The following is a 72,089-nucleotide window of genomic DNA, read 5'->3' on the forward strand; positions in this document are numbered from 1 at the left end:
GATGAGATTATTTAGTTTCCAAATAATTTTTGGTCTATTTTTCCCTGTTCTTTTATTGAATGTAATTTTTATTACACTGTGATCTGAAAAAAATGCATTTACTATTTCTGCCTTTCTGCATTTGATTTTGAGGTCAGTTTGACCTAATATATGATAAGTTTTTAAAAATCTTTTTATTTTCAAAATATATGCATGGATAATTTTTCAACATTGACCCTTGCATAGCCATGTGTTTCAGATGCAATCTCCTCAATGCCTAGATTGCATTGCAATCCAATCCATATCAATGCAATCCAATACATATTATACATATTAAAGTATATGTTAAATCCAATATGCACTAACATATTTATACAAGTCTTTTGTTGCACAAGAAAAATCACATCAAAAAGGAAAGAAATTGATTAAGGAAACAAAATGCAAACAAACAACATCAAATAGAGAGAGAATGTTATTTGTGACCCACATTCAGTTCCCACAGTCCTCTCTCAGTGTAGATGGCTCTCTTCATCACAAGATCATTAGAACTGTTATCAATCATCTCACAGCTGGAAAGAATCACATCTATCAGAATTGATTGTTATATAATATTGATTTTGCTGTGTACAATGATTTCCTGGTTCTGCTTATTTCACTTAGCATCAGTTCATGCAAGTCTCACCAGACTTCTCTAAAATCATCCTCCTGATCATTCCTTATAGAACAATTGTTGGAATACATGGGAGCCACCTGACAGCGGCTGCTGAAGATTCAACCCAGACCTGCAGAATGGATCTCCTCTTGTGAGAGGATGGTACAAGAAGACTGAAAGGCAGTTGCTGCTCTCTGACCTTTCTGACTCCAAGGCTGTTGTGTTGTCTGACCTCTCTCCTCTTCCCTCTGCCTCCAATTTATCTCATTCAAGTCCACAAGACCTGTGTCAGCAAAGGCTGCCCTGCAACTCCTTCAGATGCTTTGATTCACAGCTGTGGAGGGTCTCAGAGAATTGACCTGTTCCTTAACAAACAACTATTCCATAACATTCATATACCATAACTTATTCAGCCATTCTCCAACTGATGGGCATCCCACTCAGTTTCCAGTTTCTTGCCACTACAAAAAGAGTGGTCAATTTTTTTTATAGGTTCTATGAACTGCCCAGAAAAAGTGTATTCTTTTCTGTCTCCATTCAATTTTCTCCAAAGATCTATCATACCTTAAGTTAGGTATGATATATCCTACTTACTAGGATATCTAATATCCTACTTACTTCTTTCTCATTTATTTTGTGGTTTGATTTATCTAGTTCTGAGAGAACAAGATTGAGATACCCCACAATTATAGTTTTGCTGTCTATTTCTTGCAGTTCTCAACTTTTTCTTTAGGAATTTAGATGCTATACTACTTGGTGCATATATGTTTAGTGTTGATATTGCTTCATTATCTATGGTACCCTTCAGCAAGATATAGTTTCCTTCCTTATCTCTTTTAATTAGACCTAATTTTGCTTTTGCTTGATCTGAGGTCAGGATGGCTACCCCTGTTTTTTTCACTTCACCTGAAGCATAATAGATTCTGCTCCAGTCTTTTATTTTTACTCTGTATGTTTCACTCTGCTTTAAATGTGTTTCTTGTAAACAACATATTGTAGGATTCTGGCTTTAATCAAGTCTGCTATTTGCTTCCATTTTATGGGAGAGTTCATCCCATTTACATTCACAGTAAAAATGACTAATTCTGTATTTCCTGCCATCTTATTTACCCCAAATTATGCATTTTTTTCCTTTCCTCCTTTGCCTCCTTCCCAGTATTTTGCTTCTGACCACTACTTGCCTCAAGCAGCTGTTTCCCTTTTGTAGAGTACTACAGATATTGGGGAATTCTGAGAAAAGTATAATTAAAGCAAAGATACTTACAGCAGGGTGTTAACTCAGTGTGATTAATGAGATGATGGTTCTCCAGTTCAAATATACTTACTATATAGTATAGTGATGTAATGGTTCTCTAGTTCACACATACTTAGTGTGCTGTAATGATGTAATCATACTGAAGTATTTAAGGGCTAAATAGGGACATTCCATCTTTGACCATCCTCCTGGTAGCCCTCCTGCCTCCTGCACTCCTCCACTCCTCCACTAAGATCAAGGCTGGTCCCAAGATCTTCCAGAGAGCTAGTCTGGACACTACCCCTTTTGTAGCCCCTTTCCCTTTCTTATATCTTTCCCCTATTATTTCTCTTTTCCCTTCTATTACCCTTCCCCTTTCCTTTTTCTCTTTCCCCTCCAACTTCCCTAAAAGGTGAGAGAAATTTTTCTGGGAAACTAAACATGTCTAATATTCTCTCTTTGAACCAAATCTGATGAAAGTAAGATGCAAACAATATTTATCCCTCTCCCTTAATTATTCCCCCTCCTTTCTTTCCCTCAATTTATTCCTTCAATTCCCTCAATTATAACAGGTTTTCTTTGTCTCTTCATGAAACATTTTTATTTTCACTTTCCTCTTTTTCCAGGGCAATCCCCTTTCTACCTCTAGTTTTTTTTTTTAAATATATAATAATACTAAAATCAAATTATACCTGCACTCTCTATGTATTCTCATAACAGAGATATAGTTCTAATAGTTCTTTACTTTTTACCTTTTTATTCTTCTCTTGAGTTCTATTTTTGGAAGTAAAATTTTTTGTTCAGCTCTGGTCTTTTCATCAGAAATAAATGAAATTCACTTGTATCATTGAATGTTAATCTTCTTCCCTAAAAGAAAATGCTCACTTTAGTGGGGTTATTCATTATTGGCTGCATTCCAAGTTCCTTTGCCTTTCAGAATATCAGATTCTAGGTGATTTGATCCTTTAAGGTGGAGGCTGGTAAGTCCTGGGTAATCCTTATTGTGGTTCCTCCGTATTTGAATTATTTCTTTCTGACTGCTTGTAATATTTTTTCCTTGGTCTGATAGTTTTGAAATTTAGCCATAACATTCCAAGGAATTTTTATTTTGGGATCTCTTTCAGGATGTGATTGGTGAATTCTTTCAATGGCTATTTTACCTTCTGATTCCCCTAAGACATCAGGACAGTTTTCTTTGATGATTTACTGAAATATAACGTCTAGGCTCTTTTTTTCAGCATGGTTTTCAGGAAGTCCTATAATCCTTAGATTGTCTCTCCTAGATAAATTCTCCAGATCAGCTGTTTTCTGAAGTAGGTATTTTACATTTTCTTCCATTTTTTTTCATTTTTTGGTTTTGCTTGACAGATTCTTGATGTCTCATTGAGAATTTCATTTTCATTTATTCAGTTCTGATTTTTAGTGAATTATGTTCTTAATTTATCTTTTTTTAGTTCAAATATTTTACTTGTTTTGTTCTATGGGTTTTCACAAATTCTGTTTTTCAGGGAGTTGTTTTCTTTTTCCATTTCACAAATTCTTTTTTTCAGGAATTTTTTTTTTCCATTTCCATTTTCCAATAGTCAAATCTATTTTGTAAGGAGTTATATACTTTTTCCATTTCACTAAACCTATTTTGTAAGGAGTTTTCTTCAGATAATTTCTGTGTTTCTTTTCCCAAAATCGCTTGCAAAGTTCTCATTTCTTTTTCCCATTTTTCTTGTAGCTCTCTTTTAAGATACTTTTAAATTTCTTTCAAGAGAGCCATGTGAGATGGGAACCAATTTATATCACTTCTGGGGGCTTCATCTAGAGACAATATGCTTTTAGTGGGCCTCAGTTTGAAATCTGTTCTTCTATTTCACCAAAAAAACTGTCTATGAAAAAATAGAGTAATTTTTGCTTTTTTGCTCATTTTTTTTAAAGTTGAGGTCTGTATTTTAGGCAAGGGGGAGATTGTCCAAGCCTCCTCTACAAGTGGCAGTGGCTGTGCTAGGTCAGTGCTGCCTGACTTCAGATGCTGAGTGGATGTGGTCAGGTTTCATGAAATTCTGGTGATTTGGGGTTCACTACTTGCCTTTTGTATTTGTGTTGGATTTCTTATAACTGGTCTGCCGATCTACTGGCTTGCAACCAGGGCACAATAGCCAGTATTTCTGTAGATTCCTTCTGGTAGATTCTCCAGCATGGAGCCACACCACCCCATGACTGCTCTGCCTGCTTGCACTTGGCCTCCTCCCACTATGCCCAATTGAAACAGATCTTTTTTGGAGATCTTCAAAATTATCTTCTGCTTATAATTTGTTACACTCCCAACATTCATGGGTTCTGTCACTCCAAAACTAATTCAGAGGCTGGATTTGCTATTAGTGTGAGGGTTTGTGGGAAGAGCTCAGAAAAAGTGTGTCCTCTCCATATCTTGGCTCTGCCCCCCCCACACACACATTTAGCCATCTTAACAGTATGCTCCTTTTCTATATTTATGCCTTTATCTTCCCTATCACCAAAGTAATTTTCTTTAGCCAAGCTTGGTTTTTGTTTTTTTGCTTATAAACTGAGAGTGTGTTCTTCCTTCTGATCTCCCCTGGATGTAGGGTGTAACTGCTGATCTGTTCCAGGGGTGGAACAGATAAATAGCAATGGAAAAGGGGTCTCTCTGCTTGTAGGTCTTAGGGGTGGGATCTTGCAATTGGCCAGTTTCAGGTAAGCATTTGCTACTAGTCAGCAATGGGTTCAAAGCCTTGCTGGTTGCTTGTGCTAGGGTTGGGACTTTGCTGTGCTACACAGATTATGTCCTTGCCTAGGGGACTGCTGGTTTACAAAATGGCAAAGCCTCCCTGGTGGATTTCCCCAGGCTTGAAACCTTGCTGCAGGTTTCCTGCTATAAGACTAGCTGCTGCTGCTGTTATTCAGACCTTACTTCCCTCCCACACCAGAGAAACAGATCTTTCCCACCAGGTTGGTAAGTGCTTCCCTGATCTTAGATCAATTATGAGGTAATTTTCTAATTGTTTAAATGAGAATTTGAGGTTTCAGAGGATTCCTTTTTCCCTCTACCATCTCGAGACTGGAAGGAATTTGTATGTTCTTATATGAATCACAGAGAGGAAACTTTAATATTTTAGTCTTGTTCTGAGTGAAAAATATTGGATATTTTTCAGTCATTTTTTCAGCTATATCTGACTCTCTATAACTTCATTTGGGATTTTCTTGGCAGAGATACTGAAATGGTTTTCCATTTCCTTCTCTAACTCATTTTATGTATGAGGATTCACTGCATTACTTAGTTGCCCTGATAAACATTTAATAAAAGTTTTTTTCATTTATTCAAGAAATGGTCTATAACACAGTATTGCCATGAAGTCTTTTACCTCCCTCCATCAATCATGTATCCAATTGTAGCCCCAAATTGCAAGCTAAAAGATTCTCCTATTGGGAAATGGCAAAACAAATTGTTGTATGTGAAAGTAAAGGAATATTTCAGCCATAAGATTTGATGAAATGGAGAGCTTCATAGAAAACTGGAAAAATCTTGATGAACTGATGCAGAATGAAGTAGATAGAACTACAATAGCCATTTATATAATAATAACAGTATAAAGAAAAGCACATTTGAAAGATATTAGACTTTGATCAATGCAAATGATAAACTATGACTTCAGAAGACTAAAAATTAAACACTATTCATCTCCTATCAAGTAAGTGATAGAATTAAAATGTAGAAACAAACTTTTTTTTGACATAATCAATGTGATAATTAGTTTATGATAAGGGTTTTATTTATTTATCTGTTTATTTGCTTATTTCTTTTATTGCTTTTTGGAGGGAGAAAGATGAATTAAGAAGGACAGATTACAAATATGTATAAAATAAGTAATCAAATTTAATTTTAAAGTATACATTTACTTCACACATCAATTTTGATGGATATATGATCTCATTGATTCATAAACTCACTCTAACAATTCAAGTCACAGCTTATTTATGCTTCTTATTCTATCCCACTCTATCCCATGTGCACTTAGTTTGCTGAACTCTTTCTGTAGGTCTCTTTACATTTCATAGTCAGCAATAGTTCATTCAAAATTCCTTGTTCTTATCACATAATCATTCATACAGCTTTCATTTTCAGTCATAAATTTTTCCAAAGATATTTTAGGCCATTTACAAAATACTTATTTGATGATATTCTGTGATCCAATCATATTCATGATGCATCTCTCCATTGCCCTTGAACTAAGACTCAATTATAACTTCTCAGAGTCTATGGTGTTCTATGAATCACACAGCAGAATATCACTGGAAAAATATTATTATTAAAGATATCAATCTAGAAGCTTTAGGTCTTTGAAAGAATTCTATAATTTTCCAATTTTTCTTATTCTCCTTTTCTCATTCAATTTTAGTCTAAGACATCATTCATGAACAGAGTCTTCCAAGATATATGTGCTATCAATCAACTCAATTATCTGTCTATTAAATTTATAGGACTGAATATTGCAATCTGAACAATAGGCCCTCTTCATCCACTTGGTTTTGTCTATGTGGATTGCTAGACCACACTTTTAAGTGAATATGGAACTCAGAAAGTTCTGCAATATGTTCAGTGAAATCAGCATGTTATACACAAATAAAATGATTTGTCATCTCTAAATGGAATTCTTCTTCTATTTAGATTCTCTGCTAGTTTTCCTCTATGAAGGTAGAAAATGTCTTTAGCAAAAATATAATCCATGTTTTTTCTCAATCAATAATTAATAATTCATACAATATTACATGAATATTGTAATCTTCCTCTTACAGGTTAAAGTATGACTATAAAAATATGGACTTCTGGAAAATATCATTTGCAAAAAATCCTCAGAAAAGATCCAAAATGATATAAATTTTCATAGTCTCTAGACAAACATACAGCATAAGAAGATTATTTACTGCTTTACATTAAATGCTTACAGAGGATATTTTCCCTTCTATCTATGTATTCGTTTTTGATAAGTATGGGAATTTAGAAGTACCATCTGACAGAATACACTTACTAGCAAATTTGTGACCTAAAAAAAGTTTATCTTTTCACCTTCAAACTAAATGTATTTGTTAAACTAAGTTCTTTTTAGTTATCAGTATGAGAAAACATGTTTAACTTTCACAAGTATAAAAGGGCTGATTGTTTTAGCTAAATAGGAAGTATATTTGAGTACTTTCTAAAACAATAGTTTTTTACTGTTGCTACAGACAAATAGGATAAATACATTCCTGTCCAAATGGAAATTAGTTCTATCATCTTGCTCTATTTTTGACTCATTTACTTTTAAGTCAAGTTTTTTAAAATTTCATTGTTTCCTAAGCACTGTCTAATAGGAAAAAAATGAGGTGGAGTGCTGGTAAATAATAATAAGAGATTCTAGAAAAAATGTACTATATGATATAATTTTAAGCTAAATTTGCATCAGTAAGATTTTCTTTATCATTTTCTTAAGTTCCACTAATCAACAAAATAAGGTATCAAGCCTTGATTTGTAGCATTTGCTGATTCCTGAGGTGTAAATCCACCCATTGAAATTTTAACAATTGACTTTTGAAAGCCAGTATGAGCTGATTCCAGCACATTCTTGGATACATGTAAAGTTAAATTTCAATACAAATTTCAGCTTCAAAATTCTAAGGCAGAAGAGTCATGGCTACAGAATACTTTTGTCTGATAAAGATCTGGAGGTTTTATTGAACTACAAGCTCATATTAGTCAATAGTAGTCTAGAAAGTTAATGTAATCTTAGACTTCATAAAGAGAGATCCCCTATCCAAGACTAGGAAGAAAATAATACTGTCATATTCTTTCCTGAGCAGACTACGTCTGGCCTACTACACTGTAGTATTCCCAGATTTATATTTTTTGGGGAAAAAAAGCATGGATAAGTTGATGCACATTCAAAAAAAGGTTAACCAATCTGGCCAAGAGCCTTAAAATTACATATTTATGCTTCACATCAAGATGAGTTGGAAATGGAGTAATAATTATAAAAAAAACATGATAACAATGTTCAAATATTTGATATAAAGTGGAATAAAGGGTTTTTTTTTGTCCCAGAGGGCAAAACTTGGCATTATGGAAGTATGTTGCAAACAGTTTAGCCTCCTTGTCAGAATAAAATTTATTTTTACAATTAGAACCTCACAATAATGAAATGGTACTACTTAAGGAGGAGTGAACTTTCTCTCACTGAACAAGATGGATGATGATTTGTTATAGAGTAACAACACCTCCAGTTATGTTGTAAGGGACATTCTTGGTCAAGTTTCAATTGGTCTGTATAGCCATTAAAGCTTTTTTTAATAATAAAATTCTGTGATTTGGGGCAGATTACCTACTGAGGGCATATGGGAAAACAATTAAGACTCACTGGATAAGAAGATGTAGAACAATTGGAATTTGCAGTATTGGAAAAAGTAGCCCCATCCATAATTTAGCATTCCTGTTGGTTTCTAAAACCCATTAAGATTTTCCTTAGCTGAGCAGGGACTATTGGTCAATTCAAATATAGAATTGTCAAAAGTGTAAATTTACTTTTATGGCAGAGGTGTGGATAAAGTCATGTACATGTGTGAATAACAATAGACTGAAAGGAAATAAACACATTTTCACCCATAAGACAGTAACACTATGGGTTTATATGGAACTTTATTGCTTACTCTGCCTCTTCCTTTCCCTCTCCAACCTCCACATAACTGCCAGAGTGATATTCTTAAAGCACAAATTCTTCCTTGATCTACAAATTCTAATATCTCTTTATTATCTCTCAGGTCAAATACAAACTTTACTGTTTGGCATTTAAAGCACTTCACAATCTAGCTCTGATGTAAATTTCTAGTTTTATTGCAAATTAGTCCTTCACAGAATCTACCTTCTAAGCTATCTGCCTATATTGCTATTTCTCACACTTGGCATTGTCTCTACTTGGGTCATTGAACCTATGCACAGTTCCTGATAACTAGAATTACCTAACTTTCTATCACTGCCTTTTAGACTCCCCAGATTTCTTGAGAATTTATTTTAAGCACCACACACTACTTAAAACTTTCCCCTTTATTTCTAGTGTTTCTTGGGAAAAAAATTAAGCTTTTTATGATATATATATATATATATATATATATATATATATAGTACTTCCTTTAATTAAATGGAGGCTCCACAAACTCAGGGGGGCTATTTCTTTCTTTGCTTTTATATTTCCAGGACCTACTATATAGGTTTATATAGTAGAGCTAACTGGGATTTTAAAGTTCATCTAGGTTAACCTCCTCATTTTAAAGATTAAGAAATTGAGGCCCAATTAAGTGAAATGAGTGAAAATGAAATTAAGTGAAAATAAAATGTCCAAGGTTAGTATCTACATACCTTGACATCAAATGCAATACCCTTTCCACTGAACCACATTGCTTTCACCAGAACTTAATAACTTGTTTTTGATTAATTAGTATAACTTTTATTTCTCTGTTTCTAGGTTAGCATCTAAAACACAGCTCATCACTAGATCTTTCTTGCTGATTCCTTTTTCTCCATGATACTTATGTTAAAAACACTGAATCAGCAGTGATTGACCATCTTGATGCTTTCACAGGATCACAAAATCATGGGATCTTAGAATTAGAAAGGAAGTCAGAAGCCATCCAGTCTAACCTGTACTCCCAAAGAATCTCTCTGCCTAAAATTCAACAATGACAATTCAGCATTTGGTTGAAGGACATCAGTAAAGGGGAACCAATTATCTCTTGATGTAGACTCTTCCACTTCTTGTAGTTTTAGTTGTTAAAAAGGTTTTTTCTATATATTTAGTCTAACTTCCTTTTGGAACTTCACTCTGTTACTTCTACTTTAACTCTCTGTGACTAAATAGACAAAGGTATATCCATCTTCCCCACTGACTGTCCTTCAAAATTTGAAAACAGCTATCCTGTTGCTACCTATAAGCCATCTGAACTAAATTAGTATCTTATTATTTTAATTGATCCTCACATAACAGGTACTTTAGACTCTTTACCATTTTTGTTGCCTTTTTTTGGACCTTCTCTAACTTAATTAATTTCCTTCCTAAAATGTTATGCCCAATCAATCAGCCAACAAGCAATTATTGAAAACCCACTATATGCCAGGCATCATTCTCAACATTGAACTACTCAGAACTGCCCAATCAATCAGGAAAATCTACTATAGCCAGATATCATTCTCAACATTGAGCTGCTCAGAACACAATATATTAGATGTGTAATGTAAAGGGCAATGTACTATAGGATTACCACCTCCTTGTTTCTTAAGTCCCCTATTTACATGACCTTAAAAATATGAGCCTTTATAGGATGTTTACAAATTAACACCTTGATAAAAACTTAATGCAGTATTTGAAGTTTTCTCATTTTGGCATTTGAACAAGAGCTTAGTGTTGACTCTGTACTTGTCCAATTGTTGGTGAAATGTAACAAATCTGAAATACATTTATTCTAAGAGGAAATTGTGTGGCTTCCAGGTGTTGGAAAATTAGATAATCTTAACATTGTAGAGTGTATCATCTTGCACTCTGTCTGATCTATCTATAAGCTCTTGATATTAGTAACTATTCATAACTTCATCTTGACATATTCATGAAATAAAAGCATATTAATTAGTTTTGTTTTGAGCATAAAATAAGGAATTTTACAAGCTCATTGAAGTTACAAGTCCTGGAATAATCACCTTAATAAAAGGAGTGTGTAGCCCACAGTAATGAAATGATTTTAAAATTGTATCCTATAGAAATACATTTAATTTGCCATTAGTTGCTTAAAGATACAAATTTTAATATTTCCCCTCATTTTGTTATGCTGCTTTCCATATTTATTGACAATGTAATTTTTCTTTTATTAAGACTGCCAAACTAGGATGCCATTTTAATAATATTTCTTTTATGTTAATAACTTTCTTACAAATCAGAAGAGAACTAGATAAGGTAACTTTTATTGTTATGGCCCGAGGCTAGGTTTCTTAACCAAACAAAAGACAGAGGCAATCAAAAAAAGTAAAATGGATAAATTCAGTTACATGAAATTGAAAAACTTTTTCAAAGTAATATTAATGTGACTAGAATTTTAAAGAGAAGTTCATAATTGGGGAGAAAGGAAAAGAATCCCTTCATCAAGTATGTCTTATATAGGTCTAATATCTAACCTATATTGAGAATCAAGACAATATTAAAAAAAAAAACTATTGCTCAAAGGACAAGGGATGAAAGAACATAAGAAAACTCTTCAAAAGAAGAATTTTAATCTATTAACAACCCTATATGAAAGACCCTACAAATTACTAATAAGAGAAACTAACATAAAAATAACTGAGTTTTCAGAACATATCCAGAAATGTGGTACATGACAAAACATGAAAATACTTTGTGTGGGAAGACAGATACAATAACACAATGTGAATATGTGAATTTGGTTCAAACATTTCAGAAAGCATTTGTAATTATCCTTTTAACAAGTGACTAAAAGTAGACATGAATCCCAAAAGAGATTTAAAAAGGGAGAAAAGGACTTATATGTACAAAAATATTTATAGCAGCTCTCTTCTCAGAATAAAGAATTGAATATTGAGGAGATGCCCATCAATCAGGAAATGGCTGATTATTGTGGAATATTATAATTTTGTGGGAAATGATGAGCGGGATGCTCTCAGAAAAACTTGGAAAATTCTCTGTGAGTTCATACAAAGTGAAATGTGTTGTGAACAAAGTAATAGCAGTGTTATGGAATGATCAGCTATAATGACTGCTATTCTCAGCAATACAATGATTCAAGAATATTCTTTGCACTTATGATGAAAAATACTATCCATAACCAAAGAAAGAGCTAATTGTGTCTGAATACAGATTGAAACATATACTTTCTTTTTTTGAAGTTTTTTTGGAGGGAGAAGATCTGTATGTTCTTTCACATGAATTTTATGGAAATATTTTGCACAACTTCACGTGTGTCTTCTTAATGGGGATTGGGGATGGGGAGGAAGGGAGAGAATCTTGAACTCATTGTTTTAAAAACAAATGTAGAAAATTGTTCTACATGTAACTGGGGAAAACAAAATATTAAATATCAAAAAAGTGACTAAAATTCCTTAACTTTTGCCCAAGAGATTCCATCACCATGCTCATGGACTTCACTGTGAACATTTTTCCTAATATCTACATTGGAGCAGAAGAAGAGTGAAAAGAGGCATAAGAGTTGGCAGTACTGACTTCAAAAAAATTTAAAATGATCATTTTCTCAGCAAAAGTTAAGAGATATTTGAATTGGCAGCTAGGTAGCATGGTGAATATTAAGCGAGGGTCAAGAAAACCCAAGTTTAAATCCCAGCTCAGACATTTACTAGCTGTGTGACACTAGTCAAGTTATAAAGAGTTTCTGCCTCAATTTTTTCTGCTGCAAAAAAAAGAGAATCATAATAACACTATTTTTTCAGGGTTAAAAGGATAAAATAAAAAATATGTAAAAAGCACTTTGTAAATCTTAACATACTATTTATATTATCTATATATAGACATATACATATATAAGTATCTATGTATATATAGGCTAGCTATTATTATAATTAGATACTTATTGATAATATTCTCTACATCTGGCAGTCATTCCTGCAATTACTTTAAAAGATATTATTTAGATAAATAGGTAGCATTTATCTATTAAATTAAATGCTATTACCTAGCATTTGAAGGTTTGCAAAGCCCTTCACAATTTATATATCTCATTTTTATATAACATGTATATACATCTTGATGTATTTGTTTATTTGCTTATCTATCTATTTAGTTAGTTGTACCTTCAATCCATATTTTAGCTGTATATCATTACTCCTAAACTGAATGTAAGCTCCTTGAGAACAGGAGCAATTTCATTTTTATCTTTCATCACACACTCAGCATAATTTACCACATAATAGGAATTTAATAAATTCTTGATGATTTGTAATGATTGTAGATTATTTGTAACAATTTGAAATTTATAATAATTAAGAAATTGAATAGAAATATGCTAGCAGAGGAGAGCTATGAGGAATTTTATGGTCTAACATATGATTCATTAGTTGAATCACAACTTGACTTTTTTTTTTTTTTGAGGACTTTATTTTAGTCCTGTGTGACATTGGGCAAGTCATTTAACCTCTCCCTTGCCATAAGGCTAACCCAATGTATCATAGAGAATAGCTAACAGATGTAAAACTAGAACCAGATGTCTGAACCCTCACTCTAGACTTTTTCCCCATAGACTTCACTGAGTATGTAGAGTATATGCACATTCATCTATGCAAACAGTTGAATTTTTTCCTCAGTTTATAAAATGACCCTAACACTAGTTAACACCTTCTCTTATAGGCTGTTGTAAAGATGCATTCGATAACAGGTGTAAAAGATGTTTTGAGTTTTTCAGGGAAAAGCATATGTAGAAATTAAAAAAATATTCAAGGAATCTAAATGACCACTGACATGTATTTTACTTTGAAGATTGACATTGAGGAATTCTCACCTAAATCTTAACTTTCCTCATACTGGATTTTATCATTAAAATACAGAAGGAAAAAATGGATCTGCATGAACTAATTTCTTTAAGGGTGAATTTCATGTCAGATCTCTTATGTCTGTCTATTTTTACCATATTTACATGTTGGCCCCAGTGAGGAGTGGGATTGAAGAAAAATGAAGAGGGGGGAGGTGTCCATTAAAAGTGCTTCCAGGTTGAAATGATTTCCTTATTGGGCAGTCCCATACGTGTGTAAATAAATTGAAATGACATTGTTTCACAGAATTTAAAGTAAAATGTGATTTATTGAATATGAATATAAACAATGGAGTATTAAATAACTTGGCCCTATTACATGAGTATCATATTACTCTATGTATTGTGTTAGAAAGATCTCTACAGAACTGCAGAATAATCAGAACCAGCTCTTGACTGTGGAAATGACATTTTGCTCCTATTTAAAATGAAGGAATAGTCTTTGGGCATCATGTGACATTTTCAGAATGCTTCATGCAACCATTTTTCACAATCCTTTCTCTTTAAATGGATAGCACAAATGTCCCTAATGGTACTATCCTAAGAAGATTCTTAATAGGGAAAGACTACAATGTCCTTTAGTTAGGAGCTCAGATTCCATATATAGGTCCTTATGTTTATTTATATAGAAGTATCTCTGCTTTGCAGCAAAGAAACAAATAAGGTTAAAATATAGGTGTAATTTAGCATCCAGCTACAACATAGTCCCTGGTGCTTGTTTATGGAATGTCTGCAGCTGTTATTTCTTTTCCTTCTGCCTGCTGCTACTCCTACCATTAACTGAACTCAATTGTCAGTCATTCTTCAGAGTTTTCCTCTTCTGTGTGGTTGAGCTTTACATTCTAATTGCTGGGATTATCTTGCCCCCATTAATTAGCTGAGAATGCTTTTTTCTGCAATGTATTTTTTAAAAACATGCCCTGAAATATCCTCTTGGTTTTTTTCTCTTTTAACCATTATTTTGGTCACCTGTCATATTTTTTTAAGCAAATTCATGAACCATACATAATGAATTAAAATAAAAACAAAATCAAAAGAAAAAAATAATTTTAGCAAGTTGAAGGAAATTTTTTATTAATGTTTAACTCCATTCAGAGAAACTTAAGATGATTTTTATGAACTGATATAGAATAAATTAAGCCAAACTAACAGAGAAATCTATGCAATGACTTCAGTAATGTAAAGGAAAATAACACTTAATATTTTCAGAACTCCTATCAATACCATGATTTGTCCCCAAAGAATGATGGAGAAATCTAATATTCTTAAGAGAATTACTTCAATCATATGGAAGGAAAAAGAAACTCTTCTGAGTCTTGTTAGAAGAAATGATATGCCCAATTTTTTGGTTTGTTTTGTTGCAAAATTATTTATCACAAACGAGAATTGTGTATGGGAGAATGGATAATGGGACATGACAGTGGTACTTTTTAAAAAATAGATCCATTGAATATTTAGTAAAAAAAAAACAAAAAAAACAAACCCTTCAAGCCCAGTATAGTATTAGTTCTGAATTTAGAGTCAAAAGGCTCTATATTCATTTCTATTGGTTACCTATTGGTGGTGTTGGTGTAATTTGGGGCAGATTATTTATCTGTCTGGGCTTCAGTTAACTCATCTGTGAAATGAAAGAATTAGACTAAAATTCAGTAGGGTCAGACTCAAATAAAAACAAGAAAGACCTCTGTCAATACCTCCTATTGACTTGGAAAACCACAAATGAACACTATTTATGCTGTGTTGCATTTTTATTTATTTTGTTCAATATTTCCTTATTTCATTTTAATCTGTTTTGTCCTATAGCTGGAGTCTGATATTTCTAGAAATGATGACCACTGAAGTTCTCCCTGGTCTAAATATGTTACTTATAACTCATTAAATGATGCTTCCAAAACTGCACTTCTTATAACAGTATGAATTCTAGAAATGAGTAGAAAACATTTATGAGAAGTATTTGACTTAAGATTTTTCTGTGAAAAAGAATCATGACTGCAAATATGCCTGTGATTAGCAGTCAGTAATGGCAAAATCTAATTCCATCTTTTAAAAACTGTTTTAACCATTAAAACCATTAACCATCAAATTATTTCAAGTGGCTTTTCATTTTGTCAAAGATCTATTTTTTCCACCCAAATTGCATTTTAATTAAACACTAATTCTCCTTTTCATTCATATATTTTCCCACTTCACTATTTCATTGATGTCCACAATAAGGTGAAGGGAAGAGTTCTCTATCCAATTTGATTACTAAAGAGCCAAGCAGATGTTTTCCAATGTTATCCTGTGCAACGACCATTCTATGCCTATCATAATTAGGACATATAATATGAAAAATGAATGAGACTAGAGATCCCAATTTTCTAATAGCCCACTGAGTGAATAATGTCCTTTCCCCTATGAAACACATTTCTTCTGTGTTCTAGACAGGAGTCACACCTGTTTCTATATTCTTTATATTTGAAGTTTTCATCACCATTTGAACCCATTGATACTATTTGACCTCTGTGCACTCATCTTATTTGCATTCTTTTGACCCGGAGTCCATGATGATTTTCAGTATTCCTAAACATGTCTAGCTCACAGGTGGTTCTCATTGCTATTCCATTTAAGAATATCAATAGTGGTTTAGCAACAGTGACTTTGTTCAGCCAAACATCTCATGACAGTCCATGTACAGATTTTTATCTCTTTACATAAAATGCATCCGTGGTGCCTGCCTAGACATAGAGTTCTGAGAAGCATATGTTTCTGATATTTGAATATTTTCCACCAAGAATTGAAAGAAAAGACATCTTCCTTACCTGTCTTCTCTTAAGAGCTCATATACCCCAAAGTCATTTTGAACAGAGGTTTTCTCATCATCTTCATATTGGTAAGTTATTCTCAATGATATCAGATTTCATTTTTAATACTAATATTTTTCTGGTGTTATAAAATTGCAAGTAATGAAACACTACAATCTCTGGGGAATTAACATTTCATTATCTTACATAATTAAAGGATGTGAACAGGCACCTAGTTTTTAAATGAAGAAATAAAACCTATCAACAATAGCATAAAAATGTTTCAAAATATTACTGAGGTGGAGATCATCCCATGGCTCATACATATGGATGAATGTCCCTTCTGATAAGTTCCTTCTGGACCTTTACTAAAGAAAATATTCAACCAACAACTCCTGACTTCTCTGAGAAGGGTATAGTCACAGAGAGAACCTCCTGTTGGATAATGTGTATCCAATTCAATGATTCCTTACCTTCCAAACTCACAAAGTAGCCATTGAGTCTGGAGTCTCTCAGGATCAGTTTTCAGTAACGTGTTCTGAGAAGGAAATACAAAGCAGAAGTTAGTAGGGATTTGAGATTTGGTCTCAATCTTACCTAGACAAGAATATGTTTTAGCCAGATATGGCTGTTTCTGCTGCTTCTAGGAAAGGAGAAAAATCTTCTTCCACCTTGAGCATCAAAGGGAGATTGGCATCCCCATGACCCAAACAAATAGATGTTCCCAAAAACAAAAACAAACAAACAAAAAAAAAAAAACAAAACAGAACAAAACAAAACAAACAAACAAAAAAAAAAAAAACAGAAGTTGTCTCTCCTTATTCCTCAGGACTCACAGAGTAAATAGCTTTTCCTCATTCACCAAATATCTACAAAGCTACAGTCCCTATTTCTCTCTCATTCAACAAATAGGACAAACAGGATACTGACCATACATGCCCTTTAGTATTCATAAGTCAGAGTTTTTAAATCTTTCAAAATTGTTTCTATTTACAACACTGTTATTATATAAATGCTTTTCCTGGTTCTGCTCCTTTCACTCTAAATTGGTTCATATAAACCTTTCCAGGTTTCTCTGAAATTCTCCTTTTCATAATTTCTCTTAGCACAATAATATTCATTACTATTCCCTACTTGATTATCATGCCCTACATTTCCACTTCCTTGCTAATAAAATAAGAGCTGCTGGAAATATTTTATTCATTCCTTTTCTTTGATTTCTTTGGGATCTTTCTGCTTTTAGGAGGCTTAAAAATAAAAAAAATAAAGGTCCAGTAGGAAAAAATGCTCTAAATCACTATTGATTAGAGAAATGCAAATTAAACTAACTCTGAGGTACCACCTCACACCTCTCAGATTAACTAAGATGATAGGAAAAGATAATGACAAATGTTGAAGGGGATGTAGGAAAACTGGGACACTAATGCATTGTTGGTGGAGTTGTGAAATCATCCAACCATTCTGGAGAGCAATCTGAAACTATGCTCAAAGGGTTTTCAAATTGCGTATACCTTTTGACCCAGCAGTGCCATTATTGGGTCTGTATCCCAAGGAAATCATAAAGGAGCAGAAAAGGACCTATATGTACAAAAATGTTTGTAGCATCTCTTTTTGTAATAGCAAAGAATCGGAAAATGAGTAAATGCCCATCAATTGGGGAATGTCTGAATAAGTTGTGATATACGAAGGTAAAGGAATATTATTGATCTATAAAAAATGTTGAACAAGCTGATTATAGAAAGATCTGGAAAGATTTACATGAACTGATACTGAGAGAAACAAGCAGAACCAGGAATACATTATTCACAATGACAACAAGAATGTGTGATGATCAGCTGTGAAAGACTATCATAATTCATTATCACACAATCTTGCTGTTGCTGTGTACAATGTTTTCCTGGTTCTGCTTGCTTCATTCAGCATCAGTTCATGTAAATCTATCCAGGCCTTTCTAAAATCAGCCTATTCACCATTTTTCATAGAACAATAATATTCTATTACCTTCATATACCATAATTTATTCAACCATTCTCCAGTTTATAGATATCTACTCATTTTCTAATTCTTTACCACCACAAAAAGAGCTACTACAAATATTTTTGCACATGTGGGTCCTTTTCCCTCTGTTACGTTTTTTTTAATACAAACTAGTAATGGCATTTCTGGAATAAAGGGTATGTGCAGTTTTATAACCCTTTATTCATTATTCCTAATTGCTCTCCAAAATGGTTGACTGTCAGTAACACTTTTAAACATTTTGTATACCCTTGATGGATTTTATTTCTTCATGTGAAAACTGGTCGCCTATTCATATTCTTTCATCATCTGAGATGATAAAATTTTAATTTCTCGGAGATTATAGTGTTTCATTATTTTCAATTACACAACACCAGAAAAATATTAGCATTAAAAATGAAATCAGATAACATCGAAAATATCCTACAAATGTAAAGGTCAGGAAAAAAAAACACTTTCCAAAATGATTTTATACTGTGTATTTAAGAGTGTATATGTGCATGTGTGTGTATTAGTATTAGTATGTATACTTTTTAGCTCTAATAATTTACAACCACAAATATAGTGTACAACATATAGTATTATGTTAAAGCACATTATATATAATTATATATATATTTATGTTGGATTTTTAGAAGCAAAGAGATTTGATATGTAGATAGATAAGAATATATTCTAATAATTCAGTATTATAGAGTATATATTTATATATATATATATATATGCGTGTATATCTATTTCATAGCTCCAATAATCTGCAACCACATATAAGGCATACTATATAGAGACGAGTATACTGAAGTATGATATATAAACATGTATACACACACATATATAACTGTATACTTATTTATGTTAGATTATTAGAATCAAAGAAATGTGTGCTGCTATCTAAATAGATATAGATATGTTTCTAATAGTCCAATATTATAGAATATACTCATATATATATATATATATATATACTCTATAGTTCCAATAATCCATAACTATATAGTAATACATTAAAGATTTATGTATATAATTATATACATATTTATGCTGGGTTATTAGAAACAAAGAGATACTAACTATAGATAGATATAGACATATTCTAATCATTCAGTATTGTAGAGAGGGAGGAAGAAGAAGAAGGAGAGGACAGACATAAACAGAAAAGAAACTGAGAGACAGATGGATGTTTTTAGACACCTTAGAAATAAATCTCCATACCTATTCCTTTTCTTCTTCCATCCCCACTCTTCAACAAAAAAGGCCTCAAAAATTCCTAAATCTCTAGGCCAGAGAAATAACAGAAGAGGGAATTGTTCAACAATTTGCAATATATCTTTTTGAAGTGGCCTTTTAGGACTCTTTGACATTCTATGGAGCAGTGAAGTAAGAGGAAAGCCCAGTATCTGAAACTGCTTCCTCCTCCAGAATGACAGGTAATTTAAGATTTTGAAAAACTTTTGCCCTAGATAATACTTGAAAATCCAGCTTCATATAAAGACATGCTTTCTCCCATTTAAATCTGTTCTGAGGTCTCTATTCCTCATTCCCTAGCCTACATAAGCTATCATATATAATGTCTCTGGAAAGACATTGATTTCAAGATCTAGGCACCAATAGAATTGGTCTTTTTTCCCCCCAAATTACACCGGTTTAACTACTGATCACCTATGTAATTGCCTCTGAGACCTAAGCTGTTGAAACTGAGCACAGTTCATCTCACATGGAGGAACTTAACTGCTCACTTTAGGTACTTTCTCTCCTACACACAGGCAAACACACACAAATTCCTTTTGAAGTGGATGACAAACCAAGCAAATTGCCTATTTGTGGGTGAAAGGGGCAACACCAGGAAAATCAACACCATTGTGTAAAATCTCAAATATTCTCAATATATAAGAGTAGTTCTTTACCTTAGCACAGCTGTCCTGGGAGTCATAGATCTTATGATAGTCATGAATTTTAAGAAGCAGGTATTAACTTCTGACCTGTTGGTTTTAAGCAGGTGAATGAGAACACAAAGGTGAACATATTTCATTGAAAACCTGTGAAACAGACCACAGTAATGAAGTTGCAGGGCTAAGCAATAGTTTCTCCAGGAAGATCTTAAAATTTTCCTTGGGGTCATGATGTATCCCTTTTATAGGTATACTTTTCTTTTTAAAATATTTAGAATATTTCAGTAGCATTTTTCCATAAACCTTCAAAGCCCTGTTGCATTTATCTGTTTTTTTTTTCCTTTATAACATTCCCTGTCAAGGAGTTATAGTCAAATATAGTTATTGATATCATCAATATCTATATTTCATCTATATATATATATCATCAATAACTATATTTCCAGATGAAAAAATTATAGCCTTATAGATTCATGATTATACCAATATATCAGAAAGCTAATAATAAATGATATAATTAAATCAAATTTTTAGATGTTCAGTCTAGTGCTTCTCCTTTTGTCAGTGAGAAATGCTAGTGTATAGCTGTATAGTGTATAGTGTATAACTACTCCTAGGTTCAGCATGGCTGTTTTGGAATGATAATTAGTCAATGTATAGCTCATGTCTGAGAAAGAAAAAGACAGAGACAGTGACAGAGACAGAGACAGAGAGAGAGAAACAAAACAGAGAAAGACACAGACAGAAATAAAGAAAGAGACGGAGGGAGATAGAAATAAAGAGAGTAAATATAAATGTTTATGTGTTACTTTTATTCTACTCTATCTGGAAAGTTAAGTGGATTATTTCAGTCAAATGATAACTTCTGTTCTAATCTAAATGATTTCTACTTTATGTAATTTGATAGGGAGAAGTGAAAGTAATTTATGCACATTTATATTTCTTTTTTCCTCTGCCTCTCTCTGTCCCATTGATAAAAGAAAGACACATATATTAATAAAAGGATTGTGCCACACCACCTCCCTTGCTATATTATAATACATAGAATATTTTCCTTTCTCAGGTATTTTTAAATCATTGCTTTCAAATATGATAACTTTGCAATAATAATAGCTCATATTTATAAAATTCTATAAAACTTCTAGTTATATATAATTTGCAATAACCCAATGTGTTGAGTATTAAAACCTGAAGTCTCTAAGAGAAAAAAAAGTTAATAAAAGAATAAAGCATTTTAATGAAAATTATAGAAAGAAGAAATTCTCTTAGTTTTTCTACTTTTTGATATTATATCTAGCTTAGACACAATCTCAACTATTACTAGAGCCACTTCACTAAACCATGCATATTTTCTTCTTTTTTTTTATTTTTTAGATTGAGACTTCAGATTTTAATACTTTCACTTTGGACTGCTGTATATATACAACTGAAAGCATTCTGTGCATTAACAACATAAAAAGGAAAGTAGTGTGGTAGAATATCTAGAGAGTCATCCTTGAAATCAGAAAGAACTAGATTTAAGCTATCTCATATATATTATTTAGTAATGATAAATAAGTTTTATAATCTCTCAATAATTAACCAATCATCACCACTAGAATTAGTAGTAATATATTAGAATCAGGATCCCTTTGTGGATATATGTTATTTACTTACCCAGGTACTTGGTTTTTTTCTCCTATATAATGTAAGGTCCTTTAGGGAAGGTATTACATAATTTTAATTTTATATACTTGATACCTAATTCAGTACTTGGAAGGTTCTTAAGAAAAATGAATTGAATTGAGTATAAATTATACATTAGCATGTATGGTGGGTGTTTTCAGGTTAGGGTGTTTCCTATACCAATGAAATAAGCCATAAGACAAGACACCACCCTGTAAATACAGAGCAACTCTACTAAATATATGATATTATTCTTATGAGTCTTATCATCATCAAAATAAAATATTTCCTTGCACATAAAAACATTTTTTCTTAAAAAAGAAGAAGCACTGCATAACTTTGTGTGGCTTAACAAATATTTGACCAAATGTTCTCTTCAATAAAAATTTCACATGCATTTCTATATGGTCTGACCATTTTACAGGATGAAGGACTCACCAAGATTTTCTGCTTCCCAGAGTTTTTAGCATTTCCTTGCTTTCTGAGGCGAGTAACTTTTCATCACAAAACACTTAGAATTTAGAAGCTTTTGTGCTTGAGAAAGCAAAACTATAAAAATTCCCAAGGCACAAACATTCTTAAACAAAATTTCAAAATGGTGGTAATTTGGCAGATTCCCTGACTAAACCTCTATAAAAGCACTGTGTATGAGCTAAGAAGCAAACACTTCCATACGCCTGTTTTCCATAAATACAGAAATCTAGTAATTATCTCAAGAGCATACATTATTTATTTACTCTTAGGCCTTAATGAAGGAAGACTCAATGTTTATCATATTAAAATGGTTTGAGAAGGGGGAGGAGCATGAAAAGCTTTCCTTCTTCCCTTAATGAATCTGGCCTTATGTTTCTTCGATTTTTTATCAGCAATTTTATGCTCCGCAGGTAGTAAACAAAAATGGTGACAGCCAAACATGCATTTTGCATCACAACAAACCGTCAGATCTGCAAACAGTTGCTAAAGGTGCTCCCTTCCTCCAGCAAGAAAAAAACAATAGCGTTTATTAGCAGCATTTCACTGTGCTCACATGATTTGTGTGTACCTCACTCTGAAAGTGTCAGCTGTCAAATGAAATGATGGGGACTGACAGTTTAGAATTGTAAAAGTTCAGCTCCTTTCAAATGTACTAAATGAACAAGAGCTGACTAATTTGGGTTGAAGAGAAAGCGACAAAAATCCCCTGTAAGTATGCAAGGTTTTATTCTACTTTTTTGCATGCTTAGTATGCACAAGGAATGTTAAATACTCTTCAGCTGGATACACTGTTAATTCTAAGAGTGAGAAAGATTTCATTAGGTAGGCTTCAGGCAAGAGTGGGCTTCAAATGGAATTCCCTTTTATTTTCTGAAACTCACAGTATATGACCCATATCCAATGACAAATGGTCTATAAACTCTCTTGCAGTATTTAATTGCATAAACTTCCATTATATTCTACCATTAATGGAAGACCACTTTGACATGAAATGTCAGATGAAAAAAAGTAAAAAAAAAATTAGATTCCCCCCCCCTTTCTCTTGCTCCATATATGTGTGTGTGTCTATGTGTGCATAAATATATACATATACATATGTATATATAGCTAAAACATAGTCTTTAAAATAACAAAAAATCTTAAAGGGCAATATAGTTCCAGATTACAATTTTAACTTTTTTTCAACCAATTAGTTACTTTTAATTTTGGTGGTGAAAAAAAAAATCTATTAATCACAATTTAATTATCTAGAACTCTTGCTTGCCTAATTAGTGCTTTCCGTATTGCATCTCCTACTGAACTGAAGACCCTATCAACTCATTTATCTGATAGGTTTTTTGGTGTGCTGGTGAGTTAATTAATGAAAAGAAAAAGAAAAAAAAAAAAGCCCCTCACGTTTAAATGGTTCATTCCTCTTTAAAAAAAAAAAAAAAAAAAAAAAGCTTATTAAACACTTTGAACATTAAATAAGCCGACTGATTTTATTGGTCTTTTTTTTCTCCCCTTGCATTAAAAAGGATTATATAAATGCAGAATCCCATGTTATATTTTTGGGTAACTATACCAAAGAGAATGAATTCGAAGAAACTGACTGATCAGTTAAGTAACAATCGCTCTTAAGTACACAGCCTGTGATATGAAGCTTTTTTTTCCCTTTATAATATTTATACAGAAAAAAAAAAAGGAAAAAGAAAACAAAAATGAAAAGAGAAAGAATGAAACAGATTTTACCTGGGAGTTTTGGGTTATTTTTTGGATTAACAAAACAAATAGAGAATGAAATTATGTTCTTATATAACAGGCACTATAATGGTGAAATTAGCTAAAGTTCTTGGACTGAAGCTAGCAAAGTAAGAACAAATTTGTTCAGTTTTAAGATAGTAAAGTTACTATTCTATCCCTCTCCCACCCAGCTCCATCCCTGCTGACCTCAGACATGGCAAAAAAAAAAAAAAAAAAAAAAAAAAAGGACTAAATGTTGGGAACTATAGGAATCTGTTCCTACTCTATGAATGAATATAAAAGCATTTATTAAATAGTTAAGAACACCAGATATAGAATCAGAAGGCATAGGTTGAAATCCTTTATCTGCTTTTTAATCACTTGAGAGATGTTGGACAATTCACTCCAACCCTGGAGATCCTAGTTTGCTCATGTACAAAATGAGCTAATTGAACCAGAAGATTCTTACACATGTTTCCAGTGTAGCTCCTAAATCCTTCTAAATTTTGTCTCACTTCAAGATCATCCTAGTCTTGACTTCAGTCATGTGAGATTAAACTTTTGTAAGCCTGTATCAATGGTACTTTGGCAACCATCAAGTATCCTGGATTACAGCTCCCCTTGCTTTTTGTGTGGAGAAAAATAACCTTTAGGTTGTCTCAAGGATGGACTACTTAATTTTTAATAACTGACTCTCTGAAAAAATTAAAACCTGATACACTTTTTTTAAGTTGAATATGAATTATCATTTTCTCCATCACTTTCTAAAGCCTAGACAATCAAAACAACAAATAAAGCCCTGCTTTGTAGTATATACATATTTCCAAGGAATGAATGTTCACGTTGAAAATGTAATAATTGCTCTCATAGTACCTTTGGGTACTCCAAAACCAAAATCATAACAAATTAATACTTATTTATTAAACAATAATAAATGAAAGACACTGTGCTAGGCACTAGAGACAACTTTTTTTGGAAGATAGCATGATATAGTGGTTAAAATGCTATACTTGAACCATGTAAGGGAGACCTCAGTTCAGATTACTGATATTTCCTGGAATAAATAGGAAAATCAATTAATTTTTCTGAGACTAAGTTTCCTTATCTGCAAAATGGGGATAAAATGATCTTTGTTATTGTAAATTACAATTGCAATAAAGTATGTAAATTTTTTTCAAGCTTGAAAACATTCTATAAATTCTGTAAATATCAGTTAATCACTATAAGAAATTTGTGATTCAGTTCAATTCAAAAAAATTTGTGATTCAGTTCAATTTGTGCAATGCTAGTTATAAAATCATAGATATAGAATGGTAAGTATCTAAAAGGTTAAAATGCTCAATTCCTTTCATTTTAAAAGGAAACTGACGCCAAGAAAAATTAAATGACTTGTATAAGATCGCATGAGTAATGAGAGGAAGATCTGGGAGATGAGTCTGGAGTCTCTGAAACCAAATGAAGTGTTATTTATACTATAATCACAATGCCTCACTATCTAACATCAGAATAGTTTAATATAATCTTCACACCACCACTCCAATCCTTTCTTGCAATATTTATTTTTGAGTTTTGGAAAATTGAGATTTCCAAAATATCTTGGAATTCTGAGAAATACCTAACATTAAAATCACTAAGAAAAGAAAATCTCTATTGGTTTGATTTACATTCTACTACTATAAACACATGAAACTTAACATTCTAAGAAGATTGTATTTTGTAAGTGCTATTTAACCAAGCAATATTTATTTTATATTTTAGTATATATATGTGTGTGTGTGTGTGTATGTGTGTGTGTGTACATATGACACTTTCCATGTTTTTCCAATATGCCAAAGCAAATACTTTGGTTTATTAGTGAAATCATTGACAAAAAAAAATTCAAATAAATTCATTAAATTACCAAAGGCAATTCCTACTCCATTCCATCCTTCACCCCCCCCACCCCCGCCAGTCTTCTTGTCAACCTGGTTCAGCTCTAACTTTGTCATATCTCTGGCAGATCTGAAAGTGCTATTTACTGATTATCTCTTCTCCCCATTGGGATCATAAGATTTTAAATGAAAAAAAAAAGTAAGAGATTTATTGCTAATGGGATTCTACAAATGTTATCTTTGTTCAGAGCAAAATAATATATAGCCCTAGCTTTTTGTCAAGCATTTTTAATGTTGCTGTTTTTGAATATGTATAACTCATTTAGGAACCAAGAATAGAGAGTAACTCATCATCTTTGCTACCTGCCTTAAAATGTCTGTATTATGTCTGTTTGGAAATAATATAAACTTGTGATTTAATTGATGTCATAACTTCGATTCATCACAGCATTCATGCTAAACAAAAGGACTCTGAAGAAATGAACAGAATGTTCATTGTTCAGCAGAAGAAAGGTCATAACATGTTATATTTACATTTATGTCATGCCTTATTACCAAATCTGGATAAACCATCTTCCTTCATTATTTCTGAATAGGAGACTGATGATAAGTGCTGTTTTCAGGATTTTTTTATCCTTTTTTATTTGTCTGACTAATTTGTGTGTTTGCAACATGGCAAGGCTAACTCCATGTTTTACTTCTTAAATTATTATGGGATTTTAACTCTTTCAAATCAAGAACAAGTTCTTAAATGGAACATTTGAATGGGTCGACAGCTTCAGGGGAGAGGGGTCAGATGCCCTGCTAAAGGAAGAAGAAATCTGTCTGCATGATCCCAATTTGCTTTGAATAACAGACATGCAGTCCAGAATCAGGAATGATTTGTTGTTAGGTTAAGCAGCAGGGAAGCTCATGGCTGATTATTTCTACTGCTGATTCAACTGGGGTAATGGGTGAGTAATGGAAGTTCCATAGATAATCATAATAATACCAAGTAATGGATTGTGTGCATCTGGATGAGAGTGCTAGTTTTATCAGACTGTGATGGCCAGTAAGCTTGTATGATGCATAAATATTCAGATTAACTAAAATCTTTATTATATCTGCAAAGAGCTACTGGAATGCTTTGCTCACTCATACTTTCTGCTTTGCTTTCTCATTTCAATCTGGTTTTTATATTCCAAGTAATCTTAAATTAAAAGAACACTGCCTATTATTCAGATAGGAAGAAGAAAATGCACCCAGCAGTGCCAAGGGTTCATATAATTAATGAACAGCCACCTAACAGTTTTGTTTTCTTTTCCTGGGGCACTTAGAAAATTATTTTCTATGTTTTGATAAACTGGTCATCCCCCTATCTAACTTAACTCTCTTAAGATTTCTCATTTGCCATACTCTATCCCATGGTAAAACTGGAGAGAATACTAGATCAGTTCTCTTTCTTCTCAGATGAAAAGTCTCTTCAGGATCCAATTCAATGAGATTGTATTTGTTACAATGAGCGTAGATGGTTCAATGGGGCAGATTTAAGAAATTCTGAAAAGAGTTCAGGGGGCTCCTGGAGGTGGGGGCTCATGGTGGGGTGGGGAGAGTGCAGTTGTGTACATCATTCTGTGTTTGTTAAGGCCTAAAAGCACTGAAAAGGGATTTGTTCTGTTTGTGTAAAAGCCCTCCGTGCTCTGGGTCTCTAAAATGTCACTTCAAGCTTTTTAGCACATAAGCTTACTCTTGATCTTAGGCCTGACATGACCAAAACCAGAGAGATCAAGGTCTCACTGACTGAGCCATATTGTTGCTCAAATTCTGCATCTTGAAGGCTGCTGCCAAAGCTATCAGTTTTCTAAAATACTCAATTGATCTATATCAATATAAATAATTTTATGATGATTGTTCCCCATATTCTACTATTCAAAAAGCAGAGGGAAATATTTTGCTTACTCGATATTTTTGTTAATCAAATTAACTATAATTAAATGACCTAAGCTCACCCAAGAGAATAGTGATCTGCATTCACCTAATGAATACAGTCAATAATTAGAGAGTCAATGACAATGACAATATCAACAGCTCTACAGAGAGTTTTAAATTCTGAGGTTCTATGATCCATAATATAGAGGATGATGGGTTCCATTCCTTGACTCTTTTATTAACCTACTCTCTGTGGCTATAAATCCTGTTCTCTGACTGATCAACAGTTCTAATAGTTTCCAAAAAAGAAGTGGCTGAACTCAAATCAATAGTGAAAAAGGAAAAACTTTTTAAATAAGAATTTAAAATATATCTCAGAATACTATGTGGTCTTTGTCTTCAAAGTATACAAACATCAGAATTAATCATCTAAACTCTGCTAAACTTTGAAAGTCATTATTATATTTTAACCACCATTTAAGATCAAGCCCTCAATGATTCATTTTCTCTGTATGTAACATATGGGTGTTCTTATCAAAGCAAGGCTATTAGAATTTTGCCAATTCCTTTTTTTGTTTGTTTGTTTAATATTTTGGGGGTTTGGGGGGTTTTACATAAAAATAATTTTTAACATTTGTTTTTAAAACTTTGATATCTGAATTCTCTCCCTTTTTCCTTCCTCACTCCCCCTCATTGAAAAGGCAAACAATTTGGTATGTTATACACATGTGTAATCATGCAAACCATTTCCATATTGGTCATATTGTGAAAAAAGACCAAAAAAATAATAAAATCTCAAGAAAAATAAAGCTAAAAAATATGCTTCAATCTGTATTCAGGCACCATCAGTTCTTTTTCTGGGGATGGATAACATTTTTCATAAGTCTTTCAGAGCTGTCTTGAATCATTGTCTTGGGGAGAATAGCTAATCACTAGTAGTTTGTACACAGTATATTTCACTTTGTATCAGCTAATTAAAGTCTTTCCAGGTTTTTCCAAGATCAACCTGCTCACTTTTGGGGGGATTTTAAATTTTAAAAAATTTATAGTATTTTATTTTTCTAAACATGCAAAGATAGTTTCCAACATTTATCTTTGCAAAACCTTGTATTCCAAATTTTTCTCCCTCTCCTCCTTCTGCAAGACAGCAAGTAATCTGATACCAGTTAAACAAATGCATTTTGCTAAACATATGTCCATATTTGTCATGCTGCACAAGAAAAATCAGATCAAAAGGAAAAAAAGAGAAAGAAAAAAGTCAAGCAAATGACAACAAAAAAATTGAAAATATTGTTTTGAATCACATTCAGTCTCAAGAGTTCTCATTCTGGATATGGATGGCGCTTTCCATCACAAGTCTTTTGAAATTGCCTTGAATCACCTCATTGTTGAAAAGAACCAAGTCCTTTGCAGTTTATCATCATATAATCTTGTTGCTGTATATGATGTCCTCTTGATTCTATTCACTTCACTTAGCATAATTTCATGTAAGTCTTTCTCTGAAATCAGTCTGCTCATTATTTCTTATAGAGCAATAATAGTCCATAACATTCATATACCATAATTTATTCAGCCATCCCCCAACTAATGGGCATCCACTCAATATCCAGTTCCTTGTCACTATAAAAAGGGCTGCTACAAATCTTTTTGCACATGTGGGTCCTTTTCCCCTTTTAATTACCTCTTTAGGATACAGGCCCAATAGAGACACTGCTAGACAAAGGGTATGCACAGTTTTATGACCCTTTGGGTATAGTTCCAAATGGCTCTCCAGAATGGTTGGATCACTTCACAATTCCACCAACAATGCATTCATATGTATTTCTCATATCCCCTCTAACATATATCATGACCTTTTACTGTCATCTTAGACAATCTGAGAAGTATAAAATGATATCTCAGAATTATCTTAATTTGCATTTCTCTAATCAATAGTTACTTAGAGCATTTTTTCATATGACTAGGAATTTCTTTATCTAAAAATTGTCTGTTCATCTCTTTTGACCATTTGTCAATTGGGGGCTGGCTTGTATTCTTATGAATTTGAATCAGTTCTTTATATATCATAGAAATGATGCTTTTAATAAAAACATTGGCTATATATATTTTTTCCAGCTTTCTGCTTCCTTTGTAATCTTGGCTGCATTGATTTTGTTTCTTAAAAAAATTTTTAATGCAATAAAATTATCCATTTTGCATTTCATAGTGTTTTCTAGATCTTCTTAGGTAATAAATTCTTCTCTTCTTCATGGATCTGACAGGTAGACTATCCCTTGCTCTCCTAATTTGCTTATGGTATCACCCTTTATGTCTAATTACCTTATGAACCCTTTTCAAACTTATCCTGGTATAAGGTCTTAAATATTGATCAATGTCTAGTCTCTGCCATACAATTGTCTAATTTTCCCAACATTTTTTGTCAAATAGTGAGTTATTATCCCAGAAGCTGGAATCTTTGGGTTTATAAAATACTAGATTGCTATACACATTGACTATTGTGTGTTATGAACCTAACCTATTCCACTATTCTATTTCTTGACCCTAAATATATTGACTGCCATTTCATAATATAGTTTTAGATTTGGTGAAGCTAGGCCATCTTCCTTTGCATTTTTTTCATTAATTCTCTTAAAATTCTTGACTTTTTGTTTCTCCAGATGAATTTTACTAGTTTTTCTAGCTCTATAATTTCTTGGCAGTTTGGTTGGTATGACACTGAATAAGTAGATTAATTTAGATAGAATTGTCATTTTTATTGTATTAGCTTGGCCTACCTATGAGCACTTGATTTTCTTCCAATTGTTTAGATCTAACATGGTCATTATTTCTTATAGCATGGTAGTAGTCCATCACAATCACACAACACAATTTGTTCAATCATTCCCCAATTTGTGGTCATCCCATTAATTTCTAATTCTTTGCCCACAGAAAAGAGCTGTTATAAATATTTAAGTCCTTTTCCTTTCTTGTTTTTTATCTCTTTTGGGATACAGACTTAATAGTCGTATTGCTAGGTCAAAGAGTATGCATGATTTTAATAGTCTTTGGGCAAAGTTCCAAATTGCTGTACAGAATAACTGAAATAGTTCACAGCTCTACCAGCAGTACATTATTGTCTCATCTTTCCCACATCCCTCCAACATTTGTCATTTTTCTTTTCTGCTCTATTAACAAAGCAGATAGGTATGAATTAATACCTCAGAATTGTTTTAATTTGCATTTCTCCAATCAATTGTGAGTTAAAGTGTTTTTTAAATATGGCTATAGTTATTTTGATTACTTCATCTGAAAACTGTTCATTTATTTTGATCATTCATCAATTGGGGAATGATTCTTACTTTTATAAATCTATCTCATTTCTCCACATATTTGAGAAATATGCCTTTATCAGAGAAACTTACTTCAAAAAAATTTTTTACAGTTACTATTGCTAACTGTATTTCCCTCCATCCTATTCCATCTATTCTCTCTCTTTTTAACCCGACCCTCCTTAAAAGTGTTTTATTTCTGACTATCCTTTCTCTGTCTGACCTCTCTTCTATCACACCTCCTTCTTTTATCCTACCCTCTCCTACTTTCCTATAGGGTAAGATAGATTTGTATACTCAATTGTGTGTGTATATTATTTCTCCTTTGAGACAATTCTGATGAGAATAATGTTCACTTATTCCCCCTTCCCTCTCCCTTCTTACCCTCAACTCTAAAAGCTTTTCCTTCTTTTGTCAGATAAGTTATCCCATTATATCTCTCCATTTCTCTTTCTTTTAATACATTCTTTTCTCTTCCTTAATTTTAATTTGGAGACATCATCTCCTCATACTCAACTCATACATGTTCCCTCTGTCTATAAAAATTTTTTCATTCTTCTAACTGCCATAGCAATGAAAAAGGTTTTTTATGAATTGCATGTATCATCTTCCCATGTATGAATATAAATAGTTTTAAATTTAATTTAATATTTCATATTATTATATTTATATATAATAAATAATAAATCAATATTAATTTAATTAAAAGCTTATTAAGTCCTTTATGATTTCCCTTTCTTATTTACCTTTTTATGTTCCTCTTGAGTCTTATATTTGAAAGTCAAATTTTCTATTCAGCACTGGTCTTTTCATCAAGAATGCTTGAAAGTCTTCTATTTCATTGAATATTCATTTTTCCCCTGAAGGATTATCTTCAGTTTTGCTGTGGAAGTGATTTTTGATTGTCATTTGCTCTCTAGAATATCTATCATCTCCCAAGCTCTCCAGTCCTTTAATATAAAAACTACTAAATTTTATTTTATCTTGACTGCAGCTCCACAGTATTTGAACTGCTTCTTTTTGACTGTTTGCAATATTTTCTCTTTGACCTGGGAGTTCTAGAATTTGGATATAGTATTCCTGGGAGTTTTCTTTTGGGGAATTCTTTTAGGAGATGATCAGTGAATTTTTTAACTTCTGTTTTACTTTCTGGTCCTAGAATATCATGTCAGTTTTCCTTGATAATTTCTTAAAAGATGATGTCTAACTAGTTTTTTGATTGTAATTTTCAAGTTGTCCAAATAAATTTTAAAATAAAATTTAAATAAATAAATGTCTTCTATTTTTCCATTCTTTTTATTTTGTCCATTTGTTTCTTGATTTCTCATAAAGTCATTAGCTTTCATTTACCCAATTCTAATTTTAGGGGATTATTTTCCTTAATGAACTTTTGTACCTCCTTTTCCATTTGGTCAATTTTACTTTTTTTTTATTTCAATGAATTTTTGTGCCTCTTTTTCCATTTGACCATTTCTACTTTTAAAGGCATTCTTGTCCTCATTGGCTTTTTATACCTCTTTACATTTGGCCAACTCTATTGTGTTATTTGTTTCATTTGTGTGTGTGTGTGTGTGTGTGTGTGTGTGTGTGTGTGTCTCCTTTACCAAGCTGTTGGTTGATCTTTATATCATTTTCTTGCATCACATGCATTTCTCTTCCCAAATTTTCCTCTGCCTCCCTTACTTGTTTTTCAAAATATTTTTAAAGTTTTTCCATGGCCTGTAACTGATTTATATTTTTTCTTGGAGGTTTTGTATATAGGAGCTTAGATTTTGTTATTTTCTCCTGCACATATATTTTGATCTTCTTTGTCATCATAGTAACTTTCTATAATCAGAATTTTTCTGTTATTTTCTTATTTCTCAAATCCATTTCTTGGCTTTTAACTTTCTTTTTAAGTAAAACTCTGCTTTCAGGATGGAGGGGACACTGTCCCAAATTTCAGGATTTTTGTGTAGATATTTTCAGAGATACTTTTAGGGACCTGTGATTTTTCACTCTTTCAAGGTGAAATGATCTAAGGAGAGATGTATTTACTACTACCATGGCCTGTGCACTGTCTTGTGAGGAACCACAAGTACTCTTTTCTGCCCTGGAACTGTGGCAAGGGTTTCTGCTCCCCTGAAGATATAAGTTGTGGTGTACTAGCATTTCTCCTCACACTGAGACTTTGACTCAAAAGCAAGTTGAACAAAATAGACTTGCCTCTTTACTAGTAAAGTGACCTTTTAATCTCCTTCTGATCAGGTCTTCAACCCCTTTACTATCTGTGAGCTCAGAGCTCTGGAAGTAGCTACTGCTATTGATAATTCACTTCTAGTTTGCTAGGACTAGGACTGGGGCTGAGCTGACATGGCCTGAGATGGACTGTATTCCACTCTCACCCAAGTATGAAGACCTTTCTGTTGAACTTTGAAGTTGACTTTGGATGGAAAAATTATTTCACCCTATCCTTTTTTGGATTATGTTTTTATGGCTTTATTTAAAGGTGTTTGGAGAAGTTTCAGTAGAGTTCAAGTGAGTCATTGCCTTTTTTACCCTATCTTTGATTTGTCCACCAATAAATAACAGTGACAATGTTTTGTGTGATGATAACTCACACAAAACACAAGTCATCAAACTTGGAATAATGAGTGTCAAAGAAAAAGTAGGAAAATAATAGCCAATGTACAGCCCAGCAAGGACTCTAAGTCATGAGATAACTAGAATAAAAGAAAAGTTTGGAGGGCACTCTGAAATATTGCCAATTGTAATTGAGCAATATCACCAATTGGGTTAACACCTTAGTCAGTATGTTGATGATGCTCTTGTGAGTCTAAAAAATAGATGGACCATGAGGAAATGGACTGAATATGTGAATAGTTTTATTATACACCAGTACCACATCACAACAAAAGTTCATACTGCTTTGGTCAATGGTAATCTAACATCCAAGTTATCCAATAAAATACTGAAGTTTCTCAGACTATAATTAATAAAAATGTCCCAATTAGGTAAGAGAAACAGTGATAGGATGAAATAAGCATAATATGGTCTTACATATATCTGTATAAGTATCTATGTGTATGTTTATAGCTATCTATCTATCTATATATAGATATATATTTGCAATTAATTGTAGCCTTCTTTAAGGTGGCAGGGTAAGGAACGGGGGGAAAATAAGGTAAAATGTGCATAGCAAAAAACAAAAAACAAAAAAAGCAAAAACCACTAAGCACGCAAAGAAAAGAAACATAGATAGCTTTGAAAATGATAGATTATATAGATTTTACTATATATTATATAGGTTTTCTTGAAACAAATTTTTGTTTTATGTTAAATATTCTTTTATTGTATGCTGTGTACATGACAATTTTTTTTCTTTCTTCATTTTATATTTAACTTAAAATTTGAAAATGACTAAAAATCATGTGAGAGCATCTTGTGTTTCTTCTAAATCTAGGTCAAATATATATATTTATGTACTTTATACAAAGAATTAATAGATTGTATAACTAAAAACACCTATAAAGTCTTACATTTCAAGAAACAACATATAGTATGAAAAGCAAAAAGAATGTGGTAAAATTTTCTAGTAGTATAAGTGAAAATTTATTATAGATTCCATAATTATTGAATAAACCATCAAAAAGTTTCTTGACATTTATACTACTTTTATTGAATATTATAAAGCCTCTTATTCATTCCCACACTCATGGCTTATTCATGTACTATAAATCTGTAAAACAGATACAAGCATAGTGAAAACGCTAGAATATTTAATAATGTCCAAATGGCAAATTATGTTCTATTTAAAGCACATTATTAATTTAATAATATCAAGAATAGCCAATGAGAAAAGTATATTTATTCAGAGAGATAGTTTAAATTTGCTGTATTTTTCTTCCTAATATTACATTTTTGTCACTATTAAATAGACCTGAGAATGCCTTCCAAGTTACAGAGGAAGTTGCTCCAAAACATCCTATTTATCATTTGATGTTTGTAGTGCTATCACATTATATGCTTTTTCAAAGTACATAAAAAGACTCCTTTGTCTCATTCCAACTTTATCAAAAAATAAAAAATTTTTACTTTGATTCCTTAAGTAAAAAAATTAATATACACAAAGGAAGAATAGAGATAGAAGGATTTGAATTTGATCTAGTAATTGAACTGAAGATTATAGCAGTGCTATTTACATCCTGAACAACAAAAATAATGAGTAGAACAGAAAAATTTGATTCTGTAATGGCAAGCCTGACTAAAGAAACAAAAGAGAAAACAAAACATTGAGGATGCAAATACACAAAAACAAAATACAAAAATGAATAACATTTTGAAACCTCAAAATACACTATAAAGCAACAGCCATAAAAAAAAATCTACGTATTGTTTTGTTTTGTCAATAGTGATAGATCAATCAGTGTAAACAGAGAAAAACAGAAAACAAAGAAAGAAAACAATAGGATAAAGTTTAAAAAAACCATCACCTAGGGCAAAATTCCTTATTTGATAAAAAAATTGTTGGGAAACCTTTAAGCCTTATAGAAATCAGACTTAAAACAATACCTTGCACCATACTCCACAATAAATTTCAAGTTGATTTATAATCTTAATACCTAAACAAAAAAATCTTTAAAAATCATACTAAAAATTTAAAAGAAAAACAAATCATATACTTCTCATAGCTATGGGTAAGAGAGTGTTCTTGACCAACACAAGACACAAGCAATTACAAAGAATAAAATATAATTTTAATTAAATAAAGCTGAAAAAAATTCACAGACCTCATTAATGCATTTGGAATAAAAAAGAAAGTAATCAAAAGGAAACATCTTTGTATGAAATTTATCTGATAAGTTTGGTATCCAAGATATAGTAACTTGTTGACTGATTTACTAGACAAAACATAAAGAGAAGAAACTTTCTGGTTCACCGATCTATTCACCCTCTAATAAGAGAGGCTAGTTAAATCAAGAGGGGAAAATTAATGTTCAAACTATTTACAAAGAATAAATACCTGAATTTTTTCAAGGGTCATGGATGATAAATCTTAAGCCACACAATGTTTTTTAACCTACTGCTTATAAAATATATTTATACTTGATCTTTTATGGGGAAATTATTAAATAAATTCACACAAGATAAAGGTTATCAACCTCTCTGGTCATGGCCTATATTACTGATAGCCCATGAATTTAATTTTGCAAAGAGAGTGATTGTGACATCCAAGTTACTCTAAGGATTAAAAGAGTATCTTTTTTTTCTTTCATTTAAAATTTTTTTTTATTATAGCTTTTTATTTACAAGATATATGCATGGGTAATTTTTCAGCATTGACAATTGCAAAACCTTTTATTCCAACTTTTCCCCTTCTTCCCCCCACCCCTTCTCCCAGATGACAGATTGACCAATCATTTATTTTTAAATGCTCAGGATGCCCTCTGAATTAGATATTAAGACAGAATAATTGTCATGTGATAATATATATATAGAATAGGACTCAGTCTTTTTTTTTGGCCAAATGGCTTTGGCTGAGAGCTTGTTAAAGTTGTCCAGTAAAGCTTGAACAAATGGTCCTCAAAATTTTTAGATATCTTAATAACTTTTTTCCATAACATTAAAGCATGGAATCTAAATTAAGTGTGTCTCTTTGTGAGTTCCTTTAATGGATATTGGTTTTAGGAAAGCAAGAACCTAAAGAGATAGCATGGTAGTGTAGAAAGTCTACTATCTCTGGTGTAAGAAGGATTTGTTACAAATCCTGCTTCTGAAGCATTAATTCTTTGGGCATGATATTAACCTTCTTGTGCTTTAGTTTTTTCATCTGCAAAATAAAGAGGTTGGAATAGATGGCAACTGAGATGTCTTCCTCTTCAGAACCAGCTATACATGAGTTTGCTATGTCAGAAGTCTTTGATGATAGAGATTTGTGTGCCTGAATTTCACCACCAAAAAAAACCAAACCAAACCAAAAAAAAAAAAAAAAACAAGAATGACAAATTTTAGGGAAGAGGCTTGTCTCCTCAAGATCTATCACTCCCAAAGATTAGAGAATGGACTTTGTCAAGAGATTGATTTGCTTTAGAGCATAGTGTTTCCACTATTGGTAGTCAAGGGAACCTCTGTTTTGCTTTGCTTTGTTAGTGTGCTTCCTAAGAATGTATTCCCAACTTTTAACATGATGAGGCATATTTATGACATCTGGCTCTTAAGTTAAACAGATATTTTTTCTACTCTCTATGTTTATAACAATGGGCAGAAAAATATTAAGGGGCCATACCACTTGACTGTTTTGGCTTCTAAATATTTGAGTTCTCTGCCTTTCTTTTGGCCCCAACTAAGAGACACTAGGTATGTTGGGGCTGTACTCCTGAGTTGCTTGACTGCTTTTAAGTACTTTGAGAAAAAGTTTCCAAAGCTGGAGAATCATGGATTTGTTATTTCTAGGTCCATTAAATATTTCTCAGTAATTAGCATTAGCTATCTTAACAATTACAAAATATGCAGATGACAATGTCCTTCTGCGGTACAGCCGTTTCAACATATGCTTGCAGTTATGTGGTGCCATCTAATCACCTGCATGACAAAAGAGATATAGAATGCCAAGATCATGCTATCCTGCATCCAAATGGCACAGAAAATTGTTTGGAGGCAAAGTAACAAACAATGTGTAATTTTGCCCAGGGAATTGTGGGAAAGGAAAGGAAAATCCTTCAAATATAAATCGCTTTGGGGGCACTTAAAAAAAAAAAAAGTGTACAACCTGTGCCCAACATCAATGTAAACAGAAAACAAACCATATTACTTTTAGACAGGTCCAGAATGTAATCAGAAATCAAGCTCTGGCCTTGCAGAGTCTCCATTTGCAAATATGTTCCTTTTCAAAAAAGCTGCAATTCATTACCAACCAGTTTTGATGCCATTTTTACTTTCTTTCAATGTGGAGTGAATTCGCCCCATAAACTAATGAACTAAAGTGAGGCCAAATAGAGACCAGCTGGCAGAATCACTAAATAATTTTAAACACATGATTGACTTTATGATCCCTTTTACTGAAGTAACTAGTCTTTATTTTCACAATCAGCACCAATGACAATGCAAGGGAGAGGGAGAAATTATTGAAATTGGGAGGAAGATGAGGAGCAGTCTGTTTGATCTGGCTCACAACACATTCTTAGAGTCACAATCACACACATACACCTCAAGCATAAAAGGTGCTGAATTACAGGTCGTTATGGCCTCTAAAGTAACTCATTGAATAGCTACTTCAGAGACATAATAAGCAACCAATGCCTAAATAATCGGTAAAGATACACCATTAACAGCATTTAACTGTGTGGCTTTTAACTATACAAATTGTTTTTTGACAGCTTGTAACCTTTTCAAATAATTTCCTTTGGGCATTACATCACATTTTGCACTAATTTTAACTTCTGCTTTGTCTATAACATGACTTTCTTTGGAGATACATAATGCAGAGGAGTGGAAAGAAGACATTCAGATAAAAGCTAAAAACAAAATCAATTGCTGTTTTAATACTTAAAACCTTTGTGCACTGGGAGATAGGTATAATTTGATGAAACAAAAACAGAAGGAGGAAAGAGACTAAATGACCTAGAATTCCCATGGAACCTGTTTTGAAACTAGTAAAATTGCTCCAATTTTCTTAAACAAGGCATAAGCTTTAGAAAAACAAAGTGTCACTCATAAAAACAAATCTTTTGAGACTTGTCCTGTGATCCTTGAAATTTGTAAGACAATTGAAAAATCATGAAAATGCTTATCAAGAATATTAGTACTGACTTCTGAAAAATCACATATCCCTTTATAGCAAGAAATTGACTTAGTATGTGAAATCCTGAAATTTATCTGAGAGGAGGAGGAAATGATGTTCCAATATCCTTTCAAACAAAACCAACTTTCTCTGATACTGCTTAGAGAGAATATATGTCAACAATCCTGCTAGGTGGATTACTCAAGGACTTTACACTGAACATATAATTTCTGTTCAGGATGGATTGTGCAAATATCCAAACCACTTAATTTAATCAGAGGTACCCCCACCAAAAAACATCAGAGTCTCATTGTCAAAAGGGTCCTCAAAAGCCATCTAGTGCAGCTCATACCTAAACAAATAACTCTTTAATATGCATGACCACTGTTTATCAAACTTTGTTTGGAGAAGAGGAGTCTACAACTTCCAAAGGAAACATTTTACTTTAGGGTAATTTTCATTACCTCTTCTTAATATCAAATCTAAATTTTTTTTCTTTCTGTTTTTACATCATTGTTCCTAATTTTATCCTTTGAGGCCAAGCATAAGTCTCAACTTTTTTTCCACGTGAAAATCCTTCACATACTTGAAGATAACTAATATGTCTCCATAACTGTTCTGTACTCTCAGATAAATAGCTACAGTTCCTTTATATTCATAGAACATGACTTTGAGGTCCTTTTCTTATGTAGTTGCACTCTTTTGAACTTCTTCATACACCATGACCCTCATCTTCACATCTCATGATCATTCAAGATCACTTAAGCCTTGGTCTTCATACCTTACCAATACCTTATGATCCTGTAATCCTTTAAATGGAAAGTAGAAAAGAAAATTCCTTTCTAAATTTCCATTTTAAAAAGATACTCAAACTAGCCCTGTATTCATTTTCCACTTCTCTAGAGGCTTGCACTTCTTTCGACTTCTTCATCCTTCCCCACAATAGATACCTTTCCTTCCCACAATTATTTACTGCATTTTTCAGCTTCTCCCATTAGACTGTATAATTCTTATAGTTAAGGACTGTCTTATCATAATGAGTAGCATATAGTTAGGCACTTAATAATGTTTATTAATTGATTGGTTTCTACCATGGTTTTCCATTTCTGAATAACCTCATATGGCATACACAACTGAACATAATTCTCTAGACATGACTTGATGAGGATAGTCCAAGATTGTCTCATCCCAAATCCTGAACATTATGCATCTTTTTTAAAGTAGTAATTTTATTTTCTACATGTAAAGATAGTTTTCAACATTTGTTTTTATAAGACTTTATGTTCCAAATTTTTCTCCCTTCTTTTCTACCCCCTCACAAAGAGAGTCAGCAATTTGATATAGGTTAAATATGTGCAATTCTTCTAAACACATTTCCATTTTGTCATGTTGTACAAGAAAAATCAGACCAAAAAGGGGAAAAAAAACATAAGAAAAACAAGACAAACAAAAAGTGAAAATACTAGGCTTTGATTTATACTCAGTACCCATAGATCTCTCTCTCTCTCTGGATTCAGATGACAATTTCCATTCAAAGCCTATTGCAATTTTTTTTGAATCATTGAATTGTTAAAAAGAACCAAGTCTACCACAGTTGATTGTAGAGGGTCACAGTCAGTGGGGAAACTCTGGGTGAGGTATAAGACCCTTCATCCCAGAGGGAACCTGCTAACAATGTCTGGTTCTGCTTCCCATCTCCCCTAAGGCTCTCTACCTTCTTGAGAAGTCAGGGAGTGGTGACAACCTTCGTTGTAGTTGAAGCATAGTGATAACACGTGGAAGAGTGACACTAGGTGGGAAACTACATACAATAGCAAATTGTTTATGTGGTCCCCCATGCTCAGTGTTGTTTTTGTTACATTATAAAAAGGGGAAAGCCCCTGTGATGAGGTTTAGATTTGGGGTACCCAAATGAAATTAAGGTTACTGGTGGTAAATAAGATCCAGTGGCAACTTCGGGGTTCAGGGAGTCAAATGAAGTTCCCCAGCAATCCCTTTAGATTCGGCACAAAAGTAGGGAGTTTTGAGGATTCCCTTTTGGTGACACAAGAGTCCCCTGTAAAGAAATGTACAGATCGGAAAACCTAGATCAATAAAAGAGGTTTATTATGGGGATTGGAAGTAAGATTAAAATGACTACAAACAGGGCTGCCACAAACATTTTGGCACATACCGGTCCCTTTCCCTTCTTTAGTATCTCCTTGGGGTATAAGCCCTCCAACAATCATCATTATTTTTTCTTGTCATCTTAGCCAATCTGACAGGTGTGTAGTGGTATCTCAGAGTTATCTTAATTTGCATTTCTCTGATCAATAGTGATTTGGAACACTCTTTCATATGAGTAGAAATAGTTTCAATTTCATCATTTGAAAATTGTCTGTTCATATCCTTTGACTATTTATCAATTGGAGAATGGTTTGATTTTTTATAAATTTGAGTCAATTCTCTATATATTTTGGAAATGAGGCCTTATCAGAATCTTTAACTGTAAAAATGTTTTCTCAGTTTGTTGCTTCCCTTCTAATCTTGTTTGCATTAGTTTGCTTGTACAAAGGCTTTTTAATTTGATATAATCAAAATTTTCTATTTTGTTATCAATAATAATCTCTAGTTCATCTTTGGTCACAAATTCCTTCCTCCTCCACAAGTCTGAGAGGTAGACTATCCTATATTCCTCTAATTTATTTATAATCTCATTCTTTATGCCTAAATCATGGACCCATTTTGATCTTATCTTAGTGTACGGTTTTAAGTGTAGGTCTATACCTAATTTCTGCCATACTAATTTCCAGTTTTTCCAGCAGTTTTTTTCAAACAGTGAATTCTTATCCCCAAAGCTGGGATCTTTGCGTTTGTCAAACACTAGATTGCATAGTTATTAACTATTTTGCCCTGTGAACCTAATCTATTCTACTGATCAACTAATCTATTTCTTAGCCAATACCAAATGGTTTTGATGACCACTGCTTTATAATATAGTTTTAAATGAGGTACAGCTAGGCCACCTTCATTTGATTTTTTTCCCCATTAATTCCCTTGAAATTCTCGACCTTTTGTTCTTTCATATGAATTTTGTTATTTTTCTAGGTCATTAAATAGTTTCTTGGGAGTCTCATTGGTGTAGCATTAAATAAATAGATTAGTTTAGTGAGTGTTGTCATCTTTATTATATTTGCTCAGTCTATCCAAGAGCAATTAATATTTTTTCCAATTATTTAAATCTGACTTTATTTGTGTGGAAAGTATCTTGTAATTTTGCTCATATAATTCCTGACTTTCCTTTGATAGATAGATTCCCAAATATTTTATGCTATTGACATGGAATTTCTTTTTGTATCTCTTGCTGTTGGATTTTGTTATGTGCATTTATTTTGTATCCTGCAACTTTGCTAAAGTTGTGAATTATTTCTTTTTAGTAGAATCTCTGGGATTCTCTAAGTGTACCATCATATCATCTGCAAAGAGTGATAATTTAGTTTCCTCATTTCCTATTCTAATTCCTTTAATCTCTTTCTCAACTCTTATTGCCAAGACTAGTGTTTCTAATACAATATTGAATCATAATGGTGATAGTGGGCAACCTTGTTTCACTCCTGATCTTAGTGGGAATGGCTCCAGTTTATCCCCATTACATATAATGCTTACTGATGGTTTTAAATATATGCTCCTGACTATTCTAAGGAAAAGTCCATTTATTCCTATACTTTCAAGTGTTTTTATTAGGAATGGAGGTTTGATTTTATCAAATGCTTTTTCTGCATCTATTAAGATGATCATATGGTTTTTGCTAATTTAGTTATTGATATAGTCAATTATGCCAATAGTTTTCCTAATGTTGAACCAGCCCTGCATTCCTGGTATCTACTTGGTCATAGTGTATTATCCTGGGAATGATTTTCTGTAACCTTTTTGCTAATATTTTATTTAAGATTTCAAAGCTCATTTTCAATTCTGCCTGCACTTGAGCAGGTACCCTCAGGGTAACCTCCCCATCCCCTGACCCTCCGCCCTCAACTCTGCCTTTATGGGCGGGAGGAGGAGGAAGAGTGAGAGGGGCAATGATACAATTGGTACCACCCACAAAGCAGTTTTGCCAACCCCATATGTCCTCATTATAAGAAGTGAAGCTCAGCTCCAGGGTCCCAGGCAAAAAACACTTGGGGCTTGATGGCAACTGCTATTATACCCAGAGAGTCTTTAAGCTAGCTGGTGGGGGAAGGGAATTGCAATTAGGAAGAATAGAATTGTATGCAGCTGGGACTGCTGAGATATCCCCTGTAGAGCTGAAACCTGTCCCTGTCCTGCCTATAGATTCCTTGCCTCTACACATTGTTGGCTTGCCCATTTCACTTCCTGAGAGTGCTTACAAAATAGTATCTATCCATACACTGATCTGGGAAAATGGAGAATGTATAGCTAATATTCCAGTCACTGGCCAAAGATTAAGGCAGACACCTATATATCTGGCATACAAGGATGAATAGCAGCTGAAATTAGTGCTACCCCTTTGAGAAGGAAATTTGAAGACATCAAGATGCTCCTCCAAAAATAAAAGAGAGGGGTTAGCCACAAGTAACTCTAGAGAATTTCTAAATTTAACTTTATATATTAATTTTTTTTTTATTTTTGATGGAGATGCATTGACTCCAGCAGACAGGTTTCATAACCCACTGGAAAGGCCGTGTCCAGTTCAAGCAGCTCCACTATCTTTAGATAATCTCCAAGTGATGTGGAGAGATACAGAAAGTGGTGAGTGGAAGGGATCAGAGAAGTTAACTGCTTGGGGGAGAGGGTTTGCTTGTATCTCTACAGATGGAGAAGGAATCAGATGGGTGCCAATAAGCTATATCCACCTTATCCATTGGAGAGAGACAGAAAAAGGGAAGACCCTCAAAATGAAGAAGACCCAAGAAACAATGGGTAGTTCCATTGCTAACTATGCCCACCACTGAAAGAGCCTGGCAGTTAACCCTTTGTGTATGGCAATTGACTTATGAACATTAAAAATAATTGTCAGTAAGACTGATGCAGAACTTTACCACCTACAAAAATCATTGGATTCCCTGAGACATAAGACTTCTGTAGGACTTCAAAATCTGCAGGAATAATTGGATTCCCTGACACATGAAGTGATGGACAATAGATTGGTTTTGGACTACCTCTTGGATGCTGAAGGAGGTGTATGTGTGGTTGTGAATTGATAGTTATTTTTTACACCTTCCTTCTGGGACTCATGAAAATCTTCTATAGTATTTTGTTTATTCATATTGTTTATTATGTTACTATTTGTTTGTATGATATTACAACTTGCCTGTGTGATTCCTCCCATGGTGATGGATTTAACCACTGATATATACCTGCTTCAATTAAAACAAAAGAAAGGGTGAAATGTAGAGGGTCACAGTCAGTAGGGAAACTCTGGGTGAGGTATAAGGCCTTCACCCTAGAGGTAACCTGCTAACAATGTCTGGTTCGGCTCCCCATTTCACCTAAGGGCTCTCGGCCTTCCTGAGAAGTCAGGGGGTGGTGACAACCTGTGTGGAGATTGAGGCAGAGTGATACCTGGTAGCAAAATACACACAATAGCAAGATGTTTATGTGGTCCCTTGTGTGCAATGTTATTTTTGTTATATTATATAAAGGGGAAAGTCCTTGAAACAAACAGACTTTATTTTTCCACCATCCCTAGGAGTCCTGCCTCATTATTTCTCCACTAGGAAGGTATATCTTAATCATCCCAGTGTGGGGGATCTAGAAAGCAACAGTACATTCTGTCACTCCAACTTGGGGGCTCTAGAAAGCAGGACACAACAATTGATCAATCTTCACACAATCTTGTAACTATAAGCAATGTACCCTTGATTCTGCTCACTTTACTCAGCATCAGTTCATGTAAATCTTTTTCAGTCCTTTCTGAAATCAGCTTGCTTATTATTTCTTATAGAACAATAATATTCCATTGCATCCATATGCCATAACTTATTCAGCCATTCCCTAATTCATGGGCATCCACTCAATTTCCAGTTCCTTGACACTACCAAAAGAGCTGTTAAAAACATTTTTGCACATGTATGTCCTTCATCCTCTTTTATGATCTCTTTGGGATATAGATCTAGTAGTGACACTGCTGGATCAAAGAGTCTGCACAGTTTAATAGTCCTTTGGCCTGCCTTTGGGCATAGTTCCAAATTGCTATCCAAAATGGTTGGATCATCCCAACATCACCAATGATGCATTAGTTTCTTAGTTTTCCCACATCCCCTACAACATTTATCAGTATATTTTCCTGTCATCTTAGCCAGTCTGAAAGATGTGAAGTAGTACCTCAGATTTGTCTTAATTTGCATTTCTCTAATCAAGAGTGATTTAGAGCATTTTTTTATATGACTAGAACTTCTTCACCTGAAAATTGTCTCTTCATCTCTTTTGACCCTTTGTCAATTGAAGAATGGTTTGTATTCTTAAAAATTTGAGTCAATTCTCTACATATTTTAGAAAGAAGGCTTTTGTCAGAAACACTAGCTGTAAATTTTTTTCCTCAGCTTTCTTTCTAATCTTGTCTTCACTGGTTTTGCTGGTTTCACTGCAATAAAAAATTAATTTAATGTAATCAAAATTATCCATTTTGCATTTCATAATGTTTTCCAGTTCTTCTTTAGCAATAAATTCTTCCTTTCTCCACAGATTTTACAGGTAGTCTATGCCTTTCTCTCCTAATTTGCTTATAGTATGCTTTAGGTCTAAATTATGAACACATATCAACTTAATTTTGGTATAGGATGTGAGATGTTAGTAAGTGTCTGGTTTGGCCATACTATTTTCCAGCTTTACCTGCATTTTTGGTCAAATAGTGAATTCTTATCTAGACACTGTAGTCTTTGGGTTTATCAAATGCTAGATTACTTGAGTCATTGACTATTATATCGTGTGTACCTAAATTATTCCACTGATCCACTACTCTGTTTCTTAGCCAGTACCAAATGGTCTTGATAATCACCACTTTATATTATAGTTTTAGGTCTGGTACAACTAGGCCACCTGCCTTTGCATTTTTTTTTCATTAATTCCCATAACATTCTTGACCTTTTGTTCTTCCATATGACTTTTGTTACTATTTTTTTTTAGCTCTATAAAATAATTTTGAGGGGATACCAATCACTTGGAGAATGGATGAATAAGCTATAGTATATGAATGTAATGGAATACTATTGTGCAATCATAAATGATAAATAGGCAACTTTCAGAAAAAAAATTGTACAAATTGATGTAAAGTGAAATGAGCAGAACCAGGAAAACATTGTATGTAATATCAGCAGCATTGTATGATGATCTGCTGTGACTGACTCAGCTTTTCTCAGCAACTCAATGATCTAAGACAAATACAAAGGACCCATGAAGGAAAATGCTATCCATAGCTAAATGAATGTAATCAAATGAAGGAATGATGAGGAAGGAATTTATGACCAAAGAAGAACTAGAGATCACTATTGACTACAAAATTGAAAATTTTGATTATATCAAATTGAAAAGTTTTTGTACAAACAAAACTAATGCAGGCAAGATTAGAAGGGAAACAATAAACTGGGAAAACATTTTTACAGTCAAAGGTTCTGATAAAAGACTCATTTCCAAAATATATAGAGAATTGACTCTAATTTATAAGAAATCAAGCCATTCTCCAATTGATAAATGGTCAAAGGATATGAACAGACAATTTTCAGATGATGAAATTAAAACTATTACTACTCATATGAGTGTTCCAAATCACTATTGATCAGAGAAATGCAAATTAAGACAACTCTGAGATACCACTATACACCTGTCAGATTGGCCAGAATGACAGGGAAAGATAATGCAGAATGTTGGAGGGGATGTGGGAAAACAGGGACACTGATACATTGTTGGTGGAATTGTGAACACATCCAGCCATTCTGGAGAGCAATTTGGAACTATGCCCAAAAAGTTATCAAACTGTGCATACCCTTTGATCTAGCAGTGTCTCTACTGGGCTTATACCCCAAAGAGATACTAAAAAAAGGAAAGGGACCTGTATGTGCCAAAATGTTTGTGGCAGCCCTGTTTGTAGTGGCCTGAAACTGGAAAATGAATGGATGCCCATCAATTGGAGAATGGTTGAGTAAAATGTGGTATATGAATGTTATGGAATATTATTGTTCTGTAAGAAATGACCAGCAGGACGAATACAGAGAGGATTGGCGAGACTTACATGAACTGATGCTGAGCGAAATGAGCAGAACCAGGAAATTATTATATACCTCAACAACGATACTGTATGAGGATGTATTCTGATAGAAGTGGATTTCTTCAACAAAGACAAGATCTAACTTAGTTTCAATTGATCAAGGATGGACAGAAGCAGCTACACCCAAAGAAAGAACAATAGGAAATGAATATAAACTGCTTGCATTTTTGTTCTTCTTCCCAGGTTATTTATACCTTCTAAATCCAATTCTCCCTGAGCAATAAGAAAACTGTTCGGATCTGCACACATATATTGTATCCAAGATCTATTGTAATCTATTAACGTGAGGGTGGAGGGAGGGAGGGAAAAAATTGGAACAGAAGTGAGTGCAAGGGATAATGTTGTAAAAAATTACCCTGGCATGGGTTCTGTCAATAAAAAGTTATTTAAAAAAAAAACAAATGAAGGAATGATATAAGTATTTATTCTGTGACAGGAACTTTGCAAACATTATCTTATTTCTGAGGTAATAGTTCATTTATTGACTCTCTATAAAATGGCTTTAGATAAGAGATTAGAACAAAATATTGGAATCTTTTATCTTTAGTTTTATTGATACCTTTTGTGTTTTATGCCATAGTTCCTGGACACACACACACACACACACACACACACACACACACACCATACACTGAACCCTTTTGTAACAAAGTTTAACAGTTAAGCATAACCAATTTAAAAAATGATTTTATCTAATAGTCATCTACCTCTCTACTAATAAGAGGAAATATGATCCTCTATCATGTAGGACCAAGATTAACTATTGCAATTAATCTGAGTTCAGTTGCCTTTCAGTACTGTTTTCTATTACATTCAGCATATAATTTTTTTTCATGTGGTTCTGATTTTTTCCATTCTGTATCAGTTCACATTCATCTTCCCAGGTTTGCTGAATTTGTCATTTATTATTGTACATTAATACTCCATTATCTTCATATATCAAAATTTGCCTAAAATTCCCAATAGATAGTCAATGCTTCGGTTTCCATTGTTTGCTACCAATACAAAAATCAATGACTATTTTATTATACATAGGACCTTTCTTTCTGTACTTGAGCCTTTTAGGGTAGATGCTTAGAAGTAGGATGACATTCTGAAAAGACAAAAAGAATTTGGGGTTCTTTGCATAATTGCAAATTGTTTTTCCTGAATGATCAGACTAATTAATACTTATACCAACAGTATATTAATATGCCTCTCTTTTTAAAACCTTTCTAACATTGATGTTTCTGTTTTATTATCTTTGTTTATTAAAGAACTTTAAATAATTGAATCAAAAAACAAAGAAAATTGCATATACAAAACAACATCCAAATTTCATATACACATGATTTTTGAGGCAAAAGTAAATTGATGAAGTTGAGTCTGCAAGTAAACTATCATACCTTCTGAATCCTAGAAATATATTTTGTTTCATCTCCATGCATACAAAAAGAAATAAAAAATTATTCCCAACTCAAATCAGCCAACATATGGAAATTATATCATATATACATACTTGTGTTGATGTATTTATGTGTATGTATATGTGTGTGTATGTATGTGTGTATATATGTAAAGTATATATATATATATATATATATATATATATAGTGCCTAAAGAAAATGTGAAGTTGACCATTTAGGAGCACTACATGTGGTAATAATTTCACAAAGATGAGCCGGTCTTTAAAAAAAAAAATCTTCAAATTTACGAGGCCCAAGAAGGCAAGTTAGCTTGTTATAATACTCCTTTTCTCTTTAATAAATATATTTGAGGACTGTGAGCCCTAGGATAGTCCAGTTGCATCTGAGTTATTATTCCCATTATGGACTCTGTTGCATGGCCATTGTCAATGCACAAGATAAGTCTTTGAAGACTCAATCACCACGATTTGTTCAGCACCTGCTTCCTTCTCAGTACATGGTATTTCCTCATTAATAGTATTTTTAACTAGTATATTGTTTGTGAAGCTTTTACTCATGCAAATTGGATAACTTCATTAAAAATATATCTTAGCTCAAAGAACAGATAGGTTGAAGCTTATGAGTTTCTGCTGGCATACACTTCACTTACAAAATAGAGTTGTGCTAGGTGCTATGATACCAACTTCTGTTAAATGAACCTATGGACTTCCACTACAGGATCAGTGGCACTTTCTCCTAAAGAAAATGGTACTTTCCAGGAGCGGAGCCAAGATGATGGAGAAGATACACGTTTCTCTCTGACCTTCTCTACAATCCTCACACTAATTATGAAATCCAAACTCTGAATTAGCTCTGGATAAGCAGAAACCACAGTATTGGGAGTGCAACAAATTAACAGCAGAAGATAATTTCGAATATTGCCAGAAAAGATCTATTTCAGTTAGAAATGGGAGGGAGGCAGCCAGCAAAAGCAGCTGAGTACAAACTCCAGTATAGACAGTTCAGAATCCTGGGGCTGTGAAGTCTCCATGGGTGGTGCAGGCTACCCATGGCAAATAATTTAGGGGGAGGAATCTACAGGAATCTGCAGCAGTGTTGGCCACTCTGCCTTGGTTGTAAGTCAGTAGATCAGCAGAGAAGTTATAAACCATCCTATACAAACACAAAAGATCAATAGTGAATCCCTACTTATCAGAATCTCACTGAACCTGGCTGCACCCACCCAGCACAGGGACTGAGTCAGCACTGACCCAGCATAGCTTCAGCTGTTTGGAAAACCTCCCCCACCTGGAAATCAGATCTTAACTTAAAAAAAAATGAGTTAAAAAATTAAAGAAGACTCTGACCACATAGACAGCTACTATGTTGAAAGAGAAGAACAGATTTCAGATCCTGAGGAGACTAAAAGCAGATCAGCTCTAGATGAAGTTCCAAATGGTGATATAACCTAGTCCCCATCACACAAGGCTTTCCTGGAAGAAATTTAAAAGGATCTTAACAGAGAGCTGAAAGAAAAATGGGGAAAGGAAATGAAAAATTTGCAAGAGGGTTTGGAAAAGGCAACACAGAAACTATCTGAAAAAAATTCGCTGCAAAATAGGCTTAGTGAAATGGAAAAGTCATATAACTCATTAAAAGATAAATCTGATAAAATGGAAAAAGAAAGCAACGTCCAGAAAAACAAAATTTGTGAAACAGAAAAAGAAAACAACTTCTTAAAAAAATTTATAAAATGGAAAAAGAAAATAACTCCTTAAAAACAGAATTTGTGAAATGGAAAAAATTTTCATATTACAAAACAACTCATTTAAAGATTCAATTGGACAAATACAAAAATAATAAAAAAAAACATAAATGAAGAAAATAATTCACCAAATTTCAGAATTGAACAAATGGAAATGAATGGCTCAATGAGACAACAAGAATCAGTCAAGCAAAACCAAAAACATGAAAAATAGACAATTATAAAATACCTAATTGGAAAAAATGACTGACCTGGAAAATAGATATAGAAGAGACAATCTTATTGGATTCCCTGAAATACATGATGAAAAAAGAGCCTAGACACTATCTTTCAGGAAATCATAAAAGACAACTGTCCAGATATCATAGAATCAGAAGGTAAAATGGCGATTGAAAGAACTCACCAAACATCCCCTTAAAGAGACCACAAAATCATATTAAATTAAATTAAAATTAACTCCAAAGAATATCATGGCTAAATTTCAAAACTATCACATCAAGGAAAAAATTATTACAAGCAGCCAGAAAAAAAAAATTCAAATACCAAAGAGCCTCAATAAGGATTACTCAGGGACTAGCAGCTTCCACTTTAAAGGATTGAAGGGCCTGGAATCTGGAAATATTCCAAAAGTCCAAGGAACTTGGAATGCAGCCAATAATAAATTACCCTGCTAAACTGAGTGTTTTATTTCAGGGAAGAAAATGGATATTCAATGAAACTGGTGACTTCCATTTATTTTGGATGAAAAGACCAGAGGTAAACAAAAAATTTGACTTCCAAATATAGAACTCAAGAAAAGCATACAAAGGTAAAAAGAAAAAAAAAAAACTCTTGAGAACAGTATTTCTGTTATGGGTATACATTTAAAATACATATATAATCTGATCTTACTGTTATAATATAAAAAAGAAACTAGAGATGGAAAAGGGATTGTAAAAGAAAAATGGGAGAAAGTGGCAGTAAAATGAGGAAAATTACATTTCAGGAAGAGGGAAAGAAAACATAATTGAGGGAAAGAAGGAATGGTAATAAATATTGTGTGAATTTTACTCTCATCAGATTTGGCCCAAAGAAAGAATGTTGGATATATTTGATTTCATCAAGCAACATCTCTCATCTTATAAAAATGTAGGAGGAGAAAAAGAGAAAAGGGAAGAGGTGAGCTAAATAGAAGGGAAAAGAGAAATAGTAAGGGAAAGGTATAAGAAAGGGAGAAGGTCTCTAAAGGGTGAGGATTGCTTAAAGCAAATAGTGCTCATAAGTAAAATACTGGGGAGGAAGGAAGGGGAAAAGGAAAGAGAAAAGTATAATTTGGGGTTAATAAGATGGCAGGAAATACAGAGTTAGTAGTTTTAACTATAAATATGAATGGGGTAAACTCTCCCATAAAACATAAGTAGATGGCAGACTGGATTAAAAGGCAGAATTCTACAACATGTTGTTCACAAGAAACACATTTCAAGCAGAGCAATACATATAGAGTAAAGATAAAAGGCTGGAGCTGAATCTATTATGCTTCAGGTGAGGTAAAAAAAAAAAAAAAAAAAGCAGGTGTATCCATCCTAATCTCAGATCAAGCAAAAGGAAAAATTAATCTAAGTAAAAGAGATAAAGGAAAGTATATCTTGCTAACGGGTATGATAGATAATGATGCAATACCAATATTAAATATATATGCACCAAGTGGTGCAGCATCTAAATTACTAAAGGAGGAGTTAATAGAGTTTCAAGAAGAAACAGAAAGCAAAACTATAATAGTGGGAGAGCTCAACCTTGCTCTCTCAGAACTAGATAAATCCAATACAAAATAGATAAGAGAGTAGTTAAAGAGATAAATAGAATATCAGAAAAACTAGATATGATAGTTCTCTGGAGAAAACTGAATGCAGACAGAAAGGTGTACTTTCTCTTGGCATATATTAGGACATAAAGATTTCAAATTCAAATGCAGAAAGGCAGAAATAGTAAATGCATTTTTTTTCAGTTCACAATGCAATAAAAATTACATTCAATAAAGGGCCAGGGGAAAAAAACCAAAAAGAAATTGGAAACTAAATAATCTCATCCTAAACAATGAACAGGTAAAACAACAAATCATGGACACAATAATTTCATCCAAGAGAATGACAATAATGAGACAATGTACCAAAATTTGAGGGATGCAACCAAAGCAGTAATAAGGGGAAATTTTATGTCTCTAGATGCTTACTGGCATAAAATGAAGAAATAGAAGATCAAAAATTTGGGCTTGCAATTAAAAAAGTTAGAAAAAGAACAAATTAAAAATCCCCAATCAAATACCAAACTTGAAATTCTAAAAATAAAAGGAGAGATCAATCAAATTGAAACTAAAAAAACTATTGAATTAATGAATAAAACTAAGAGTTGGTTTTTATGAAAAAAACAACAAAATCCTTTCATTAATTTGATTAGAAAAAGGAAAGAGGAAAATCAAATTGTTAGTCTCAAAAATGAAAAGGGAGAACTATCCACCAATGAAGAGGAAACTAGAGCAATTAGGAGTTACTTTGCCCAATTTTATACCAATAAATTTGATAATCTAAGTGAAATGGATGATTACCAAACAGTTAAAGAACAATTAACTCCAAATACTATGTAAACTATGTGAAAAAATAGAGAATGAAGGACTCCTACTAAATTCCTTTTATGACACAGACATGGTACTGATGCCTAAACCAGGTAGGACAAAAACAGAGAAAGAAAATTATAGACCAATCTCCCTATTGAATATTGATGCAAAAATCCTAAATAAAATATTAGCAAAGAGATTACAGATAATCATCCCTAGGATACTACACCAAAATTTAGTACAATTTATACCAGAAATGCAGAGCTGGATCAATATTAGGAAAACCATTACCATAATTGATTATATCAATAACCAAATTAACAAAAACCATATGATTATCTCAATAGATACAGAAAAAGCATTTAATAAAATCCAACATCCATTCCTATTAAAAACACTAGTGAGTACAGGCATAAATGGACTTTTATTTAAAATAGTCAGTAGCATCTATTTAAAACCATCAGCAAGCATCACATATAATGGGGATAAATTAGAACCATTCCCAATAACATCAGGGGTGAAACAAGGTTGCCGCTTTATCACCATTGTTATTCAATATTGTATTAGAAATGCTGGCCTTGGCAATAAGAGAAGAAAAAAGAGATTAAAGGAATTAGAGTAGGTAATGAGGAAACCAAATTATCACTCTGCAGATGATATGATGGTATATTTAGAGAACCCCAGAGAATCAATTGAAAAGTTATTAAAAATTATCTACAACTTAGAAAAGTTGCGGGATACAAAATAAATCCACATAAATCATCAGCATTCTTATACATCACTAACAAAATCCAACAGAAAGAGATACAAAGAGAAATTCCATTTAACCTTTGATAATATAAAATATTTGCGAATTTATATGCCAAGGGAAAGTCAGGAACTATATAAGCAAAACTTTCCACACAAAGTCAGATCTAAGCAACTGAAACAATATTAAGTGCTCATGGATAGGTTCATTGAATATAATAAAGATGACAATTCTCCCTAAGCTAATCTATTTATTTAGTGCTATACCAATCAAATGCCCAATAAACTATTTTACTGAACTAGAAAAACTAACAACAAAATTCATCTGGAAGAAAAAAAGGTCAAGAATTTCAAAGGAATTAATGAAGAGAAAAACAAATGAAGATGGCCTAGCTGTACCGGATCTAAAACTGTATTATAAAGGAGTGGTCATCAAAACCATTTGGTACTGGTTAAGAAATAGAGAAGTTAATCAGTGGAACAGGTTGAGGTTCACAGAACAAAATAGCCAATGACTATACCAATCTAGTATTTGACAAACCTAAAGGCCCCAGCTTGGTAATTCATTATTCATTATTTGACCAAAACTACTGGGAAAATTGGAAACTAGTTTGACAGAAAGTAGGCATAAACCCACACCTAACACCATATACCAAGATAAAGTTGAAATGGATTCATGATCTAGACATAGATCATAATATCATAGAATGGTATTATAAGCAAATTAGAAGAACATAGCATAGTTTACCTCTCAGATTTGTAGAGGAGGAAGGAATTTGTGTCCAAAGAAGAACTAGACACTATTATTGATCATAAAATATATAATTTTGTTTATATTAAGTTAAAATAACAAGATTAGAAGGGAATCAATAAACTAGGAAAACATTTTTACATCAAAAGGACCTGATACAAAGGCCTCCTTTCTAAAATATATGGAGAATTGACTCAAATTTATAATAATTCAAGACATTCTCCAATTGATAAATGGTTAAAAGATATGAAGAGATAATTTTCAGATGAAGAAATTGAAACTATTTGTGGCCACATTAAAAGGTGCTCCACAGTGTTACTACTGGGCTTATATCCCAAAGAGATCTTAAAGAAGGGAAAGAGACCTGTATGTGCAAGAATGTTTGTGACAGCCCTCTTTGTAGTGGACACAAACTGGAAACTGAGTAGATGCCCATCAACTGGAGAATGGCTAAATAAATTGTGGTATGTGAATATTATGGAATATTATTGTTAGGTAAGAAATGACCAACAGGATGATTTCAGAAAGGCCTGAAGAGACTTACATGAACTGATGCTGAGTGAAATGGGCAGGACCAGGAGATCATTATATACTTCAACAACAATACTATATGACGATTTGTAATGGGCTAAGGTTTGAGTTGATGCACTTAGGTCCCAAGTACGTGAGGCTAAATAGTAATTGGGCAATACTCTATTAATATACATGATTGGATAAAGAATGGACCCTGCCCACTCTCAGTGCAAGTCCTGATGTGTTGTAGAGGAAATGACGATTTGGTGGGTGGAGGCAGAGAGAGGAACAGGAAGAGAAGCTGGGAGAGATTGGGCCTGGGTTCTTTTTCTCCTAGCTGCTGGTCATGTGGCTGCGGGTCTAGCTAGCTTCTTGACTCAGCTGCACACATTGCTATCGCCGATTTTCTTCCACCTCCGATCCTTCACTGAGAATAAAGACTGACGATTTTCCCCTAACATGAACTCTGGACTCCTGCTGATTTTAAAAATACACGGTCTTCACATTTGGCGCCCAACGATGGGAACCAAGGACTGAAGAAGTCTCCAGTGACCAGGAACTTGGGTGAGTATTGTTAATAGACAAACAGGGAACTTATTTTCTTAAAACTAAACCAGTAATCTTTTTTTTTGACTAAAATGGGACAAATGCTAGCTAAAGACTCTCCATCCCCGCCCCAACCCCTTCAACCCTTCAACCTTCAACTCCACCCACTAGTGGTGCTATGAAAGCATGCTTAAGCTGATAGAAGGATAAGGTACTTATAACTTGGGAACAGGTAGCTAGACTTCTGGGTACATTAAACCGCATCTCCCTTGGTTGTAGAGCAGGAGCAGATATCTGAGATCTGGTCCCTGGTTGGAACAACAGATGTCTCATATTACAATGAAAACGGTCCTCATTCAATTTCCATTGAGGATTTTGTTTATACAATATAATTCAGTTAGCATTAGAAACCCTATCCCTAGAAGAAGGAAAAAACCATTGCTCCCGGCTCAGAGAGCCAAAGAGGAGGTCTGAATTAAGGAGGAAGGCAATGAAGAATTAATGACCATATCCCCACAGGGCATGGAGACTTAAGTGAGCAAGGCGTGGTGACTTTCCACCTCAGGAGGCAGCTCAGCCCACCTCAGGAGCAAGTGATTGAATTTCCTCCATCAACTCCACCCTCCAGGATGGAGGGAGGAGGGGCAGTGGGAGGGAGGGGCAGTGACAGCACCAGCACCACCCCCCCAGCATCCCCAGTATCCAATTATGAGTATATTACAAGAGGGCTTAATGACGGCCAAAGAAAAGGCGTGGGGTCAGGGCTCCAGCCCCAATTTTCCTGTAATTTCCCAGTTTAATGCCTCCGGGTCAACAAAGTCGAAATATTTTAAATAGAAATCATCAAAGACCAAAAAAATTTTATATATCAGCTTTGGATGCTAACAAACTTTTGAAACTTGACCCAATGACGGAAATCTAAGCAAGGTTGCCTAGAACCGGACAAAATTACAGGGCTTTCTGAAAATAGTGAGCTTTAGGAACAAGCCCAACAAAAAGTCAATGTTTCATGCTGGGATCACCCATAACAAGGTATGGGTCCAAGCAGCGCACGCAAGAAGATTATCCAGTGCACATATGAGCAAATTGTTAATGCTAAAAGCTGGATTTTGCCAAAAAATAAAAGGTGACCTTCAAAAAAATAAACAAGGGCCAGATGAACCCTTTGCACTTTGTGGGATTTTCAGACCTTTATCACAAGAACTAATGGGGAAAATTCATCAAAGATGTTTTAATAAAATTTAAGGAAAATGCAAAGGTGTGCAGAAGGATTATACTAGGATCAAGGATGCTCCAGAGGAGTTCATAAGCGCTTCCCAGTGGGCAAATGCCTTTTATAGCCAGACTATGATGCAGACTTCCCAAGATCCCAACATGGTAGACAGGGGTCCCTTCTGGCAAGACTTTAGAGAAACCGCAAATTTTCAGTGTTAAAGAGGGCATCTGAAAGCCAATGTTGGACAGAGGCAGAGTGAGAAAGCAGGGTGGGAGAAAAGACCCAGTACCCCATGTCCAAAATGCAACAGAGGCTTCCATTGGACCTAAAGGTTGAAGGTTAGGGGAACAGGATGGGGGCCCAGCCCAGGGCCCCAGGCAAAAACTTTAGATGGCAAATGGTGCCCCAGAGGGTCAGGCGGCCAATACCCAATATACCAATCAGCCAGGAAGCCATATGATGGGGAGAAAGGGATTACAACCAATCAGCCAGGAAGCAACCTGATGGGAAAAGGGTTACAATTAGAAAAATAGAGTTTATGCATGAGACAACAAACCCCCTGGAGAGGGGAAATCTGTTCCTCCCACCTTTGGGCCCCTTTGCCTAGGCACAGTAGGGCTTGACCATTTTACCTCCTGAGGAATGTACAAAAAGTATCCATCCACACCTGATGTGGGAAACGGGGAATGTGATAAATTCCCAGCACCAAAAGGCAGACAATTGTGACTGATCACCCAGGAGAAAAGTAGCACGGTTTTCTACAGAACTAATAAGGGGATGTCACCCAGATTCTGTTTCGATCACGAACCACAATTACTGGATGAGCAAAACTGACCACCATGCTCACAGTCTATAAATGGCCTTCCATTGGAAGGATTGGGACACTGGGCAGATCGGACGGTCATTAAATTCCATGGCCCAGTCACGGCCAAAATTAAAGCAGACACCTCATGTCTGGCGGGGGATAAACGTGAAGTTGGCCCCATGAGATGGACTTTTGAAGGCAAAACAGGGTTTTTACTCCTTTTTATAGAAAAACCCACCAACTGTGGGGAAGAGACGTTTTACAGCAATTAGGGTTAAAGGTACTTTTTTTTAAGCAGGGCTGCGTGAAGGCCCCGCCACCCACCTGTTCCATCCAATGGAAAACTGATACACCAGTGTGGATAGAACAGGGCCCTTAAGTAAAGAAAAATTCGGCCTTTTAGATATAGAAGGAGCAGCTTGACCGGAACTTAAAACCTTCTCTAAGTCCTTAATTCCCAGTGTTTGTTGTGAAAAAGAAATCTGGAAAATGGAGGATGTTAATGGATTTGAAAAGGAATGAACAGATGGAAACTATGGGAACTCTTCACCGGACTTCCATCTCCTCCCTAGTTGCCTAGAAATGGCCTCTTTGGGTCATAGTAAGATTGTTTTATTCTATCCTCTGGATAAGGAGGATAAAAGATTTGCCTTTTCGTGCCCAGCTTAACTTATGAGCCTTTAAAAGATTGAATGGAAGGCCACAGGGAATGAAAAATAGCCCTACTATGTGTCAAAAATGATGTTGCTGCTGTTTTGTCAGTGGCATTCCAAAGTTATTATTTAATTTACGGATGACATTTTGGGATGGCACCTGAGGAACAAAATGAAACATGTCTACAAAAGACCATGAAAACTAAGGAATTAAAATTATAAACACCAAAAAAATTCAAAGAATGCTCCTTTTCAATATTTGGATTGAAGTAACCCTAAGGTGCTTTTAAGTTCAAAAACTGTCCCTTAAAAAGAAAAGCTAAACACATTGAATATTTTCAGAAATTGAAGGAGTATCCAATGGATGCACCAGTGTTAGGTTTGATACCTATCAACCTGTTATATGACATTTTAAGGGGAGACAGTCAAATTCACCACACCAGCTTACAAAAAGAAGCTCAAAAGGCTTTGAGAGAAGTTGAACTGGCTTTATCCAATGTGGTTGAAAGAGTCACCAAAACCCGAGATATCGTTTTTTGCCAAAAGAGGCACCCACAGAGTCCTTCATAAGGAGAAGTGGATAAGGGGGTGAACCTCCCGCCAAACCAGAAAAAACCTACCCAGTGCTTGTGGTAATTTTATTAAAGGCCACAAGGAGCAGAAATTTTGGGACAAGACCTACGATAAATTTTATAAATACACAAATTAATGTGTGTTGTGAGACCATCCCAAGTGGAAATTTTTTAGCCATTCAAATTTTTTACAGGGTCTCCATTAAAGATAACCGATTATTAATAATTCGATGGATTCTTTTAAGAAAAAAAGTTTCTGTTCCTCTTAAGGACCAATATCTTCACGGATGATCTAAAACATAATATTTGTGCTGTGTACCTCATGATCTAACTATAAAAGAGTAGTCAGAACTTTTTCAGTCCCTCAGCAGAATGAAAACGGATAATTCTGCTCTTACTTATTATCCAGGGTCTAAATTAATATCTGATTGGCCTTTCAGTAGGTGTTAAAGTTCCCAGCCCAAATAAAATTGCAGCCCTAATATATATCAGTTTTAAAAACCAAGAGCAAGTGAAAACATCAGGTAAGATCTATATTAATGTCCATTTATAGTAGACTTCCGGGTCCCATATTTGTGGCAATTCAAAGGAGATATTTCTAACATGTTGGTCAATCCCCTTTATTCCCGGGCCCAGGATCTATTCAAAATTCATCAGGGCTCATTTTGAAATTTGGAATAAAAAAGGAAGCTAGAGATAGTAAAAACCTGCGCACTTCCTTGCCCGCCCACACTGCCTCCAGGAAGAACCTCGTGGTTTGGACCCAATGAAATCTGGCAAATGGATGTGACCCATTATAAATCTTTGGTGCTGTCTTTCATCCATGTTTGGTAACACCTTTCGTTACCCAAATGGGAGAGCAAAAAGACAGGCGGTGGTCACTAATTCTCTACAAGATTTGCCATTTGGTGTGCCAAGCAATAAAACAGACAATGGTCCTGCTTATATTGAAACATTTTGCACCTTTGTGACAGTATAAATTTTAAACCACGGCATACCTTTCAATTCAGGACGGCAATAGGGAGAGAGAAACAAATAAAAGCCCTCCAAAAAACAAAAGAAAGGGGGACCGGTAACCCCTAAAGAACTTTAAATCTAGCCCTTTTACTATTAACTTTTTGATTTTGAAAAGATATGGCCCAGAACAGGTTTTATAAACGGAAGGTCGGTGTCCAGGACCCTACTATCTTTAGATAATCGCCGGGTGATGTGGAAGACCCAGAAAGTGGTGAATGAAAGGAAGATAGGCTAACGCTTTGGGGAAGGGTTTGCTTGTTCCTAAGGTGGAGAAGGAATCAGATGGGTGAATGAGCCATACCATTGTCCATCACAGAGGAGAGAACCTTGAAACAAAGAAACCCAAGAAATATCGGGGTGGTTCTGTTGCTGATTGTGCTTCATTGAAAGAGCGTGGCAGTTATGGATTTGACCATGGACACAAAAATTGTTGGATTTAAAACCCTCAGGAATCATTGGATTCTCTGGAAATGAAAACTGTTAAGACTTAAAATCTGCAGGAATATTGGTTCCAAACATAAAAAAAAGACGTTGCAGGGACTTCAAAACTAGGGGGACATTGGATTCCGACATGTGAAAATGGACAAAGATTGGTTTGACATCTCTTGCTGTGAAGAAAGGGTTATGGGACTGTTGTTTTCCTCCTTCTAGGACTCAGATTAGTGATCTTTTCCAACACCATGTTGATTTATATTGTTTGCTTTTGCTACTTTGTAAATTCATGTTTGTTACCACATTGAGCCTACTGACGGGGAGATCATCCCAAAGCCTCTTTGGGTTATTCATGTGTTGTAAACCTCCCATGCGGGTTTGTATAAAAGACCCTTCAGCCCAGAAACCCCCTCAACCCCACTTCCCTTTGGTGCTTTTCTCCCTTCCTGAGATGTCAGGAAAGGGCGGATCATCTCCCTTTTTGTGCTAACCTTTCCAGAGTTGAGGTGTGATCACCTCCCCTTGGGGCTCTGACCTCCCAAGTCAGGGATGGCATGAACGTTTTCAAAAAAAAAAGGGGATGTAATGGGCTGAGGTTTGAGTTGATGCACTTGGCCCCAATATTGACTAAATTAACAACTTATTTATTTGGATAAAGAATGGACCCTGCCCATTCCTGCAAGTCCTGATGTGTTGGAGGAAAGGATTTTGGGGGTGGAGGCAGAGAGAGAACAGGAAGAAAGCTGGGAGAGATTGGACCGGGCTTTTCTCCCAGCTGCTGGTCGTGTGGCTGTGGGTCTTTGTTTTGACTCAGCTGCACACATTGCCGCCATTTCTTCCACCTCCGATCCTTCTTCACTGAGAATAAAGACTGACGATTTTCCCCTAACCTGAACTCTGGACTCCTGCTGATTTTAAAAACACACGGTCTTCACAACGATCAATTGTGATGGGCCTCTTCAGAAATGAGATGAATCAAATCAATTCCAATAGAGCAGTAATGAACTGAACCAGCTACACCCAGCAAAAGAACTCTGGGAGATGACTAAGAACCATTACATAAATTCAACCCATATTTTTGCCCACCTGCATTTTTGATTGCCTTACAGGTAAGTACAATATTTAGTTGATTCTTTTGTAAGAAAATAACTTTTGACATTATATTATTTTGTATTTAATTTATACTTTAACATATTTAACATGTATTGGTCATCCTACCATCTAGGGGAGGAGGTGGGAGGAAGGAGGGAAAAAAATTGGAATGAAAGGTTTGGTAATTATCAGTGCTGTAAAAAATTACCCATACATATAACTTATAAATAAAAAACTATTAAAAAATTTTTTTAAAGTGCTCCAAATCACTATTGATCAAAGAAATACAAATTAAGACAACTCTGAGATACCATTATCCATTTCTCAGATTGGCTAAGGTGACAGGAAAAGATAATGATGGATGTTAGAATTGGGACACTGATACATTGTTGGTGGAACTGTGAATGGATCCAGCTATTCTGGAGAGCAATTTCGAATTATGCTCAAAAAGTTATCAAACTGTGCATACCCTTTGATCCAGCAATGTTTCTACTGGGATTATATCCCAAAGAGATCCTAAAGTAGGAAAAAGGACCTGTATGTGCCAAAATGTTTGTGGCAGCTCTCTTTGTAATGGCAAGAACCTGGAAACTGAGTGGATGCCCATCAATTGGAGAATGGCTGAATAAATTATGGTATATGAATATTATGGAATTGTAATGGGCCAGAACTCTGGAGAAATATACTTGAGGCAAGGATTCTTAGAAGGTGGTAACTCAGTGGAATTGATAAGACAATTGTTATCTAGTTTAGCATGGTGATTAATAGTTCTCTAATTCAGTATGATTGATTTAATCTTACAACAAATAATGTGATATAATGATTGGTTTATACTCACTATGATGAATTGATTTAATTGTAATAGAGTATATGAACTGGGGACAAACTCGGTCAAAGGAGAAGACTTGACCAGCCTCACAGTGGTTCTCCTGCCTTTGTCACTTTTCTACTTCGTCTTAGTGGAGAAGACCAAGGACTTGGGCTGGTCCCAAGATCCTCCAGAGAGCTAGTCTGGACACTATATTTTAATCCATCCCACTGTCGGGGCTCTAGAAACCAACTGAACATTTTGCCATCCCAACTTGGGGGCTCTGCTGACTGAAGGAGACAATAAAGACTTTGGACTTTATCCCTGACTATTCTCATGGTGATTATTCTGTTGAGACCAAGGCTGATCCAAAGGCCCTCCAGAAAGCTAACCAGAGCATTACATGGAATAATATTGTTCTGTAAGAAACGACCTGCAGGATGATTTCAGAAAGTCCTGGAGAGATTTACGTGAACTGGTGCTAAGTGAAATGAGCAGAAACAGGAGATCATTATACATGGCAACAATAATACTATACAATGGATGGACATGGTTCTCTTCAACAATGAAATGATTCAAAATAGTTCCAGTTATTCAGTGATGAAGAGAGCCATCTACTCCCAGAGAGAGAACCATAGGAACTGAGTGTGGAACACAACAAAACATTCTTACTCTCTGTTATTTGCTTGCATTATGTTTTCTTTCTCAGTTTTTTTTTTCTCTTCCTTCTTGATCTGATTGTTCTTATGCAATAAGATTACTGTATAAATATATCTACATTTATTGTATCTAGCATGTATTTCAATATATATTAACCTGCCAGCTAGCATAGGGGGTGAGGAGAAGAAGGGGGAAATTTGGAATAAAAGGTTATGCAAGGATCAAGGTTGGAAAAATTACCCATATCTTATGCTTTGTAAATAAAAGTCTTTAATTAATAATAATAATAAAAGCAAATGCTGAAAGAGAATAGTAGAGGGGATATACTTAAAAGCAATAAATATTTTAAAATTACATAAAATAAATTACATTTATCATTATTCAGACAACCATTTTTGGATCTTTACTCTGCCTCTGATGATACTTCTCATCTCTGACCCTTCATGTTCCCTGCCTTTTTTGTTTACCCCTTAATGTTTATTTATTGCATCATGTTTCTGAGTGCCCCTTGCCCACTTTCTTCACTGATAACTTTTTTTCTGTTTCTCCAAAGCAAAGTCCAATCAGCACTGTGAACTCTGATGAGCCATAGACTTTGCCAGATGCTAGCTCAGGTTTTTCCAAGATAAAGGATGGAATAAAACAAATATGTAAAAGGTATTCTGAAACATCAATATTAGAGAAATTACAACATTATTAGAGTAATTATATTAATAAAAATCAAAATCATAATTATTTCAATAAATGAAGAAAAATATTTTTGATAGAATATAGTTCCTGTTCCCCTTAAAAAGAAAGCTAAGGAATAAATGGAGTTTTCCTTGAAATAATAAACGGTATCTAAGACCAAGAATATGCGTTATCTGAAATGGGGATAAATTGGAATCTTTTCCAGTAAGATCAGATGTGAAAGAAGGATGGCCATTACTATCATCACTCTTCAGGATTTTACTGGAAGTGCTAAATTTAGCAATAAGACAAGAAAAAAAGAATAGAAGGAATAAAGAGAGGAAACTTGGAAACAAAACTATCATTATTTTTGCAGATGATAACCCCCAGAAAATCGTAGACAGCCAATTTAAAAATTAAACAAAACAACTTCATCAAAGTTTTAGATTATAAAATAAATCAAACAAATCATCAACCTTTCAGTACTGTCAATAAAATTCAAAAGGAAAAGCTTTAAAAGAAAAATTTCTGACAAATATAAATAACTGTAAAGTTATTAATTGCTTTATGGATATATGATGCTAATATAATAAAATGACAATATCTAAATTAATTTACTTATTCCATGAATATCAATAAAACTATCAAAGAATTACTTTTCAGAGCTTCAAAAAATCATAATAAGCTTCATCTGGAGGAGGAATATTTTTTTTATTTCTTTTTATATTCATGGAGATGAAAAAAACATATTTCTAGGATTCAGAAGGTATGATGGTTTACTTGCAGACTCAGCTTAGTCAATTTACTTCTGTCTCAAATCATGTATATACGAAATTTGGATGTGCAATTTTCTTTGTTTTTTGATTCAATGATTTTAAGTTCTTTAATAGACTGACAAAGATAACAAAACAAAACTTCAGCAAAAATACCAAGGAAATCAATGAAAAAATGTGAAGGAAGGGCACCTCCCAACTCTACAAAGCTATAATCATCAAAACAATTTTTGCTGGAGAAGAAATGGAATGGTTGATCAGTGGAACAGATTTGTACACAATATGTAGAGGCTAATGAGCACAGGTTTACTAATACTTCAGGGGATGTAGCAGAATAGGCTCTTAAATATTCTCTTAGATAACTATGAACTGAAAGCCATTCTGGAAAGCAATTTGTAAATAAGCATAAAAAGCTATTAAATTGGGATTGCTGAGTCAAAAGGTGTATATGCATACAAAATATTTACAACAACTTTTTTTTCATGACAAAGAATTGGAAACTGAGAAAATGTCCAATAACTGAAGAATGATTGAATAAATTGTATATGATTATAATTTTAGATATTTTAATAGATATAAATTTAGATATTTTAGAGATATGAGAAATGATGGAGATGGTTTCAGGAAAAATAAAACTCAGAAGGCTTGCATGAGCTGATACAAAATGAAGTAAGTAGAACTAGAGATTCATAAGTTGTTTACAATAATAGTAATATTGAGGGGCAGCTAGTTGATGTAACAGATAGAGCACCAGCCCTGAAGTCAGGAGGACCTGAGTTCAAATTTGATCTCCTACACTTAACACTTCCTGGCTGTGTGACCTGGACAAGTCACTTAACCCCAATTGCCTCAGCAAAAAATAATAAAAATAATAGTATTACAAAGAGTTGGCACTCTGATCAACACAATGAATCACATTAGTTTCAAAAGACTCATCATGAAACATGCTAATTCTAAAGAAAGAACTAGGAAACAGACTACATGTTTCTTCTTTTCTTTTTTTTTATTTTTAGAACAATATATATAAATTTACATGTACATATATACATCTATGTATGTATATATATATATATATACTCATATTTGTAATCTATTTTACTTATTCATTTTTGCTTTCTTAGTAAATGAAGGAGATAGGAAGGTGAGGGAAAGATTCAAGAATGAAATTTTTTAAAACTCTAAGAAAGTTTCCAGGAAGTACATATGTAAATTAGCAAGATCAGAAGATGCTTGCCATAGTCAATTCAGAGTGAATATTAAGATGTGAATAACAGATAGATTAAGCTATATCTCAAAATAAGACAACTTAACAATGTCTAAAATTAGGAGTTATTTTCATGTTATTTTGGGGGGAGAAGAGTAGAGAATTCTTCTAGCTAGAAAATGTGTGTCGTAGCTATTTCCTTTTTCATGTTGTAATATACCAAACCATACATTGGTTCTATCTGTAACTGGAAACAGCAGAGAAGAAGAAATGGCAGCATAGGATAAAGCAAAGACACATGTTCAAATCCCTGACACTAAACACTGTGACCCTTGCCAAGGCAGTCAAACTCTCTTGCCTCAACTTCTTCAGCTTTAAAATAAGGCAGCTAGGATATTTGATCCCAAAGGTCCTTTACCACTCTAAAATTCTAGAGTTATAGAATAGCAATTCTCTCCAATATTCATATAGAAGAATGCCTAAGGCATTTTTGTGACAGCCCCCACAAGCACCCAGGTGAGTATATTTCACATTTACCCATTAGAATTCAGCTTTTCTCCCCAAAATTCTAAGATTCAAATAACCTCCAAGAAATTATAAAATATATAGTTGAATTTTAGGTGAGTTTTATATTACTCAGAATGTAGACTTTACTATCCTTAGGATATAATTTTAAAATAATTTAAGTTTCATAAAACATATGTATATTTACACCTGTCAGTGGACTTTTCTTGGTGAAATGTAAATGATTAAAAACAAACAGAGCCATAGTCATTAGCTCTGATTCTTCTGGAAGCATCTGGTATTGAGGGTATGTTTATTTTTCTGAAGTCAATGGAATAGACATACTGCATTACAGTGAGTGAAACAATGTATTTTTCTTGGATATAAATTAGATACTGGTGTCTTGGACCATGCAACTATTAGTAAAACTACATACCAAATAAACTAAATTATTCACAACAAAGAAAATGACAGAACAAAGATTTTGTTCTTTCTGTCATCTATAAAACTGATTAAAAAAAAAAACTACAGTCATTGGCTAGAAACTACAGAGCAGAAGCTGCAAAGACTAACTCACTTATACACCCTTCAGAATGAGAAATTATGGGACCCAAGCAAATTAACAGCACCAAAAAATGTTTACTCTTTGGAACTAATTTATTTTGTTAAATTGGGACATGTCATAGTATATGATATGATTTAAGAAGAAATAAAATATTCTGATATTCAAAACTCACATTTAAAGACCTTTGTCTCTTGGGAACTATGAAAACTAACTTCTAATTTCCCTTCCAGCTTATTAAGACACAGGTCTCTTCACAAAAGAGCTCAAGATATTCTCAGAGTTGGGACAAAAAAGACTTTCTCAATTTTCTGAAATGGCAACTAACATAAAGTATGAGTTATGTTAACATATGTTCCATTTGTACAAAATCAAACAGGTGGAGAGGTATGTGGGCAGGAGGGTGGGAAAAACCCCAACTTTTCCCCTTTCTGTTATACCCATAAGAGAGTAAAAAAGAAAATTAACATTAAATTAAATTCAGCAGTCATAAATACCAAAGCCCACACTCAATACTTTCTCCTATCTTATATTCCATGGCCAATTATGCAATTGTCTTCCAGAAAGAGTAAGGTTGTAAAATATAAATATCCTGTGAGATTCCCAAAAATCTGAACCAAAAATACAGCCTACTTTAACTATAGCCACTCAACTCTACAAACAAGTGTCAGGATTGATCATTTTCTATCTTTTCCATATTATCATTTTATTCCTTGTTATTAACATGTTGTCCTTTCCACTAGAATGTGAGCTTCTTGAGGGTAGGAACTAGTTTTGCCTTTCTTTCTATCTTTAGTGGTTAACATAGTACCTGGCACATAGTAAATGCTTAATAAATGCTTTTTAATTGCCTTATTAACTGAAAATGTCCCTAAATTAGGCTCCTGATGAATTCTCATCTTCAAATGCAAGTGATTTTATTTTATTAGGTGACCCTAAAGAAATTGCGAAGGGACCAAATCCTTTCTAGATTTAACACTAGATCGTCTTTAAATTGTCTTCAAAGAAGGAACTCACATATTCTCAACAGAGATGGGTTAAACCTACCCAAAAGGAGTATTATTTGCATTCGGATTCTCCTATATCCAAAGTTACATAATTATTTGGCAGACCTTAGCAAAATTTCACCATTTCACTTCTTCTTGGTGTGACCTTCTCGGTCCACATTTGGTGGACTCATGTTCTATTCTCCTTCCTTTTCCCTTAACTCTTACAAACCTTATTTTTTACTAAATCTTCCTATCAAAGGATCTAATAAGCTTATTCATAATATGATGAGAACGACTCAAGCTGAATAGAATGTAAGGTCTTTAAGAGTAGGAATTGTTTCATTCTTTTTATTTGTATTTTTAATAGTTAACAGTGCTTGGCATATAGTAAACATTTAATAAATGCTTGTTAATTAATTAATTTATTTATTAAGATATAAATTAATCTGATACAGAAAATGTCTCAGCAAAGTATATTAGTATCTTCTCATGGGACCCAGCAATTTGGAATAAACAAAGAGAAGGAAATTATAATGGTGGCATTTGGGGCACCAAAGAGTCATATGGATGATTCGTTTTGTAAAAGGACTTCTGGTGCTTTTAAAATCTTATCACATTGGCAGCCACTCACTCTGTTCACTGGCCAGGCTGAGCCTATATAAATACATACCTAACCAATTATGACAACTACTACAGGCCCATTCTTTTAAAGAAACTACCTTTAAGAGAAGTTTTTTGTTGAAAATATTTCCATACAATGTACTGCTATGATTCTTTTAAAAATTACAAAGAAAAAAATGGAAATGAAATAGTACTTAAAATTTCTCTCCAAGAGAATAACAATTGAGATTCATCCCAGAATCTAGCAAATGTTATAAATATAGACTAAGAATTTTTTAAAGTACTAAGCCTTTGGCTGCACAGAGAAATCAAAACTCTTCATTATATGAATATCATAAATCTGCTCAATGAAGGAATTTTCATCTGCTTGTATACCTTGTTTTTAAGATGTCTGACTCTCAGTCAAAAGTTTTGCTTTTAAATTCTGAGTTATGCTGATCTTTTAAGGAGACTGTAAGTTTGAAACTTCTCACCATTATATGTCAAATGTCAATCAGAAGCTATATGTTGATTATGAGTCAGGCACCAATGCTAAGCACTGAAGAAACAAGCATGAGGAATACAAATTCCAAGTGAGTAGCTTGAAACTTCTCATAGATATATTCCAAATGCTATTTTGTAGTCAGTAAGTCAACAAATATTTGTTAAATGCTTCCTATGTTCCAGGCACTGTGCTAAGCTCGGGAAATACAAATATAAGCATAAAGAAATAGTCCCTGGCAATATAATAAGGAAAGACAACACATAAAAGGAAGCTGAAAATAGGGGGAGGGATACAAAGATACTAATGTGAAAAAAGTCTTGAATATACAGCCTACAGGGAACTTTCAGATGGCTAGTCTGGGCACTCTTCTTAAATGGAGGTTCTAGAAGGAGTTAACCAATAAGGAGAGGCTTCAGGAGTTGGGGATCTGTCCAGTGTGTGAATTCCAGGAATGAAATTAACGTCCAAGATCAAGAGAATTTGAGGTAGGATAGAAAAATCCCAGGATGCTAAGAAATAGAGTAGTTGATCAGTGGAATAGGTTAGGTACACAAGACATAATACTCAATAATTATAGTAATCTAATGTTTGATAAACCGAAAACCTCCCCCCGGGGGGGGGGGCAGGTAGAGTGGAACCAAGATGGTAGAGGGGACACACTTTTCTTTCTGACCTTCTCCCACAACCCTCAGACTAATTAGCAAATCCAGTCTCTGAATTAGTTCTGGACTGCCAGAATCCACAAATATTAGGAGTACAACAAATAACCAGCAGAAGATAATTTTAAAGATTGCCAGAAAAAGGCAATTTTTAATTGTTTTAATTATCCATTATAATAATTATAAATTATTTATTTAATTATTATGTTTGTAATTAATTATTTTAATTAATCCTGTTTTAATTAGGAACGGAGAGAGGTAGGACAAGTGCAAGCAGGCCGAGCACAGATGCTGGGGAGCACAGACAGCACAGAGTCACGGGGTGATGTGCAATGCAGAATCTTACAACAGTGTTGACTACTCTGCCCTGGTTGCAAGCCAGTAGATCAGCAGAGACATTAGAAAACATCCAATACAAACACTAAAGGTAAATAGTGAATCCCAGAAATGCCAGAATCTCAGGGGACCTGGCCACACCCACCCAGATCCCAGTCAGTAAATACTGACTCAGTACAACCAGTACTGATCCAATACAGCTGATGCTGCTTATAGAGCAAGCTTGGACAATCTCCTTGCCCTAAAACAGATCTCAACTTTAAAAAAAAAAAAAAATGAACAAAAAAGCAAAAAGAACTCCAACCACAGATAATTTTTATGGTGAAAGAGAAGAACAGATTTCAAATCCTGAGGTCACTAAAACAGATGATCTCCAGATAAAGCCCCAAAAGGTAATATAAATTGGTCCCTATTGAACAAGGCTCTCTTAGAAGAAATCACAAAGAATCTCAAATGAGAGCTAGAAGAAAAATGGGGAAAGGAAATGAAAAATTTCCAAGAGGGTTTGGAAAACGCAACACAAAATAGACTTAATGAACTGGGAAAAGCATATAACTCATCAAAAGATAGATTTGAAAAAATGGGGGGAAAAAAGCAACTTCCAGAAAAAGAATTTGCGAAATGCAAAAAGAAAATAACTCTTTAATAAACAAAATTTGTGAAATGGAAAAAAAAATCGCATATAACAAAACAACTCATTTAAAAATTCAATTGGAAAATACAAAGTAAAAAAAATAAATGAAGAAAATAACTCACTAAAAATCAGAACTGAACAAATGGAAATATGTGACTCAATGAGACAATAAGAATCAGTCGATCAAAACCAAAAAAAAAATTGAAAAAATAGAATATTGTAAAATACCTAATTGGGAAAGTGACCAGCCTGAAAAATAGATCTAGGAGAGACAAATTAAGGATTATTGGACTCCCTGAAATACATGATGAAAAAAGATCCTAGACATTATCTTTCAGGAAATCATCAAAGAGAACTGCCTACATGTCATAGAATCAGAAGGTAAAATAGCCATTGAAAGAATTCACCAAACACTTCCTGAAAGAGACCCCAAAATTAAAACTCCAAGAAATACCATGGTTAAATTTCAAAACTATCACACTAAGAACAAAATATAAGCAGCCAGAAAAAAAAATTCAAATACTGAGGAGGCACAAAAAGGATTATCCAGGATCTAGCATCTTCCACCTTAAAGGATCTAAAGACCTGGAATCTGAGATTCCAAAAGGCAAAGGAACTTGGAATGTAGCCAAGAATAAATTACCCCACTAAAGTGAGCATTTTCTTTTAGGAAAGAAGATAGATGGACATTCAATGAAATAGGTGAATTCCATTTATTTCTGATGAAAAGACCAGAACTAAACAAACAAAAAAATAGACCTCCAAATATAGACCTCAAAAGAGAAGCATAAAAAGGTAAAAAAAAAATTCTTGAGAACTATATTTCTGTTATGGGTATATACAAAGAGTGCATGTGTAATTTGATTTTACTGTTATAAAAAAAAAAACTAGAAGTGGAAAAGAGATTGTACTGGAAAAAGAGGAGAGTGGAGGCAAAATGAGGGAAATTACATCCCAGGAGAAGGCAAAGAAAACCTATTATAACTGAGGGAAAGAAGGAAGGGAGATGAACATTGTATGAATCTTACTCTCATCATATTTGGCTCAAAAGAGAAAATATTAGACATATTTTGTTTCACCAAGAAACGTCTCTCACTTTATAGAAAAGTGGGATGGGAAAGGGGAAAAGGGAAGGGGTAGGTTGAATAGAAGGGAAAACAAACAATATGGAAAAGGTATAAGAAAGAGGGAGGGGCTCTAAAGGGAGAGGACTCTTTGAGGGAAGTGGTCATCAAAAGTAAAATACTGAGGAGGAGGGAAAGGGGAAAAGGAAAGAGAAAAGTATAATTTGGGGTTAATAAGATGGCAGGAAATACAGAATTATTAGTTTTAAATGTAAATGTGAATGTGGTGAACTTTCCCATAAACCAGAAGCAGATAGCAGACTGGATTAAAAGCCAGAATCCTACAGTATGTTGTTTACAAGAAATACATTGAAAGTAGAGCAATACATACAGAGTAAAAGTAAAAGGCTGGAGCACAATCTATTATGCTTCAGATGAAGTTAAAAAAAAAAAAAAAAAGGCAGAGATAGCCATCCTGATCTCAGATCAAGCAAAAGCAAAAATTGATCTAATTAAAAGAGATAAGGAAGGAAATTATATCTTGCTAATGGGTACAATAAATAATGAAACAATATCAATATTAAACATCTATGCACCAAGTGGTGTAGCATCTAAATTCCTAAAGAAAGTTAAGAGAGATGCAAGAAGAAATAGACAGCAAAATTATAATAGTGGGAGATCTCAACCTTGCTCTCTCAAAAATAAATAAATCATACCACAAAATAAATAAGAAAGAAGTTAAAGAGGCAAATATGATATTAGAAAAGTAGGTATGATAGATCTTTGGAGAAAACTGAATGGAGGCAGAAAGGAGTATACTTTCTTCTCAGCAATTCATGAAACTATTCAAAAACTGACCATATATTGGAAATAAAGACCTCAAAAATCAAATACAGAAAAGCAGAAATAGTAAATGCATTTTTTTCAGATCACAATGCAG

The sequence above is a fragment of the Sarcophilus harrisii genome, chromosome 2 (assembly GCF_902635505.1).
Source record: "Sarcophilus harrisii chromosome 2, mSarHar1.11, whole genome shotgun sequence".
Classification (NCBI taxonomy): Eukaryota; Metazoa; Chordata; class Mammalia; order Dasyuromorphia; family Dasyuridae; genus Sarcophilus; species Sarcophilus harrisii.